Genomic DNA, 72089 nt, shown 5'->3' on the forward strand with positions numbered 1-72089 from the left:
CAAATAAGGTGTAACAAAAGTTGACTAATTAAGAATGAGCTTTGTAGAAATGGACCAATCAGGAGTGACAGAAATGGGCCAATCAGGAGTGAGCTCCATGCAAATGAGGCACTACAAATGGACCAATCAAGAGTTAGCTCAGGGAACCAATAGAACCTTAGGGGTAAGTTCTGCTTTCCTAGAAGCAAGCCGTTTCAGAGTTAAAAAGTGAGATAATGCTACTGGGCCAGGGAACCAAATGGTGCTGGCAGGAGAGTAGTGGCCCTGCCTGGGGGTCCTGACGTCTTTTTCATGGGGCTTCCCACCTCACTGTCACTTTCCTGTGGGGCTAACGTCAAACCGGGAAGGGTCTCCTCTCCTCTAGGGACCCCTGGACTTCTGGGACCCCAGTCAATCCCTTCTCTTTCCCTCACAGCTCTGGCAGCAAATGCCTTTCCTCCTAGCATCCATCACACGGTCAGGTTTTTGAAGATCACAGGTCAGGGACAGGGGTGATCTCTGGGTGGCTTCCACTTCCTGTCCTGTTGCAGCAACAAGGAGGGAGTGTAAAGGCCAACTTCAGGCCTACACAGGAGAGGGGACAGAGAGAGAACTGACAAATGTCACATCTCATCAATTATTCTGCCAACCGCGCTGTTATGCCCCAGCTTGATCTCACATTTCCCTGTTCTGGGTGTCCATGTTGCTCTGCCAGGCAGTGCTGGCGCTCTGGGATCTTTGGGAGAACCCCAGGGACCCTGAACCTCAGGGTAAACTTTGCACATCAGTTACTGGCAAAGGTAACGAATTGAAAACATGGTTTATTGTTGAAATCCCCGTTGTATACCAAGAGACCCACAGCGAGCACGTCTGCTTTGAGATGTTGCATTTCACTGGTGGCAGGATTCACAGGAGGAGGTGGAGACTGGGGTTGGGCTTCTCCACTCCATCCCATGAAGTCTTCCTTCCCAGGATCTCCCACTGCAGCAGAGCTGGAGTCTCAGCCCTGGGGGTGCCCCTTGGTCTCCCCGGTACTGAGATGGAGATGCCTTTTCCTCCTTGAGCTCCATTCTGCCTTCCTCCCCATGGCCTTGTCTCTCTCTGCTCCCTGCCAGGAGGGTCCCATCCCAGCCTCCTGCTGGGAGTCAGTCCTTCAGCTCCCCCAGTTCCCTGCTGAGAGGTACCAAGCCTGGACCCTAAGGTGGGGCAGACGGGACAAGGGGCCTTAGCAGCACTTGCTGGAGCATCGGAAAGATGATCAGACATTTCACCTTCCTCGATGAGCGATCCTCCAGGCACCCCGGACCTTATTATACTGACAGAGAGTCCTTTTCTGTCATCCTAGCCTGGTGTGTGCCTGACCCAAGAGGAGAAGGAGAAAGGAGAATAGAAAAATAAAGAACAGATTATAAAAGTTAACAGGGTTGTATCATGAGGGAGAAACTTGTGCATAAATTTCAAGGCTAATAAGCAAGACTTCAAAGAATTTTCTGGATTGCAGCTCCCTTTTGGTCTGTGTCCCAAATGCCCCGAATTAATTATTCATTCTTTGGAGATCTGTGGGTGAAAAAGTTTGAAATGTGCTGACTTCACCCATTTAATCATTTCCTTGTTGTTTCTTTGGTAGGTTTTTTTTTCCCCCTTAAAAATGTATGTTTATCAAAGTCGTCCACATACACAGTTTTAAAGTCAAATGGTTCTGCAAGGCTTATAATGAAAACCAGCGTTCCCCTTCCCCTCTCCTGATCCTCACTCCCCAGAGGCCACCACTCTGAATTCTTCTTGCTGATTTCTTCTCTGTTTTCCTCCTGACTTTAAAATAACCTGCTTAGACTGCCATTTCTTGATTTTCCAGTTGAAATGTTATTTCATGAATTCCTCAATGGAAGAGGAGGACTTAGCTCTCTGAAACCATCCTCCCCCCTGCCTATGCGCCCTCTCTCCATGCCCCCACCCCCGTCACGGTAATTACAGTGTCATTTTTGGCCAAATCAATAACTCGGCATTTACGTAGTTATGACTATGTTCATATTATTCACAGCTAAACCACGTAGAGCACATTTCCTATCTTGTACAGCTTTTTGTTTTGCTTGGAATAAAGCGTTGCCAAGTTTTCCCTTTGTTTAGTGTTTCATCGCTAATCGTCCCTAGACTTTGGGCTGAAGGAGGCTCTCCCTGTTCTGTGTGTAGATTCACTGGCCGCTCCCTGCCCTGCTGCCCCCACCTCCGTGATTTTGGGGTCCTGAAGACCCCTTTGACTTCCCCAAGTTGGGTCCCTGTTTGCTGAATCCAATGTCCCCTCGATCTTCTCCCTCGTTTTGGTGAACGAATCTTCCAGTCGCTCCCTGAGAAATGTTTGTGTTAGGACAGGATTTGGAGAGCTCGTATGTATGTGCAAACATGAGCCATTCCACCCTCACATTTGATTGGCAGCTGGGTTGGAGATTCTTGACCCTCAGACTTTCAAGTTTTGCTCACTGCCTTCCGGCTGCTGTTGAGAAGTCAGATGCTGTCTCATCACTTTCCTTCACATAAAATCAGTTTCCTCTCTGAAATCCTTCAGAATTTTCTTTTTATCCTTGGGGTGCTCGGGTGTGGGTCCCACTCACTCGGGGATTTTCAACCTGGAGGATCATGATTGCTACTCACAACCTGGTAAATGTTCTCTTTTTATTTTCTACCCCTCCTTCCCTTCCCCCAATCTGTTTCCTCTGTTCTGGTTTCTAAAGCTTTCTGTTTTTCAGTTCGGGACCTCCTGAGCTGATTCTCTAGAGTCTAGTTTTTCTCTCCTAAGTTTCATCTCTTTGTTCGCGTTCTGTCTTTTGGAAGAAAGTGCTTAATCTTTCTGCTGAAGCTTCTTGTATGCTATGGTTTTGGATGGCTGCCATTTTAATTTCCAAAAATACATTAAAAATTCTGAATGATTGTTTTAAAACTTACTTTGTTATTATTTTTTTAAGCAACCAGCTCACTCATTTCATGGATGGATGTAATATCTTCTTTTTTTCTCGAGATAGCACCTGTAATATATATATGTATATATATTTTTTATATTTGTATACTATTTATATATATTTTATACATTTATAAACTTATATATATCTTTTCTCCCGTACTTTTTTAAATGTCTCTGTTTCCTCTAAATTCATTTTTCCCTCTTTAATAGTTTTCATCTCTGATTGGATGTAACCACTGAGGATCTCAGACACACACTGGAAGCTCTGTGTGTCTGAGTGGGGCTTTGTTGGAGGAAGACTGGACCATTTTACTGGGGGTTCCCTGAACTGCCAGTGTCTGCACAGATTCTATTGGCCTGGCCAGTATCCCCAGAGAAGGGTCATCCTAAATCCTGTTTGGTTCCTGGTTCTAGGGCCGAGGGAGGTATAGGGCAGGGGCTTCAGCATTCAGCATGTTGACTGCCATCCCCGTGGTCAGCCTGCTGCCCTCACCTGCATCTGTGCCCGTGGTTTCTGAGTTCAGAACCCTCTGGTTCCCTCGTCTTCTGCCAGGATGATGGGGAAGTAGTTTTTCACCTGTACAAACTGGGGCAAGGGACCGTGGGCCAAAACATTCTCAAACGAATTTTTAACTCCTCCTCCGTTTTCAGCTCCACCCACACTGCTGCTTGCAGAAATACTGTCACTGGCAATCCCCGCCCCTTTCTGGAAGACTCTGCTTATTCCAGGCTTCCCCTGCCACCTGCTCAGCCTTCAGGCTTTTCAGATGGGCTCCATCGTGACCACTCATGCATCTGCTTTCCAGGTTCCAAGATTTTGTCTCTGTTGCTTCTTCTGCATTTTCTTTGTCTGTGGAAGGTTTTGCCTGATTTTTCCTCCTTTCCTGTTACTTAGTAAACTTTCAGGAGAGTATAGATTAATAGGCTAAGGTTGTTCGAGGTGCTGGGGAGCCCATGGTTCCTTCCTTTGCTTGTTCTCTTCTGGCAACGCCTCCCAGCCTGTCCTGCCCCACCCATGCCAGCCCGGGACCAGCTGCCCTGTCATCTCTGCCTCTCACATGGCTGGGACGTGGGTGATTAGAAAATCCTTTCAGCAGGCCTTGAATCTAGCTGAAATTTGGCTAGTTGGCATCTACTGTATTGTGCTTGACCTTTGGGGTCTTCACACAAACCAAGAGATTGAAAGAGCTCCCAGAATCAAAAAAAAAAAAAAAAAAAAAAAGACTGCAGACACATACATATATATGTATAACCAAATCACTTTGCTGTATGCCTGAAACTAACACAATATTGAAATCAACTATACTTGAATTTTTTTTTTTTAAGATCTCTAATATCCAACATCCACTGTCTTCATCTCCATGGTCTCCTCCAATTTTTTACCTGTTTTTCCATTGGATTGTTTTTTTGTGTGTGTGTGATTTGTAAGAGCCATTTTTGCCTATAAATCCTTTGCTTGTTAGAAAGTTCCAAATGCTCTCTTTTTTTTTAAACTGTATTATGTGTTTTGATCTACGGAAGTTTTTAATTTTTGTGAGAGTCATCAGCCAGTTGTTTCCTTTATGGCTTCTGGGTGTTGAATCTTCCTTCCTGGGGAAGGGAACCCCACACCCTAAAGTTGTAAAAATAATCTCTTTTTTCTCCCTAATACTTTTATGATTTTTTCATTTAGCTTTTGTTTGTTTGTTTTCTTTTTCTTTTTCTTATTCTCTTTTTAAATGTAGCTTTTTAAAAACATTTTTCATGACAAAAAATGCATCCTAATGTAGCAAACCAGTCACCACAGAGGTCTATCACAGGATAAGTTAACAATCTCTTCTCTTTTTACTTCCAGGCCAGCCTTTCCCAGGTTACCAGCGTATTCAAATACACATTCAGATCTATAGGATTTGATTTGATTTTTTCAAGATGGAAAGACAGTATTTAAATACCTCTGAAACTAATTTTTTAAAATAATTTTTCGCAAAATGCAAGAGGCTCACACACACCTTCTGTAAATCGATCTCAGATTTTCCTGCACATCTAGAGGAACAGGGGGAGCACAAATCCACCTGCACCTGCCAACATGACAGCAGACAGACCCACAGGCAGTGAGTCTTCCTTCTGGGACTGCAACCATCTGAGAAACATCGAGACACTGAATTTTCCCGAGACATCAGCACCTCCAGAGAAAGAATTGTATCTACTGGCCAAAGTAGCACGTGAGGATTTTTCTCTTCTCTTCCAAATATGTTTGCTTTCAAATGATAAGAGACCTGACTCCCTTCCCGGTGAGACAGAACATTGCACACCACTTTGATCTAGGTTCTTCCCATGTGTGTCGGGAACAGCCTGCCATGGGTAGAACTCTCTGGGAAGCAGGCTCAGAGTCTAAGATTCATTTGCAGGAAATTTACTGGGAGTGCTGTCCAGAACAGCACATGTGAAGGGTTATGGAAGCAGACTTGGGCAGAGACGGAAGTTGGATCACGAGGTGGTTCCAACAGGTGCCTCAGCCACTCACACAGGGAACATGGCACTGTCAACATGACCTGCGGAATGGGGGGTGAGGGGGCTGGACTTTTCTATCCCTGTGCTGACCAGTCACTGAATATCCTCTCTAGGAGCGGACGTGGCCATCACCTGAGTTTCCAGCTGTCGTAGCCAACACTGCTGGCAGCTGGGGGAATAGGGACCTGGTCCTGAAAAGGTAGGGGGCGCTGGATGCATCACAACCTCTGCTACAAAACCCGAATGTGCCACTCTGACCTGGAAAAGTAACCATTTAATTCAGGCTGTGGACCAATGCACAAAGGCTGTGCTCATGTTCTCACTCCTCTTTTTTTAAATTGAATCTAACTTATTATTAATTTACAGTGCTATGTTAGTTTCAAGTGGACAGCATGGCAATTCAGTCTTTTTGCAGATTATACTCCATTACAGGTTATTACAAGATAATGGCTATAATTCCCAAGGATACAGTGTATTCTTGTTGCTTATCTATTTTATACATAGTAGTTCATTATCTGTTCATCTCATACCCTTAATTTGTCCCTCTCTGCTTGCCTCTTATGCTTAGTGAAATAAGTCCAAGAAAGACAAATACGGTATGGTATCACTTATACGTGAAATCTAAAAAAAATTCATACAAGTGACGGTATAAACAATAAACAAGTGGATGCAAAAGAGAGTCACTCCTCTTCGTGACCAAGTAGCTGCAACTCCTGAGTGATGCTATTCTAGAACTTTCTAGAACTTCTATTGTGATTCCACCTGCCCCCCCCACCCCCCCGACAGGGGCAGTCTAGGATAAAGGGAAGACAGTGCCAGAGTCATGCCAGCCAGCATTGTTCACACTCTGGATTCACTGTGGGAGTAGGAGTCCTGCCCCTGGCTGGTCTGCTCAGGCCATCTGGACTCGGACAAAGCAGGCGGAAGCAAGGCCAGGTCTCCTGTAGACGATCAGCAACCAACAGCCATTTGAAGCTGAGCCAGGGAGCAGGAGCCAGACAGCGGGCTGGCTAGTGTCTGGGCTTGATCTGTCTGGAGGAAGGACCAGGGAAGGCCAGGCCAGGCTGGGCTCTTTTTTGCCGCAGGGCAGGTACAGAAATTTGACTTCTCAGGGTACCTGGAACTGACTGAGCACATGGGGTTGACTCAAAATAAACAAGCTCTTAAGATACTGATTATAATAACAATAATGGTGGTGGTGGCGGTGATGACAATAGCTAACATGCATTTTGGAGTTTCTTTGTGCCAGGGTCTAGGCTAAGTGGTTCGTGTGAGCCATCTCCACACATCTCTCTCACAAACTTATAAAGTAAATACTATTTTTATCCCTAGTGTACAGATGAGAAAACTCACCGTGGAAAGGCTGGGTAAGTCCCTCAAGTTACAAAGCTGGTTAGTGGTGAACTATTATTTAAACCTGGCCAGTCTTACACTAGACTCCCCACTCCTCCCCAAGCCTTCTGTTTCTCATTAAATGGTGCCATCTTTTACCCAATTTGCTCAGGCCAAACTCCCTAGGAGTCATCCTTTAGTTCTTTTATTTGCAAACAGCCTGTAACTAATTTATCAGCAAGTCTCATAAATTTTACCTTGAAAATTTCCCCTCAGCATGGCCACTTAGGCTTATTTCCCAACCTACTACTGTTATCAGTCAGAACGAGATAAGGTATGCCTCAGTGACAAACAGGCCCTAACTCTCAGTGACTTAAAATAACAAAAGTGTTGCTCTTGCTTCACATTACGTTGCTGGTCAATGAGGGGTTCTTGCTACATGTTTTCCTCATTCAAGGACCCAGGTTGACAGAGTTTCTAGAATTTGTAATGTTACCACGGTATGCAAAGAAAGAGCAAGGTGTGTGCAAGTGTGCTTAGAGATGTCGACTCATCACATTTCTTGATTGAAGCAAACCACGTGTCCATGCCTAATTTCACAGGGGTGGAAGATGCAATCCTCCCATGGACCCAGGGGGAGACCTGGAGACGCAGAGGAGCAGCATCACCCCTGCCATAGTCATTGCAGATCCAGTCTCCATTTTCTCTTGCACAGAGAACTTGAACAGCCCTCAAATCGGTCTCCTACTTCTGCTCTTGTCCCGTAATCCCTTCTCCATGTTACACACAGAATGATCTAAAACATCAATCAGGTCACTTTCCTCCTGGGCTTAAAATCCTAAATAGCTTCTCTCACATCAGCAGTTAAAGGCAAGGTTCTCACCCTGGCTGGCAAGGTTCCAAGACAAGGGTCAGCAAACTACAGTCCTCTGGCCAAATCTGGCAGACTGCCTGTCTTTGTCAATAAAGTTTTATTGGCACACAGCCACACCTATTCATTTACACACCACCTGTGGCTGCTTTCATTGAGCCAACAGCAGAGCTGGGGAGATATGACAGAGGCTGAATGGCCACAAAGCTTACATACCTAGCTGACCCTTTACAGAGACAGCTTCCTGGCTCCTGTCCTAAAAGCCCTGGACTCTGTCTCCCTCCAGACCTCCTCTCCTCTCACACCCTCTTTCTCATTTCCTCCAGCCATATTGGATGGCCTGTTATTCCCCAAACTTCCCAGCTCATGCCTGCCTCAGGACCATTGCACAGTCCACACTCCTGCCGGAAGCCTCTTCCCTCTCCTTCTAACACTGCTCCTTCCTTCCTTCCTGTCCACTTGGTTTCTTCTCTTATAGTACCTGCTCAGGGGGTCCTGCCTGGCTCCCCTACAATAGCACCCCCCTCAATCTTGTCATTCTTCAGTCCATTCTTTGTCATATTCCTCTCCATTTGAAATTGTGTTACAGATTTTATTCATTTATTCATTTCCAGTCTTCTCCTGTATTCGGGTCTGTGAGGTCTTTTGGGTCGAGAGACCTGGAGTTGTCTCAGTGCTTTGATGATCTTCTTACACACACTGTGCTTTCTGTGTCTCTCATTCTAAGCTGACCAGTACCCTCCTGGGGAGGGGGTTTTTAATTTTTGGCCTCAGCTCTAAACAGACTATATTTCTATGAGATTTTCAAGATCGTTTTATGTCTGAAGATTTTAATTTTTGCATTTGAGAATCAAGGACAATAGTGGTGTTATTATGCCCGTTTAAAAACACTTCAAGCTAATTCCGGTCATCTCTGGGAGGCAAACTTTGAACATCTCTGCAGTCCCCAAGGAGAACAATCTTCTGTAGCTTTGAAGCCAAAGAGGGTTTCTGAAAAGGAAGTTACAGTCAATTGAAAACTCTCAGTGGAGCGTGAAGAGCAGAGGGCTCCCTGTGGTGGGGCTGCCGCTGGGCCTGCCCGGGCTGGACGTGCCCTTCTCGGCTGGAGAGAGACCGCACAGACAGCTCGATGGGCACGCTGGAGGCTGGATGGGCCCCAGACCCAACCATGTGCTCAGGGACCAGCTCAGAAGATGCAAGTGTCTCTTCCTCATCCTTGCTGTAGGTTTGGCCATTTTCTAATGAATTTAGGTGATTACGGCAGAGAGGACAGATAGAATAAAACCAAAGTGAGAAAGCCTCACCTTTGTCTTAGCAGAGATGCTCTGGAATATATCAGAAAGAGCTGAAGCTGCTGATGGCTGGGTGAGTGTCTGTGGGGAAAGTGGTCCACAGAGCCCCTGGCCCAGTCTTCCTGGCAGGAAGGAGCTCCCTGAGTCTCCTCTTGGCTGCAGGGGTGGAGAAGGAGGGGTGCCAAGAGGCCCTGCTGCCTGTTTGCTGGCCGGTCTCCTTGTGCTTCCTGCCATGCTCACATGACCGCCTGCCACCCACACCCTTGGCTGCCTGCTTAGGTGCTGGGGCTCGGAGCCCGTCTCTGGAGTGCCCTGTGCTCTGCCCTACCTCACTCCAAGTGATCCCCCTTTCCCCCTGTTGATTAATAAAGGCCAAGCTCAGCTTAGTCTTCCAGGCCATTTGCAGTCTGTGTCCAGAATGACCTCCCCTTTCTCTCCAACATCGACTTACCCTGTGTTTAACCAAGTCTACATCCAGCTGTTTCTCAAAGGGTCTGGCACTGTCCGACTCCCTGCTTTGGTTCACGCTTTTCCAAATTCCCTGCGGGCTCCAACTTCTGCCTGCAAGAGTGTATTCTTCCTCCCAGGCCTGAATCCACGTCCCCTCCCCAGTGACATTCCGTGTGATCTCCTGGGGCCCCACCGTGGATATCTGTGCCTCTACTGTGACTCATGTTTGGCTGAAGCAGCATGCACCTTCTCCCTTCCCCAGGGCTCCACAGGAACGGAGCGTGGCTTGTTCATCTCCATTTCATTCCCTTTGCCGGCCCTGCACAGTGCCTGGTGCAGATGGTAGGTTAGAGGGTGTTTGTCAAATGAATAAATGCTCTATAAACAGGGACTGGTGACTTAATTCACACAGGTTTTGAGTGTGGCCTTCCCAGAAAGCTTGGATCTCTGAGAAAGGAGGGGAAGCTGGCACAGAACAGGGTGCAGTGCAAGAGAAGGAAACTTGAACTAGAGAACGTACACTGGCCATGGCTCCTGCCCAAGCCTGACTGATTGATTGGGGTAATTGATTGCAGTAGTTGACCCGGGTAGGTGGTTAGAGTAACTGAATGGAGTAAATGATTGCTGTTACTGAATGTCGTAGGTGATTGGGGTAATTGGCTGGAGTAACTGACTAGAAAAACTGAGGTAGGTGATTGGGGTAAGTGATTGGAGTGGCTGAATGGAGTAACTGAGAGGGGTAACTGAATTTGGTAGATAATTGGGGTTAGTAACTGGGGAGATCAGAGTAACTGACTGGGGCAAGTGATTGGGGTAACAATGTGGTAGGTGATTGGGGTAATTGACTATAGTAACTGGGAAAACTGAGGCAATGATTGGGGTAAGTGATTAAAGTAACTGATTGGCATGAGTGATTGAGGTAAATGATTGGGGTGACTGACTGCAGCAACTGATTTGGGTGGTGACTGGGGTAAGTGACTGGATTAACTGAGGGGTAAATGAGTGGAGTAACTGATTGGGGTAACTGAATGTGGTGGGTGACTGGGGTGACTGGAGTAATTTATTTGGGCAACTGATTGGGGTAAGTGACTGGAGTGACTGATGGGGCAGGTGATTGAAGTAGCTGATTGGGGTAAGGGTTGGAGTAAGTGATTGGAACATCTGAGCGGAGTAACTGATTGGGGTAATGAGTGTGGCAGGTGATGGGGGAAAGTGATTAGAGTAACCAGTCAGGGTAAGCGAAGGAGTAAGTGACTGGGGTAGCTGACTGAGGTAATGAATGGGGCAGGTGACTGGGGTTTTCACCTGAGCACTGCACAGGGGCACTGGGAGGCTTTCCCTAGCCTGCTCTGGGGCTGACTGAGGAGTGGTGTCTGCTGTTACTCTAGCGGAACACACAGGAGTGTTCACATCTCTACCAAAGCGCAAGTCTCGGAGAGAAAGGAGGAGGGCGAATCCCAGATTCAGGGATCAGATGAGCTAGGCCTTTGGAGGAGGCAGGAGCACCTGTTCAGGCCATGACAGTCCTCTTTTGGTGCCCTCTGTTGCCCTTAGGTGTCCCTCCAGGTGGGCTGAGCTACTCTCACCAAGGAGCCCGTCCTTGTCTCCATGCAATTGTGAAGCAGCCCTCCCCCTATCCGGGCTCCTTTCTGTGTCCTGTTGACCCTTGGCCATACCCATGGTGGCCTCAGCCACGCACATACCCCAGATGCCCCAGATGCAGACACACTCAGGGGCGCTCCCCTCACTCAGCTCCCTCTCTGTGGGTCTAGAAGCTTCTGCAGGCACTATGCTGCAGACAGTCATTTGTCTCTTGGAAAGTTCACTTGGCCATGGTTCTGGCAAGGGCTGGGGTTGGCAGGTGGCCCAGTTCCTGTTCCGAGTGCTGGCTAATGCTTCACCCGCATCTTTATCACCCGTATTCTGCAGAAAGGCCCAGCAGGCCCCTGGTTGTGCTCAAAGGCTGCTCCCCTCCAGTGGCTGAGCAGAACAGCTCCATCCAAGAGGTCCTACTGAACTTCAGGAGCTGCTGAGCAGCGGGAAGAAAAGCACCGTCACTAAAATCATGGTGGGGAGGGGGCGGGGGAGGGCACAGAAAATCAAGGGGTTGAGGGATCAGAGGAAGGGGAGGGGCCATGACCGCCCGGTGAGGAGGGGAGCAGACCAGGGCAAGCTGAGCCCACTGCCCCCACTGGACGGGCTTAAAATCATCAATTTCCCAGCAGAGGAAGGTCCAGAGGCCAGTGCTACCCTCAGGCTGCATCCATAGTGAGAAAAGAAGGCAAGAAGGAAAAAGGGCCGTGAAAGAGCCACGTATGGGTGAGCAGGGACAGAAAACTTCAGAGTGAAGTGTCACAACAGTAAAGGTCAGGTTCCCCCACTTCTATGAGCAAAGTCACATTTGTTCCTGTGCCTTAGGGAGAGGGTCAGGATGGGGGCCCGGTGTGATACAGCCATGGTGGAAGAGTTCTTATGGTTCCCATAGTCACAGAGTGGCACCCACCCTTGGTCTCCAAGGTCACCCCATGGCCACATCCTAGAGCAGCTTGGGATGCTTCCGGGTCCACTGCAGTCCGCAGGGATGCTACCCTCCCATCCTGGCGAGTGCTTCTCTTCAGCTGCCTCCCCCAGCTCTGCCCAGCTCACCTCCTTACGTCTTCTTTCCCCACCTCTCATAAGAGCATCCTCTGCTGTCTTCCTCTACCAATGCACCTTGCACACGGCTGCCCAGAAGTCTTCTCACGGCGGAAATACGTGTACACATCTGGTCTACCATCCACCTTGGGCTCATGCCTGCCTCTCTGAGAAGATTTCCATCCCTAATTAGAGGAACCAGGCCCTCCATGCTCTGTTCTGCCCAGAGGCCACATTTCTCTCCTCTCCTCTCCTCTCCTGTCTTACAGCCTAAGCTCTGCCAAGCTTAACTTCTATCTGTTCCAGGAACATTCTGTGCCCTCCCAACCTTCCCCCTGTGCCTTTTTTCTCGAAACATGCTTCCCTTTCTCCACCTTGGGCAAGGGCAGGGGTGATGGGAGGAGGTTTGAATATTCAGCAAAGGTGTTGGGGCTGGATCCTACAGGCTGGTGATTTTCAAACTTGCTTTTGTGACAAAGCTCCTAGAAGACATGGGCCCATTTTGCAGAACACCGTGGACCACTGGTAGATTTAATTCCACTGTGACTACGGGGAGGCATTTATTAGATTCAATGATAGTCCTCTGTTACACAGGACTGTTTGTTACGGACGTACAACTCTTGGCACATATATAATGTGTTTTTATTAATGCACATTTCCAAGTTTTTCATATAATGTGAATTTTCCACTTGCTCAATAATTTTCTAATCAATAGAAATACATTGGGTCAATACACTGTAGCTTGTAGTTGTATAAATCTTGTCACCTTGGTGAGTCCTGAATGTCTTTTCCTCCAAGATAAAGATACAACAATTCCACAAGGGTTCAGTGGACGAAACCACCAGGGCCCCGTGAGAGGGACTCAGGGCATGCCGGCAGCTTTCTCCTTGTCCCCTTTCCCACTGCATCTCACAGGTCCCCCTCCTTAATGTGCACTGTGACCCACGATCCTGGCTGGGACCCTGATCTGCTTCCATAATATTGAATGCTTTTTCCTGTCTGGCATCCACTTCCCTTTCTCACCCCAATATCTTTTCTTAAAATTTACCTTAATTTAATTTTTTAAATTGAAGTACAGTCAGTTATAATGCATCAATTTCTGGTGTACAACATAATGTCCCAGTCATATATATATATATATATATATATATATATATACACATACACACACACATACACATATTGTTTTTATACACATACACAATTGTTTTCATATTATTATAAGGTATTGAATATAGTTTCCTGTGCTATATAGAAGAAATTTGTTTTTTATTTATTTTTATATATAGTGATTAACATATGCAAATCTCAGACTGCCAAATGTATCCCTTAGGGGTGGGGAGGGATAAATTTGAACCTCACCTTTGTGGGGAAATCTCCTCTGGCTGGATGGAAGATTGAAGAAATTTAATGCAAGCTGCCAGCCTCCCGTGGGGGCAAAAGTGCAGCTTTCTGAATGCCGGGTAGGCCTAATTTGTCCCCATTATATGATTCTCAGATAGACTTTTCATTTTCTTTGTGTGAGAGAAAGTTGTGGGAATGGCTGGGACCTAGAAACTCCCTTGTGTGTGTGTCCTATATGTCACCTTGACCTTCAGGGAGGTCCAGGAGGTAAGTGATCAAGAACCCCTGGGTCCTCTCGGGTCACCGGGAGGCAGACAGGTTAAGGATCTAGACAGTTTGGCAGAGAAGGGCTCATTTTGGCTCCTGGGGGGCTGGGCTCTCTGATGTCACACAGGGAGGAAGTCCACTTCTTTCATCTCTACGTGATGATTTCTTTCCCCCACACCAAGGAACCGATCAGAAGCCACATGCAGAAATCCTCAACAGAAGTTTAGAGTGTGCAGGGGCCCGGGGAAAGGGCAGCTGCAGCCACAGGATGGCGAGAGATTGGCCCAAGAGCATCAGTATCCACTCCCCCCACGCAAGCCAGGAACGTCTATCTGGTTCTACTACGCGCGTCTCCGAGCCCCTATTTCTCATCTAGAAAATGGGCACAGTACTTGCCTCTTAAGATTATCATGGAGCTTAAATGAAATCTTGTATCAGAAATGCCTGGGACATCGAGGGTACTTGATAAACATGGCCTCCTTCCCTCTGGGGCAGATAGCATCAGAGGAAAAGAGGGGAAGCTTCCAGCACGGAGCAAGTTCATGGCATCTGCTATGAGCCTGCGACAGAAATCATGGCAAGAAGAAAAAGCATTTGTGATAAGGTTGGTAATAGGGCAGGGGAGCCCGGCCGTAGAATAACAAGATTTGAACCATGATGCGAGGACCACAGACACAGGACTCAGGACCAGGCCTGAGCACCTGGTACCCCCAGGCCCTGCGCTCTTTTCCCCGAAGCGAACGGCTGTGTGTCGGAGGGTGTGGGTGGGGGTACCTTGTGGATGTGAGTGGGAGGGTATGTGGAGGTTGCTGGTCAAAACTAATTCAAGCCGGAAAACTCTTCCCTAATTAGTTGTTTCTGTTGAACTTAACTGCCCCACAAATCTAATTTTGAAGTTCATCCAAGATGTGATTATGTTATTTTCATGTAATCTCTTTTTCTGAGCGTCCCCATTGAAAGAAGGCTAATTGGATGCTGTTTGTTTGTAGTAAGAATACTCAAAACCAGGTGGAACCAACTGGCTTTGTGCTCCCGGGCGTGGGGCCAAGTCAAGGACTGCGGCCCCGATTGGGTCTGCCCGTGGCTGGCCCGCCCTGGGAGAGGGAGGGCGCTGGTGACGGCCAGCCCCGCACAGGACCAGACAAGTGTCGGAAGGATGGAGGAGGCAGGCCTGTCTCCTTTCCCTCACACTCTGCCCTCCTCTTGGGAGGTAGCGGCCTGCCCTCAATCAGCCTTTGGCCTCGCTCTCAATTTCCATTTCCCTTTCTGACAACACAGGCCAGCCTCCTGGAAGAAGAATGATGAGTTTCTAATGCAAAACAGAATCTGTTTGGATAAAGCTTGGAATGGTTTTCCAGTCCCTGACTTTCATCAGGGAGGGGGCGGGCTCCCATGTCAGGGGACTGGAGTTGGTGTGGGGTGTGGAGAGGTGGAGGGAGTCCATTCGGGTCAGACAGGAAGGATTAGGAGGGAGCCTTGGGCATCAGAACAGGCCTGCTAGGAGAAGGACCAGAAGGATGACAATCTTTTGCCCCTTTCCTGACCCCCTTCATTCTTCCAGGGCCTCCCCACCCTGACCTGCTAAAACTGAATGGAGGGCCTGGCAGTCTCTGGCATGCCATCCTAAGAGGGCGCTGTCATTTCAGCCCCCAGTGGGCGGGGAGGGGGGCACAAGGAATTGGCAGCTGTCCTCCAACTGCTCGAGGGCCATGACCCAGGAAGGCAGGACAGAAGGAGGCTGCGAGGGGAGCAGGCTGAAAGAAAGGCAGACAGAAATCTGCCACCAGCAGCCCTGAACCATGTTCGGGACCGTAGGGTCCTCCCCAGCCCGCCTCAGCTCCTCCGGGAGAGGGGAAACAGCCGGCTTCACTGGGGAAGTGGCCTCTTGCTGGGGGGAGGGCAGGAAAGGAGAGCCGGAGGGTGCAGGGGCCCCAGCGCTCAGTGTCTCCAGCGAGAAGGACTGACGTGGCCAAAGTGATGACCAAAACCTCAAGAGCTAAGCTCCTGCGGGAGAGGAGCAGAGAGCAGGGAGGAGACACTGGCAAAGCTCTCACGTGTGTTTCCTCTCCTCCTGTGCACGCTTAGCACGGGCCTAAAGAGCATCGCCCCTTTCCCTGCCTTGTCTTTGGAAGTTATGCTATGTCCACTGGAGAGAGACCAGTGAAGGAGAGGGTACCAGCCACACCCCCGGCAGCTCCCCGGGACATTGGCAAAGCCCTTGATGAATTGGCAGGAAAGAAGCACAAGGGTCTCCTCAGGCTGTGAGAGAGGTGGTAAATCCAGGCTCAGGATCCTCAACAAAACTACAAATGAGTGACAAGTCCAGCTCAGCCGTGAAGGCTGCATGCTGGCCCAGTCCCGCCTTCCCCTGGTCAGTCTGCAGAAAATCCAGCCCCTCTGACTATAGCTCATAGGAGAAGAAAGCAGGCCTCAAACTGCACAGGGAAACTGTCAGAGAGATGTATCTGTATTGTTTCAGAACAGACAGGGTATCTCAAGAAAACCACCCACATGAAGCACGGGCAGGATTTATCAAAGGGCCAGGCACTGCTGCAAACTTACTTTAGCAAGAAATGTAAAGATGGAAGGAAGGCAGGGAGGGAGGGAGGGAGGAAGGAAGGAGGGAGAGGGAGGGAGGAAGGGGACAGAGCTTGGAAAAGATATATGAAAAAGATATTCTGAAAGAAAATGTAATCCAAAAAAGAAATTTCTTTAGCTATATCTTCTACTTTTTTACTGATCATTCCCTATGTATCAGGCCCTGTTCAATGCACTCAAACATGTGTTACCTCATTTCATTCTTACAATAATCGTAAACCACATTTTGTGTGTGTTGGGGGTAGGTAATTAGAGTTTCATTTATTTATTTATCTTTTAATGGCGGTACTAGGGATTGAACCCAGGACCTTTTGCATGCTAGGCACGCAGTCTACCACTGAGCTATACCCTCCCCCTATAAACCACATTTTATAAGCCTCATTTTACAGATGAGAAAACAGACACATGGAGGGTAATTAACCTGCCCAAGTGCCAAGGGCAGGATTCAAAACCATGAAAATCTAGATAAATTGCATGATTACAGAAAATCTAGGTAAATACGTAAAGGCCCCAAAGAAAAAAATAATTCATAATTCTACCCACAAGAGGCAACTACTTCTTCCAGACATTTATTTTCTCTATTTTAAATTTATTTTTATAGTAGTTATTGGTTTATTTGATTGCAAAAACAATTTGAAGCAGAAAATTTAGAACTACCTAAAATCGCATGATCTAGCTCCCTTTCAATGCGCATATATTTACTTATACTTTTACTGGTAGGAAGATAGAACAGAAGTGATGGAAGATTCATACACACATGCACACACACACGGCTGTGTTTTAAAGTACAGTCAGCCCGCTGTGGCTGCATGTTCCACATCTGTGAATTCAACCAACCCCGGGTCAAAAATATTCGGAAAAAAATGTCAGAAATTTCCAAAAAACAAAACTTGAATTTGCCTCACACAGGCAACTATTTACATAGAATCTACATTGTATTTACAACTATTTATATTGCATTTACATTGTATTAGGCATTATAAGTAATCTAGAGACGATTTAAAGTATATGGGGGGGATGTGCACAGATTATAGGCAAATACTGCATCATTTTATATAAGGGACTTGAGCATCCCTGGGTTTTGGTAGCTGTGGGGGTCCTGCAACCAGTCTCTTTCGGATACCGAGGGTTGAGTATACATTAATACAATCTACATATGACGCACGTACTCTGGTGTGAAGCCAAACAGGTTAGTAACACACAATAAGGTGTCTCCCCTCCCTCATCGCTAAATTTCTTCTCATCATCATTAACAATTTCTTACAGTGCCCTTTAGAAAAAACATGAATATTACCATATATTGTTTAGCATTTGTGTATGATTGTATGTGTGTGTATTTGTTTATTCTGGTTGTTGAATTTATTTCTTTAAACAATTTTCTGTTTCAGAAGATTCCACATTTGACAGTTTCTAGTTACTCTCAATTTCATACTGAGAAAGAGGAGGAAATTCCATTTTATATACATTTGTGTATGTATGTATATATCTGTCACATCTTCTTTATCCATTCATCTGTAAGCGTGGGCTGAATTCTGACAGTTATTATGGCTGTAGTGCATGCAGTGTACATAATTTGGTTTTGTTTGTTTGTTTCTTGAATTAAAGTATTCTATGTTTACCTTTTATATTCATTTCTTAACAGAGCTTTGTCTAGATTTGCCATTGTTTTGTGTCTTATATGATATATACTTTTTATGTGCAGATTACATTTTCCTTCACTAAAGGAAATTTTAAAAATTCGTATCTTCAAATATGTGTTTTTGTTCCTATTTTGAGATCTTCTGAGACATCAATTTTCCCCATGTTGTAGTGTGCTTATCTATTATCTTCTGAGAACTTTCGTCTGCTTTCATGTAGGTCTTTCTTATATATCAGTGGTTTGACTTTTAGCTAGAGGCACTGTTAAGTGCTGAGTACTATTCTCAGAAACATTCAAAGAATATATGGTATTGCATCCAAAAACCATGAAAAAAAACTTCGTATGGAAAACATCTCTGTGCCTTAGCAGAGAACATGAAAGTATATACAGAAGTTAAAATAATATTATTCCCCAAACTTTAAAGTTATTATGTAATATCCAGCATGGTGACTATATTTAATAATACTGTATTGCTAAGAGAGTAGACTTTAAAGATCCTCATCACAAGAAAAAAAATTTTCATAACTATGTATGGTAACCAATTTTAATTAGACGTATTGTGGTGATTATTTCACAATATATACAAATATCGAATCATTATGTTGTACATCTGAAACTAATATAATGTTATATGTCAATTATACTTCAAAAAAACAAATTTTAGAAGACTTAGTAAAAGAAAACATATACAGAAATTAAAATAAGATTACATATTATTATTCCCAAACTTCAAAATTCTACATAAGGCCTGAAAGAAAAATGTAGGGAAAATCTCTGAGGATTTGGAACAATTATGTAAGAAAGATGCAGACGTGTTCGAGAAGTAAGTGGACTGGAAGATGAAAGGCAGAAGAGTCAGCATCCAACAAGTTCCAGGAAGAACAGAGAAAATGGAGAGGAGGAAATAATTAAAGAAATAATAGAGGAATGTCTCCTTAGAATAAAGCACAAAAATATCTTTGGGCTAAGAGGACTTGCAGACTGCTAGGCGGGAAGCATGGCGCAGAGTGTAGGGAAAATGGAGATGCTTCCAGAGAGAGCAAAGCAGATAGCTACAATGAAAGAAGAATCAAGTTGGACTTCTTGCCAACTTGACTACGAACTAGAATTAAGTGCATAAGGACCTTCAATGTTTCAAGGAAAATTATTGTCTACTTATAACCCTGTCAGTTAGATGTGAAAGTGAAAGGCAGATATTTTCAGTCTCATAAGGACTCGGGAATTTTACCTCCCAAGTGCCTTATCTCTGGGAAAAAAAAAAAAAGAAAGGCAATCATATTCTCCAGACAAAACAAAAAGCTTAAAAGAAAGTTATGGTACAAACATGAGACAAGCTAAAGCTTGGCATAATTTTAAACACGTAGTGGCATTTAAAAAATGGGAATCTATTTGACTTTAAACCTTGGAATATTCTCAGTAGAACAGCAAAGATTTAGTGACTGATGAAAACATTCTTGTCCTTGTGTAGATGTTTCTCTAATAAAAATATCTGGCTGAACCACAGGAAATTACCACATTTTTTGGAAGTAAAAGGAGATGGAATATAAGGAATTTCATATGGTTCATATGATTCAGCTGAATACATAATCATACTATCAAAAGTTCTATTTGTTGGGTTTTGATTTTCAGAATCAACATATAAATAAAAAATGGAAGACACAATTGCCGTTTCAGAGCAAGACGTAAATGATAAAAGCTTTGAAAATACAAAAGGTACATTATGTTTAGGAGGTGGAAGAAGTTCAGGGGCAAAAAATTACGTATTTATTTAGCGAGGTGTCCCAAGATATTGATTATATTCCATGGATCAAGAAACGATGGAAATTATAAGATGAAACAAAGATGTAATATATTAATAATGAGAACTAAGATTTTCACTATAAGATAATGGAGATATGGATAAAAAATTAAAATAAAATATAAGTAAAATAAATAAATAAATAATAAAATTAAAAAAAAAAACAAACCCCATTCCATTAAATTTGAATTGGAAACATCACTACAAATTCATAATTTTGTGTGTCGCCACCTATCCCTCCCTCCATCCATCCATCCATCCATCCTAGTTCTGTCCACTGATATGGAATGATGCCAGTCACAAGGAGTCTACATGGTGGCCCAGATCCTGATTTTTCAGTACTATTTCTCAATAAAATGAGCCATCCTTGGATAAATAGCCCATTCTAGGTCCCAGGCAGGAAAACCAGGTGACAAACCTGGAACGTTTTGTTATAAGAGAAAGTAAAGAAGTGCTTAAAGAACAACGGAAATATGCCCAAAGAATGAAGGAGTCAACTTTAACGGGATTCCACTGACTATTTTGGGGACAATTTAAATATGAAGAAGTATAACAGTGAAAAAATAAGTCCACGAATCTATAGGAATATGAGAGAAATTGCTCACATCTGCATAATGTATAAGTAATTTCACAAGAATGGCAGCTCCATGCATGATTTCCAAAACAAGAGGTAATCCAATTTTCATTAACAATAGGATGAATAAATAAATACGTTCTATTTATGTAATGAATAGTACATTGCTTTGCCTTGTCACACTGCAGTGAATAGCCCATGCTCCCCTCAGAGCAGCAAGGAGGAGGCACCCCAACTTTGGTCAGGGTTCCCTCCTCCCCTGCAGAGCTCTCCTGGACATCCTAAGTGGATCTCTGTCTGTCCAGCAACATCAATAGACAGACAAAAGCCCAGAATTTCATAGATTCTACATATCAACTAGGGCTGGGGTTGTTAAACCTTGCCTAACATTAGAGTCACAGCAATGCCCAGGGCTCCCCCTCTAAGATTGATCCAACTTTAAGAAATTGCCCCAAGTGAGTCTAAACTTCAGCCCAGATGAACTAGAAACAGGTGACATTCTGAGACAGAGGATTTCAAGTCAATCCCTATAGACATGTAGTGCTGAGCGTGGCATTGTTGAATCCTGAGCACAGTGGAGAAGAGATACTAACCAGGGCAACTTGAAGTCCAGAACACCTTTCCCCAATTTCAGTTAGCCTTTCCACAATCCCCAACATGTGTTGATGTCACTTGCTGAGTGACAGTATCTATAAACCGTCAGTAGTGCGTGTTTGCGATGTGTCAGCCACTGCTTAAGTATTTTATTGTATTTACTCCGCGTGTCAAATTCAGCCTCAAAGGAAGCCACCCTCAACAATAACTAACATTTGGATTCGATGGAACCACCTGAAATTGCCACCATCGGATCATTTTGGTCCTTAAAAAAAAAAAAAAGCAATTTCCCAGGGTTCAATCAGATACCACGTTGCTGGGAATGGGGCCCAGTGGTCAGAGGCAGGAAGAAAGGGGGTGGCCCTGACTTACATCGTCTGCTACAGATGATATGGAGGTTTGGGGTTCTCGTCCCCTAAGACTGTTTCCAGGTCACCAAATGGCACCAACAGGAAATGGGCATCTCTGGTCACAGCATAAACATTTTTTTTGGAATGGTGGAATGGCTTTAAAAATATTCTTATTATAATATTTGGGGGATTATTCAGTGGGATTCACTGAGAGCTCCAGATAATTATTCTGCAAATGTCAAGGGTCTGTCCTGTCGTCCAGTTTTATAAACCTTGTCCTACACAGCTTGCAGGATACACCAGGCTGTCCAGAGCATTTAATGAGGGTTTACTGAGGGTTTTTTTTTTTTTTAAACAATCTAGATATTATTGTGCTTTATTTTGTAGATGAAGAGACTGAGGATCCCAAAGGTCAAGTCCATAGAACCAGCAACTGGGGAAGCATTAGGAAGCTGTATCTGTCTATCTCAGACTCTGATACTCTGTACAAGGTCAATGTGTAGCTTTGAATTTAAATTGGGGATTTATTTCTTTTTACTTAATTGAGTGTAAATATAAGAATGTGTTTTTAACTCTCTTAATCTTTCTCATTCTGTTTATACTTCTGTTTATAGTATAGTCAGCTGTGTCTTTTCTTCTCAATTTTTGTTATTGTGATAAAGTACACACAGCATAATATTTACCATCTTAACTATTTTTCAATGCGCAACTCAGTGGCATTAAGTACATTCATATTGTTGTGCAACCATCCCCATCATGCATCCGCAGAACTCTTTTCATCTTGCAAAACTGAAACTTTGTACACATTACATAGCAACTCCTCATTCCCCTCTCTCCACAGCCCTGGCCACCACCCTTCCACTTCCCATAAATTTGACTACTCTATGAATTGCATATAAGTGGAATTGTACAGCATTTGTTTTCTTGTGACAGGCTTATTTCATTTAGCTTAATGTCCTCCAGTTTCCTCCATGCCGTAGCATGAGTCAGTTTCCTTTCTTTTTAAGACAGTTCCCTTGGTTCAAATACAATGTCTTGCTAAATGCAACATCATGCCGCCTTCTGTTATGAAAGCTTCCAACAAACCAGTTTCTCTCCATTCTCTGCTTGATATAAGCAACTGGGGTTTTCTCAGCCCAGAAGCAGGAGTACCACTAAGTGTTTAACTACTGTCCTCCAGCTCTGGAAGACCATACCCCAGGGTAGCCTCCTCTAGGGAACCGTCTTTCAACTGGGTTAGGTAATTTTCCCCCTCATGGAAACCAGTGCCTCCTTCATTCTACACTGTATCATTTTGCATCAGTGATGGGATCATAAGGGTAACGGGGGTAACTTAAGTCACTTGGAGTTCCAGGAACACACCCACAGTAGATCCTCTATAACTGTCTGCTCTGGACGAGTAGCTAAGCCAATGAATGTAACCACTGAAAGGTACTTTGGTTAGGAGAAAGACTGGTCAGTTCATAAAGTCACTTCAATGGTTTGGCATCAGGGGAAATATAAATCAGTAAAAAGAAAGTTAAAATAAACTTTTACTATATTCGGAGTAGAGGTTTAAAAAAATCCTTTTAAAGACTCCCAAGCCTGTAAGATGTGACTCTAACCAGACTCCGTGTGTCAGCAAAGCTAATCCCCCATCAGAAGGGCAGTGGACACTGTTGGTGTGCTGGCTGTGTGCCAACCCTGTCCTAATTTATGGCTCCCCGGAATCTGGTGGGTGGGCACCCTTGCTGTCCCCCGTGCACTGCGAGGTTGGCTACCTTACCCGCAGTCTCACTGGACTTCCTGGAACTTGAATCCATGCAGCCAGCTGCAAAGGGAGACCCTCCCTCCATCAGGGGTACACAGACGGGACACATCCCAGGGGATAAAGTTGATATTATGCATCCCTGTGTCTGCCTAAGTGGTGCCTCTCAATCCTTGAGGGTCCGATTCAGCAGCTCTGGGTGGGCCTATGAGTCTATACGTCCAACTAGCCTCAGGCATGCCCTTGAGAAGTGCTGGGAAGGGATGGTGCTGGCTCAGGTCACAGCCCATTAGGTCCCTGGTGTGGATGTAAATTTGGATACCAGAGATGGAAGCATTAGGCTATTTTGGCTACCTCCTGATTTTACTATGTCTTCTGTATATTTCCTACAGACTGAGCATGAGTTTGCCAGAGAAAGGGTGGGTCCTACCCCCTAATAAGCTCTTAGGTACCCTATACCTAATAAGCTCCCTGAAGTCCTTTCTGCACTCCAGTTTACCAGATGGAGGTTGAATACATCTGTTTACACGAGCTGGGGTAGCCTGACTCTGGCCCTGAACTCATACCCCGTCGGCACGTCTGGCCTTGCAGCCTAGACTAACCCAGCAGGCCTCCTGGGAGACAAACCTGACTCCCTGTCATCCTCACACACGTGATACTTGGAATATTGGCGAGAAAGCCACCTGTGGAGCTGGGCATGTCCAAGTCATGTCCAGCTCGGAACCCCTTCCTAGCTGTGTGACCACAGCGAAGGCCCTTCCTCTTGTGAACTTGACTTTGTCATTTGAGCGATGGGCAGTGATACCCCCTCAAAGGTCCTCAAGATGATGGAAGGACAGCAACACTGCGTAACGGAGTGGTACGCACGTGGACACGTACCTCAGGAGGGAATTGGAAGATGCAGCTTGGGGAGCTGACAACATATCTCAGTTAAACAAGCTTTCAAGATGAGGATGCCAGGTCTCCGCTGAGCAGAGATCCCCCCGGCCATGCGATCCTACAGAGATGACTTTTGCGCCGAGAGGGGCAGGCTGTACACTGTTTCCTCTGCCTGATACAAAACACTGCTCTATTTCATGCTCGAACACACAGCAGAGTCAGAGACCAGAGGCCCCCGCATGTTTTATGGACTCCGTTTGCTCTTGAAATTGGCATTATAAAGGGAAGTTTCTGGGCCCCCAAATGTCTCCTTCCCCCCGCCAGTCACAATTCCCCAGCGCCTCAGCAGGACATCTGCAAAGCCTGCTATCATATGTCATGTTCCCCGATGCTTCCTGTGACCAGCTTCGGCAGGATCTTTAGGCTCCCCTGTGACTGTCCCAGGCCAAGCCTGTCAGCCTTCACCTCTGTGGCGACCCCTCCCCCACGCCACTGCCTCTAATGGGTTCTTTGTCCTGATCTGGTTGCCTCGAAGACGGAGAGGTCTGATCACTCCATGGCCTCTGCTTTCCAGCCCCTCCCCAACCCCCACCCTCCGAGCTGGGTTGAGTCATGGGGTTTGTTTTTTTATGAAGTGTGGTTCTCCTTAGTAAGCTTTTTACTTTTATTTATTTGCTTACTTATTTATGGAAGCACAGTTGATTTACAATGGTGTGTTAGTTTCAGGTGTACAGCAAAGTGACTCAGCCATATATATATATATACACATACACACATATATTCTTTTCCAGATTCTTTTCCACTATAGGTTATTGCAAGATATTGAATATAGTTCCTTGTGCTAAACTCAGCAATTTTTTCCATCATTCCTCTGTTATTTAAAAGTACTTTTGTTCAGGATATGTGGACTAATTTACAGAGGATTGTTTGTGGTCAAAACTGTATATTTTAAAAATACACTTAACTGTAAGACTTCATGCTACAAGAATACTAAAAATTAGGCAAAGATTTTGTTTTTCTTCCTGCATTAAAAATTGAAATCAAAGCGATCGAGCTGCTGTTTAAATCAGGTGGGAAAGCCTAAGTATGGACGTCCCATGGTGGGACTGCAGCCGTGGGGAACCCACTGTGTGTGTGCCAAGCAGGCACCCAGGGGATGATGGCACTCACAGTGACTGATGGTCCATTCTGTGCTGGTGCTGCCTGGGGGGCACACCTCCTTTAGTCTCCACACAAACTCTGCATGTCCCATCTTCTTTAATCTGCTGAGGAGAAAAAAATAGTCAAAGATGTTAATGCATTGTCCAAGGTCATGTGTCGGGAGTGGGTGGGGCTGGACAGAGGCCTGTCCCTCTGATTCTTCTCACTGCTTTCCCAGGACCAGCTCTGGCTCAGCAAATGCCTCCCTCTAATGCTCTGGGGTCAGGTGGTTCCCAAGAACCTGCCTTGAAATTGGTGTTATAAAGAGTTCTTGGATACAAGCAGATGTCAGTCCAGTGCCAGGACTAGCAGACCTCTGACTGCAGAATCACTGACTTCCTCCCAGGGCCTCAGTTTCCTTACTGTGTAATGGGACAGTAGAACGGGCTGCAAAGGGTTCTTGGAGGCTTCAAAGAGACGGTGCATGTGCTGTTCTGGGAGTCTTTCTAGCTCTGTTCTTCAGGTCCAGCCCAAGTGGAAGCAGACCATGAGTCCCTCCCCTCCCCGTGCCAGTGCCCAGTGGAGCCCACCATCCTCCAGGTCCTTTCTGGCCCTGGGCCCTCTAGAGCTGACACTGGGAACCAAACGCTTTTGCAATAATTCCACGGAGCAGTTATCCTTTCCTCCCCAAGGGCAGGCCATCAAATGGCTCCTTTTCTTCTCTTCCTGCTGATTCTAGGGGATTCTTGTCTCGATGGAAAACAAGGCAAATAGTGTAACTTACAAGCTTGATCTGCTTAGTATGAAATTGAGGAGCTTGAGCTCAGCTGGCTCCGGGCCTGTGTTTCTTTTTAGACTGTTTTGAAAAAATGTGTTAGGGTCAGCAAATCCTTTCCCTACAGACTTCCTCTTAATTTTTAAACCCCTTTGTACGTCAAGGGAAATGCAAGCCTTATGTCTCCAACTCTTCAGTCACTAAAGTTGTTCTCAAAGAGTGATTGAGTGTTTGGATAGTTCTTTTCTCAGGACCGGAAGTTGCGTTGACCTCAGAGTGAGTAAGCTCTGATTTCCCAAGATCTGAGAAAGGGCCAGAACCCCCAGTCCAGCAGGATTGCAACAGACACAAGGAGTGCCTTCTTTCGCCAGTTACATTTCGGTTCTTTTAGATTCCACACCCCTTTGAAGAAACAATTCTGCATGAGTCATTGATTTGTTCTGCCAAAAAGTCATCTTCAAAGCCAAATTACCAACGCAATTCAATGGAGGTACGTAGACGTCTTTGCAGTGAATTCTGAAAGTGGGCAAATGCCCAGAGCTTCATGTTTCTTTATGGGTTTAGAATTATGTTAGAAGTCAATGGAGGCTCTGATTTTTTTCTGTAGCCTCAGAAGATTTGCAGATGTCTTGATGTTGCTGAGATGATTTTCAGATTAGTCTGAAACAATCCGATTAAGAGAGGTGCTTACCCAGGAAAAGGACTGACGTCGCAGGGTGGAGGTGAATACCATAAACACAACAGACGCCTTAGTGACAATGGTTCACAATTGTTCATTTGAGCCTTGGGTTTTCTGAGTAATGGGCTTCAGGCTTGGTCTGGTTTTATTCCCACATGTGAACTGCCTCTTCCTTCTGGTCTTCCCGTGAGGATGAAACCAGCTGGCCTGTAAGTTCCAGAAAGCCCTGGAGGGGCTCCTTCTATTTTATCACTTGTTGTGTATCCAACTTAGAACCTGGAATACAGTTGTTGCTCAAAGTTGTCAGAAGGAAGCATGAATAAGAGCCCAATATCCCTTCACTTTTATTTCCTGTAGAAAAGGTCTTAGTTAAGTAAGCCTCTTTCCTCTTCGGTTTCCCCATTCCAGTGTGGTCCCAGAATTTCCCTGTCCAGCCTTCAGACTGCTATAAACCATGTCTCCTTTTGTAAATCAGCTACAGAAAGTGCATAACGGCTATTGTGCTTGACAATCTCAAGGACCCATCTCTTGGCTACTTCCAGGTTTTCCTTGGAACTTAGATGGAGACAATTTCTTTATTAGCTGGATGTAGAGGGATCACTTATGATAGAAATGTCCTAGGTCTGTCATTTGACCTGCCCAACTGAGATGGGGAGACAATAAAGAGACCAGGGGAGGGGGGCAAATCTAGCTTAACTGGATAAACCACAGGTCCAGGTGAAATGGGACAGTGGGCGTAGGCAGCAATGGGACAGAAAATAAGGGAGCAGTCCTGGTACCTAGAGACATGAGGATGCCTAGTTTGTGCATGATGGTTACTCACAGGTATGGATGATGTTCAGACTTTCAGGAAGGCTGGCTGGCAGGTGGTAGGCTGGCCCTAGACCCCTAGCAAGATTCAGAGTTAGGTCTCCAGCCCTGGGGGTCTCGAGCAAAAATGAGCTCTAACTCATGAGGAGTTGGGGTCCTTTTGAGAATCATCTCTTTGGAACAAGGCAGAAATCCACTGACCAGAAGCAGAACACAAGACTGGAGCTGGACCAGCAGCAGGTATGACCCCTCAACTCAGCCCAGAGTTAGGACTGTCTCAAAGGCCCTATTTGAAATCAGGATTGGGGTGTGAGGAGGAGAGAGGCGGAGGCAGCCTGAAACAGACCAAGCACATCCTTAACGCGCCCAGTTTCGCTTCTGACTTGGGTGCCTATTGCTTAACACACTTGACTCCTCGGAAATGAAATCAGAGCGCGACAGAAGAAGGACCCCACCTCTTCCTCACACACCAAGTCCTTCTAGGAGAGAGAGTGCTTTCAAGCAGCACACGGACTGCCTTTTGCTCTGCCTACAGACTCCGGCTACCTGTCATGGCGGGGTTGGGTCTGATCACAGGCTTCTGCTAAGATGACAACAGCCACTCAGCCTGCGGCTGCAGACACTTCACTCTGCTCTCTTTGGCCTTCTCCAGTTTAGTCCTCCTGCGCGCCCTGGGCGGTGGAACCCTCATGCATTGTTGGTAAGTGGCATCATATATGTGTAAGTAAGTGAGAGGGTGATTGACTGGTTAGAGGCCAAGTGCTCTGTCTCCTTGTTCATCTCCGTGGATTCACATCATGCCAGTCTGCTCCATGTGAAGCCTATGTAGTCTCTGCCACTTGAAGTCCCCCAGAGTCCGAACACTCACATCCTACATCACAGTCACAGTTGTCCCAGGTACATCTGCCCACAGTCTCAGAGGGATCCAGGCTGCTCTGGCTGTAGCCACTGCAGGTTGGGCTCCTCACCCCCAGTTGTGGGTGTCCTGGCTGCCACCGCTGAAGCCCCTCTGTGTCCGGTCACTACAACTACCCCTATGTTGCCTGGGGGCTGGGGGTTGTCCTACCCCTTCCTCAGAAGGCTTCATGCAACTGGGACAAATCCACGGGGAAATGGCCCCTTGCCATCCAGCATGAAGTGGTGAAGGCCAGAGGTAGGCTCTTCAAGGGATTAAGTGTGCTCAGGGGAATTTTCCAGGCAGCCAACGAGTTTTCCGAGCATGCAAAAAGCCTAAGGTATACGTCTCAGATTCTAATCCTCAAACAATAAAATTGGAAATAAACAGAAACACCAGGACATAAAAATATCTAACCACACGGAATCTAAAAATAGTTTCCTAAATATCAACCAGGCAGGGAGGAAATTCAAAGAGAGTAAGAACATTTAAGAAAATAATTAACATGTAGATACTCTAAGGAAGTGTGTGGACTCAGGCCAAATCATTCTCAGAGGGAAAATCATTTCTTTAGATAGCAATTTTAATGAAAATGCTAAAGGAGCTTTAATGACTGAAAAAAAGTTAGCAAAGAAACAAAGATGCCAGCTCACTGAGCAAGAGAGGAAGAAAGAAAAAGGACACAGGGAAAAAAAAAAAAAAAGGAAACTAGAAAGAAAGCCAGCAAATTAACTGATAGGGTTTAATTCCTTGAAAAAATATGTTTACCAAATTGATGAGCCGCAGGAGATACTTCTAACAGAAAAAGAGAGAGGGAGACAGAAAATAGAAGCTGACCAAGTTAGAAATGAAACAAGGCTGATGAAACTGAGAGCAATTTAAGGGTTTGAGGCCATGGCTCACACTTTGGGAAAGTTAGCAGAATGGGGGCTTCAGAGCCAGTCTACCTGAGCCAAAACTTGCCTTCCAAGTTGCTTTAAGTTCTTTCTTTTTTTTTTTATTGAAGTATAGTCAGTTATAATGTGTCAGTTACAGTGTGTCAATTTCTGGTGTACAGGACAATGCTTCAATAATACATATATATACATATATTCGTTTTCATATTCTTTTTCATTATAGGTTACTATGAGATAATAAATACAGTTCCCTGTGCTCTACAGAAGAAATTTGTTTTTTTGTTTATTTTTATATATAGTAGTTAATATTTGCAAATCTTGAACTCCTGCTTTAAGTTCCTGTTCTGTCTGTTTCCGCCTGTAAAATGGGGAGGACATTGATAGCCTGCCTCTTCGGGGTTTTGCAAAGTTGGAGTGAGCTAATCCAGGTAACTTATGGGAACATTGCCGTGGGAGGGACGGGGAGAGAAGTCTTCTGAACTCCATACGATGCTAGTCACAAGAGTTTATGGCAGCCCAGGAGCCGGACTATTCTTACCCTCATCTTACAGAGAAAGAAACCAGGACCAAGAATGTTAAGAAAATTGCCCAAGGTCATTCAACATTCTTAAAAAGATTTTCCAACCTGGAGGGGGACCACAAAGGTGTCACTGGATTGAAGAAGTTGGACATGTTTTCCCTGAAGAAGAGCAGACTCCAGAAGGCATGTCCCATGTGCCGTGGGAATAACTGACACTCACGAGTGGAAACTAAAGAAAGGTCCCCTGGGAAGGTTCATTTTACATGTCAAGTTGACTGGGCTAAGGGATGCCCAGAGAGCTGGTAAAGCATCATTTTTGGATGTGTCTGTGAGGAAGAGATTAGCATTTGAATTGGTGAACTGAGTAAAGAAGATCCAGCCTCACCAATGCAGGGACATCAGCCAATCTGCTGAGAGCTGGAATAGTACCAAAAGGTGGAGGAAGGATGAAGTTTCTCTCCCTACCTGAGCTGAGACCTCCATCTTCTCCTGCCCTTGGAATAGGTGTTCCTGAGTCTTGGGCCCTCAGGTTTAGACAGTTTGGACCCCACTGGCTTTCCTGGGCCTCCAGCTTGTGGATGGCAGAGGGGGGGACGTCTCAGCCTCCGTAATCATGTGGACCAATTCTTCATAATAATCTCTTTCTGTGCATCTATATATATGCCAGTGGTTCTGTTTCTCTGAAGAGCTGTGACTAACATGCCAGTTCAATTCAATATGAGTGTGGTGGATTGAACGTTTGCACATTTTACCACCAACGTCTATTTTCTTGAGTATTTTCCACTTTCTCTCTCAGCTTCTGAGTTTGAGAGTGTTGGAGAAATGGTCTTTCCTGACTTTTGTGTTTCTCAAAATCTTAGCCTGTTATGGAGACAATATCTCATGCCTCTGAGAGAACAAAATGTTACCATTAAGGTAAAGAAGGACTTCTTCTAGAGGCTAGAAAAGATCTTGGTTGGGGGATGCATGGAAGGGAGTGGGCACATGGAAAGACCAGGGTACCTGGTGAGAATGGAGATGACCACTTCTTGGGCAGAGTCTGCTGGAGCTTCAAGGAAGCAGTAAGTAACTGAGAGCTTGGAGGCACCTTTGAGAGCCTCACAAGCTTCTTGTGCCCAGCACGTCCCTCAGAGACTTCTGGAACACCCAATGATGGCACAGATGAGCTGAAGTCCACTTGGGATTTTTCAGGAACCACAGCAACAGGCTGGAGGGGACCTCCGTGAAGACCTCTGTGGACCCAAGATCAGCAACAGAGAGACTGTGCATCTTGGCAGACATTTAAGTAGACAGAGCCTTCAAGGGTCATGTGCTGCTTTGACATAAGCCCTCTCCTGAACGTAATCACAACCCTGGGGGGAAAAGAGAGGACCCCCACTGACAGAATTTAATTTTTCCATAACTTTAATAGTACAAGGCTTTCAAACAGAAATTAAGTAGAATCAGGTTTGTAGACTGAGAGTCTGTCTTCTATGTTAGGAAACATTTTTCTTCCCCACCAGTTGGAGGCACTAAATGTAGATGGTCCCCTGTCACAGGAATGTTCCAGAAGGGACCGAATAAGCCTTTGCTGAAGATGCTTAGAAGAAATGGACCTACTGGCCGGAGACTGGCCTACCTAGGGACTCTGTGATTGTATGAACCCAAACAGGTAGAAGGATGGCAGCTGGCAAGCAGGGCTCAGGAGGGAGCCTGGAATTTTCTGACTCCAAAATATCTCCTCCTACTGCCTAAGTCTCATGGTCTTTGATTCACGTCTGAGGGAAATAGCCATGGAATATATGAGGTTGATAAAGGGAGAACAGAGGATTTGGGAATAGAAGACAAGATGATGATGCCAAAGAGAGGTTCTGTGTGGGTCACTGAGGGGGGGTGGCCAGCACGGGGACAATCCTACAGCATGTGTGACTGAATGGGATTTGCATAGTTGAGGAGGGTTAGCAGGTGCGTGAGAGCAGGAGTGCCTGAGAGAATGATGGCATGGGGTGTCGACTATGAGGATGATTGATGGCGGATGTGTGAGGCTGTACAAGATGTAGGTGCTCACTAGAGAGGATGAGCAGGGGGGTGCAGTTGAGAGTGACTGTGTGTAGAGAATAAAGTGTACTGTCCTGGGGTGTGTTGGTGGGTTCAGTGGCCTTTCTTCTGTGAAAGAATAACCCCCTTAGTGGGTATTTGGAATTGTACCAGATTCGTTTTTAAAGTGATCTAGCTTGGCATTCTATAAACTTTTTCAGTCTGAGGACATCTGTCTTTCTTTCTTCAATTCTGGAATATTAGCAGCCACTATCTCTTTATACATTGCCTCTTTTCTCTCATTATGGAACTCTAGTTAGCTGTGTGTTGAAGATTCTTAATCTATCCCTCACATCTGTTAACTTCTTTGTCATATTTTCCATTTCTTCTTCTTCTTTTCCTTCTTCTCCTTCTCCTCCTCCTCCCTCTCTTTACTAACTAGGTCTTAGAGCTATTTCATAGTTTGCTTTTCTCAATCATCACTACTCTCTGAATCTGTTCAGTTCTCTGTTTCTCTCTTCTATCATCATTTGTTTTTGTTTCAATGACTACTTTCCACTTACAGATTTCTAATTTTTTTGTATGCTCCTGTTCTATTTTATAGCCTCTGATATTTGATTTATAACCTCCTATGTTGATTTTATGAATGTATTCCTTCCTTTGTCTCTAGAGGAATTTTTTTTTAAATTTTTGGGAGGGAGGTAATTACATTTCTTGTTTATTTATTTTAATGGATGGACTAGGGATTGAACCCAGGACCTCATGCACGCCAAGCACGCACTCTACCACTGAGCTATACCTTCCCCCTACCAGACGAATTTTAAGTTTACCAAGTTCAAAGTCCTTTTCAAATGACTTTTGTACTTTCACTTTCTCTGGAGGTTAGTTCTGCCATTTATTGGATTTGTTAACTGTCATTCACAGTGTTATACTTTCTTGTTTGTTTCATACTTTTGGCTTTGAGGCTCATCTTGCTGTGGGTTTTATTTTTCTGGTTATTATTTTTAAAGTTTTCTTTCCAAATTCTCTTCTTACTGCATGGTGGTTTCCCAGATTCAGCCAGGCTTCCTGTGGTCTGCATCTCAGAACAAAGTCTTACAAAAGCGGCTCAGGGTTCTTACCCATTGGGAAGTTGAATCCCAGTCCCTGGGCCTGTAAATGGCAGTCCACAGCGCTGAGTTGCACAATTCCAGGGGCACCATTTACATGGAATAAAATGTCAACAGTGCACCCTAGAATTGTGCAATAACATGGCCCTCACGGCAGTCCATTTCCAATCTTGTGCTGTCTCTCCTCTTGTCTTCCACTTCTCGGCAGGTACCACTCTTCTGAGGCTTGGAGAAGATAAATCACGTATCTAAGGAAATTCACTGGAGAATGGTTCAAAGTCCATGCGTTTTTTCTGCTACAGTGTGCTGCAACCCACAGCTGTTAAAGAATGTTATAGAAAATAAGTGGGTCCCTGAAATTTGGCATTGGAAGTGTTTCTAGGATCCACTGACAATAGATTCTTCACATTCTTCCTGTTTGTTTGTAGGAAAGGAGGATGATGAGAACACACCAGTTGGGACTTTACTGCCTCCAGACTGCCCCATGCTACAATGGCTGGAGGGACTGAGTCCTGAGAGGACACCAGAAATGGAGCTGTCTGTGTCCATGGGGACTTGTCAGTGACCCTTGCAGCTCCTTCCTCCACTCCTGGGGTTGAGAAGGGCTACTCTCCTCCAGTCAGAACTTTCTCTGGATTTCAAACAACCCCAGGCTTGTGTTACACAGTTATTGGATGTGATTTTCCAAAACCACGCTTCACTTTGAGTTTGCATCATTGTTAGGCAGCCCTCCCCACTGCTTCAGAGGGAGAGGATGGAACCCAACTAAAGACATAGCAAATATACACGTAAGCCTTTGCACATTTCCTCTCTAATATATGACCTAATGGGTTCAGTAACCCTGGGAATATTTGATCTTGGTGCCATGAGTCCCCAGAGTCACTGGTTCACTGGAGGCCGGTGCTAGAATTGTCTCCTGCTAAAACCCAATCACCAAAGAAAAGATCTCACGGCTACCATAGGAACTGACTGCATATTCAGCCAATCTGATCTTTGGGAAGAGGATTCAGTTCCTCTCCTTTAGCTAAATCTGTTGTATGGAGTGGAAGAGCTAGCTGCCTGGTCATTTTTTCCCATGCTTAGCATGGTGCCTGAAACATGGATGGCTTTCAGTGACTAAAGGAGAATACGTGAACCCATGGTAACAGACCTAGCCATTGTCACCATTCAAAGAATGGCAAATGGATAAGGAGCAAAACAGTTCATTTTCAGTGGATGTCATCCAAAAGATGACAATTTACATGCACTCTTGGTTTTCAAAGTAGATGGAACTGCTTTTCTAAATGTTTTAGGTCTGGAAAACTTCAAGAGTACTTGGCCACGCAAGTCCTGTCTTACTTTTTAAATCCTGGTCTATTTTAAGAGAAATACAAGCCGCCTGTTTCTGATTCACTTATGCTTGATTTGTCAAAACACTCTTTTGTAAGAGGTATTTGTTGTCCCAAAAGCCTTGTGACCCCCGCTAGAAGGACTGCATCCTAAGTCAGGGAATTGCTTTTGGGCAATTGTCCTCAGTCCCAATGCCGATTTCAGATCCATGTCTCATCTCCCTGGAGGGCACTAAGCTCCTAAACAGGACTGCCTGTCTTTCCCCCTTTTTGAGAAGTAGACAGGGACTTTAAAAGAAGAGGCTGTGGCTGGTTGTCCTCAGATCCCCAACCAAGTCTTAGAGGTTTGGCTAAAAACCTTGAACACCCTTCCCAGAGGAGAGTAAATAGAGCCTTGTGAAAATACAGCATTTGTGTTCCTTTGACTTTACGAAGTTTAGATACTTGAAGTGTAGCATGATAAATGAATGTGTTTTTCTGTGGTTACTTCTATTTGGTCTGCTATATAAGAGTCTGCATTCATTCGAATTATATCTAAAATGACAAATCGTCCTTTTAAAAAATATTTTTAAGTTGAAGAAGCATTTACATGTAGTGAAATGTACAGGTATGAAGTGCATAAACTGAGGAGACTTGACAAACATATATGCCCATATAACCAACAACTCAATCAAGTATAGAATATTTCCATCATGCCAGAAAGTTTATTTGAGCCCCCTTCCAGAAAATTCCATTACTTGTAGGAAACTGCTGTTCTGATTTCTGTCACTGTGGTGGGCAGCTTCTAAGATGGCCCCTAAGGATTCCCACTTTGGTATTTAAGCCTTTGTGTGATCCCCTCCATTGGTATATGGGCTGCACCAAATGATGTGCTGTCTCTTCTGAGGGTAGGTTACAAAGAGATTACTACATTTGTTTTTCTCTCCATCTCTTGCACTCTCTCCTGGAACCCTATCTCTGGGGGAAGCCAAATGCCATGGGATAGACCCATAAGGAGAGGTCCATATGGCAAGGAACCGATGTCTCCAGCCCACAGCTACCAAGCACCTGAGATCTGCCAACAGCCACACTAGTGAGCTTAAGAACAGTCAGTCCCCTAGTCAAGCTTTGAGATGACTTCAGCCCTGGCCAACACCTTGAAGTCTGGGAGAGAGTCTGAACCAAAGCTAAGCTGTGCCTGGACTCCTGACCCCTAGAAACCATGAGATAATACATGCTTGATAGTTTAAGCGAATGAATTTTGGCACAATTTGTCATGCAACAATAAATAACACAGTCACCATGGATTTGTTTTGCTCTTGAACTTCAGAAAAATGAAATCATACAGTATATATTGTTTTGTGCCTGGCTTCATTTGTTTAACAGAATGTCTTCAAGATTCATTCATGCTGTTGTGTGGATCAATCGTTATTCTGTTTCCGTGATGAGTAAATTTCATTGCATGAACATGTGACAATTTATTTATCTATGTCTTGTTGATAAACATTTGGGTTGTTTCCAATTTTTATGCTTTTTTGAACAAAGGTGGATAAAAGTGCTCTGAACATCCTTGTACAAGTCTTTCTTTGAACATACGTTTTCACTTTTCTTTGGTAAATAACTAGGAGCCCAGTTGCTGAGCCATTGTTGGTTAATCTTAGAAGAAACTTCAAAAATAGACACCAAAGTGGCTGTACTGTTATGAACTTCTTTTTCGAAATATCTATTCAAGGCTTCCTCCTACTTATTTTTTTTCCTTCTTTTTCAAACTTCATTAGGTGGAAACTTTTTTCTTTCTAATATAAATACTTCAAGGTACAAATTTCTCCCTAAGCACTGCTTAATTGCATCCCATAAATGTTTATATGTTGTGTTTTCAGGTATCACTCAGTTTAAAATATTTTCTAAATTCTGAATTTTCTTTCTTCTTTGGCGATAGGTTATTTTAAAGTATACCACTTAATTTTCAAATATTTGAGATTTTTCTATTTATTTTTATTGATTTCTAATTTTACTACAGTCAGAAGGTATACTTTGTTATATTTCAATCTTTTTAAATTTATTGAGACATTTTATGACCCAGCATATAATCTGTCTGGGGACTATTCCAAGTTTACTTGAAGGTAATATATATTCTACAGTTTTTTAGTGCAGTGTCCTATCAATATCAATTAAGTCAAGCTGGTTGTTACTTTGTTCTAACCTTCTGTATCTTACTAGATCTTTGGGGTCTAGTCCTATTAATTACTAACAAAGGGGTGTTAAAATTTCCAACTATAATTATACATTTTTCTATTTCACTGTCAAATTTGCTTTATGTATTTTGAACTCTGTTCTTATGATGCATATAATTTTGGGACTGTTACGTCTTCTTGATGAGTTAATCATTTTATTATGGTAAAACTGTATCTCTGTATCTCTGAAATACTTCTTGTCTTGAAGTCTACTTTTTCTGACTTTCATTTGGACATAACTGCTTTCTTATGTTTCCTGTTTGCATCGTGCAGATTTTTCATCTTTTACTTTCAACCTCTTGTGTATTTGTGGTTCAAGTGCAACTTCTACAGTCAATGCACTGTCAGATTTATTCCATTTCCTGTTCTGGTATGTTCTGCCTTTTGATTGGAGTGTTTAGTCCAGTTTTATTTAATATAATTAGGAATAGATTAATTTTAAGTCTACCATCTTGTTTCTAGTTGTCCCATTTGTTTCACTCCTGTGTTCCTGCTTTTTGTCTTTTTTTTAGTTAAATTATCTTAAGTATTCCATTTACAGTTCTTTATTTGCTCTTTAGTTATAAAACTTTACATTAGTTTTTAATGGTTTCTCTTAAGGATAATAATATACATTCTCAATTTGTAGCCTACATAGAATTAATATAGTAATTTCATGTAAAGTATAAGAATTTTAAACACTCAAACTCCATTCCTTATACTATTATCATAAGGTTTTCATCCTTATATGTAATAAATATAATGTGATAGAATATAATATAACATATATAGAGAATACAATGTTATTTTTGCTTTAGCTAGTCATATATCATTTAATAAAAATTAAAAATGGTCTATATATTTATTTTTATATATATAAATACCAAAGAAAATGGAAATATATACACACTCTGCTACTCTTTATTCCCAGGTACACGTTTCTATCTGGTGTCATTTCCTTTCAGCCTGAAGAACTTCCCTTAGTAGTTCTGTATGGAAGCTCTACTGGTTAAAAATGCTCTCAGCTTTCCTTTAGGTGAGAATATCTTTATTTCACCAACGTATGTGGAAGATAGCTTTGGTGGATACAGAACTGTGGACTGACACCTTTTTCCACTCGGCATTTTAAAAACTGTTCCATAGTCTTCTGGCTTCCATAGTTTATGATAGTAAGCCACCCATCATTTTAATCATTTTTCTCTGTATGTTCTCTTCTTTCTTTAGCTGCTTTAAAGATTTTCATGCTATCTTTAGTTTTCAACAGTTTAATTATGATCTGACCACATATGCTTTTCCTTGTATTTATCTTGCTCGTCATTTGCTGAACTTCTTGAATCCATGAGTTTGTTTTTCACTAAATTTGGGGAAATTGGGGATATTATTTCTTCAAATATTTTTTTCTGCCTTATCCTGTCTTCTATTTTTCTGGGATTCAAATTACACATATGCTAAACTGCTTGTTATTATTCTACAGGTGCCTGAGGATCTGTTCTTTTTATCAGTCTGTTATTTCTTTTGCTCTTCCGATTTGAAAGTATTAATTGATCTGCATCCACCTCCATTCAATAATTATTCCTTAGCAGATGTTTATCTTCCATTATTCCTTGTAAACATATTTCTCATTTTAGATATTTTACTTTTCTTTTCTAGAATTTTCATTTGCTTCAGTATGACCATATTTTTCTTTAAGTCCTTAAACCTACCTTTTTAAGGTAGGTTTCTTCTTTAATGACCTTGTCCGTTATTCTGCATCTGTATTACCTTGGGTTCTGTTTCCACTGACTCTTTTTTTTTTTTTATATTATTATGAGTCATGTTTTCCTGTGCCTTTGATAAAGGGTCATACTTCCCAGCTTCTTCACATGTAATATTTTTCATTGAGTGTTAGATACGTTAGCTAACATAATATAGGGTGTCTGGGTTGTCTCATTCTCCTTCTTAGGATGTTGAGCTCTATTTGGCAGGCAATTGAATTATCAGTAGATCCCTTTTGTTCTGTCAGGCTTGGTTTTAGCCTCTGTTAGGAAGGGTCTAAGTGTAGTTGGTTTGGTTTATTTGTTTATTCCCTTTTTAACTTAGCTTCTTAACTTAATCCTAGGGCAAGACCCTTACTCCTAGGTAGGGTAAGTAAGGGTAGAATTCTTACTCTTAGGTGAAGTCTTTCTGAGGCAGAGTTACACCTGAACTCTGGTTCAGCTGGAACTCTGACACCTCCTAGCACTGCACAACCTTGGTATCTTTACTAAGCTCCCAGCTCCCAAGTAATGGTTCCTTCTAGGTTTTACAGAGTTCCATCCCGCCCACTGATAGCCCAGCCATCACAAAAAACCTGTTGCAAATCCCTGTACAGATATTCACAAGGCTCATTGGGAAACTCTTTTTACCCCGATACTGTGCCCTACAATTCTAGCCACTTTAGCAACATGAATCTTCCAAATCTATCATTTATGCTTCCTCAGCTGAGTGAAACATCTGCTTGAGTTCCACTTCCACCTCCCTGCAAGACAGCTGAAAATCGCATCTAGGAAGAAAACCAGGGAGAATGTGGAGCTCACTTCATGAGATTCCCTTCTCTTAAGGATCACGGACCTGTGTTTTCTTTGGCTCAATATTTGAAAACATATATTTTGTCCAGTTTTACACTTATTTTCAGCAGGAGGACAAGTTTGGAACTGGTTACTCCATGATGGTTATAAGCAGAAAACCTGACTGATTGTTTTTACATTTTGGTTCAAGGGCCCAATCGTGTTTTTCTAGCCATTTCCACTTGTGTTACAGTTTTGGCTCCTTGACATTTGTTTTTAGAGAGCAGTCACTCTCTAGCTCAGACATGAGCTACTGGAAAGGTAGTTGGTGCAGTGGAAAGAACATGGGCTTTGGGAAAACCTGACTTCAAATCCTAGTTTAGTAACTTACAAGCTCATGACTTTAGGCCAATTAACGAATCACTGTGAGTTTCAGTTTTCTCATCTAAAAATGGAGGCAGTAATAATATTAACACTGATGTCGAAAGTTAACATTTATAGAATATCACTCTGGGCCAGAAATTTTTCTAAGTCTTTTAAACTCGAAGGTTTTTTGTGAGGATAGACATAATGATATGTGCAATGTTCAGGTGGTCCCTGGGTATTGGGAAGAGAAAAATGAAAGATTCTGGGACTCAAGTGGGGCCTGACATCTCTAATGATCAATCTTTGCCTGAGTATTTTCACTTGATGCTCAGTCTTCACCAATGGTGGTCCCCCATTTTGTCCCCACCATCAACCAGGCAGATTATACACCTTGTTGAAGCATGAGTAACCAACTGACTCCTAGATGTGGACACACTAATGGGCAATGGGCATTATTTGCTAGATGCCTACATGAATATATTGGTCATGATATTAGACCCATTACAACTTCCCAGTAAGATTTGTAGAGCAATTAAATGTTTGAATGATTAAAACTTTGAGGCAATACATAAATTATGGAAGGCAAGACTTAATAATTTCCTGGGTCACTGACTTTTATTTTCTTATTACTCAGCAAAGTAGACCAAGCTTTCTTGACCAAGACTATTGAATGAAACTCAAACGTTATATCAGTCAGTATAGTGTAGGTTATGTTTCAGTAACAAACGATTTCTAAGGCTCAGGGAGTCAACACAACACAAGTTTGTTTCTCCCTCATCTTACATGTCAAGTTCGGGGCAAAGAATTCTGCTTGTTGTAGTTTCTAAGTTTATCAAGACTACTTTTCTATATGTGCTTTCATAAACATTGAGACAGGGGAAAAGGGACGGAGTTTACCTGACTGTTTCTTAAGGACTTCTGCACATTTCATTGGTCGAGCAAGTCATTTATCCACACATAACTTTACAGGGGTAGGGGAATTTTAGCACATACTCAGGAAGGTGGGCCTTACTGACTATACTGTATCTTTATGAGTCTCAGCAAACCAGCTTGAGCCATTTCAGAAATACGTTCATTTGGCAACACCTGATACTCGCAAGTGTTTTTTGCCAAAGAACCATCATGCCTTTAAAATGATTATTTGTCTCTTGGACGTATGGTCCGTGTTTTCTCCTTAAGACTAAAAAGAGTGTCACTTCAGCCAGAGCTAATGTGCAACTCTATCTTTTCTAACAAAGATTTTCAAAACCATGAAGTTGTACTTTAGCCAATGAAAAAGATATAGCAAGCATAAAACCTTAGACTTTTGTCACAAAATCAAGACTGTTTGCCTTCTTTGGTTTCTAATTTCTTTTGAAATTTTCTTAAATTAACTAATGATTTACAATTCTATATAAAGCTTAGTTCATTTGTGTATTGGATCAACATATTTTGCCGCCACCAGCAATTGTCATCAAATTTTCTTCCACTGCATATGTGGCAGAAGGATCACAGAAAGATCAAGACTATTGGTGCATGAGATGTCGGGATCATACTTCTGGGAGTAAGTTTTTCCATCAAAAAGAGCCAGAGTAAACTGCAAACCACACAGTGAGAAATTGACTGATTTGTGGGTTTCATTAGAGAAAATAAATCTCTGATGCTTGCTTCAACTTAAATAATTTAACAGTACCTGTCTTCAAAGACCCCAGGTCCTGGATTTAAGGACACAAATTTCATAGACATGTCCCCGCCTAGCCCTCCTGTGAAGACCTGTTAACTGAGATAAATCTTACTTTGCAAGTCTCACTGGTTGTAAACACTATTAATACCAGGTTATAGAAAGAAGCTCATTTATAGAGAGAAGTATTCAACAGCCACGGTATCTGTAGATTATATATCGAGGCCAAAAGTCTACTTGAGTTCCCATTCACAGTAGATTTATAGATATTTTATAAGCTCTCAAATAGCATAAGGGGGAGCAATATTTGAGGGTCATTTTATTTCATTTTTTAATTGAAATACAGTCAGTTACAATGTGTCAACTTCTGGTGTACAGCACAATGTCCCAGTCGTGCATATACATACATATATTCGTTTTCATATGAGGGTTATTTTTAGGATCCCAAAGCCAGTGCTTCCATGCCTCTGGGATGTTCGTATCTGTTCGGTTGTAGCATTTCAAACACCACAAATACTGCTATGCTTCTCCTTCATTATAGTGATTTCATCAGCAAAAAGGCTCTTCATTCCCATAAGTGCTCCCTTCTCTCATATCCCCATGATAACCATCTCTGACACTACTGCAACTGTCAGGATGTCGTAAAGCTCTACGTTGTTACTGGCTTGTCATTAATTCTGTTGCTAAGGGAGGCTACTTCTGGACTTGACATCCTTTTATTGACCCTCCAAAATCGTCACTTCATGCATGTTTTCCTGTGATAAGAAATTTAAGCTAGAAATCAATAACAAAAAGAAAACTGGAGACTTCTGTCCTGGTTAAGATGAAATAGACCTATTTCTCCTTCTTACTGAGGACAACAATAAGTCCTGAAAATAATGAAGAGGCACCCAAAGGAGAACCCTCAACAGTGGAAAGAGGAAGGAAAACTGTTTAGGGGTCCCAGGGTAGGATGAACGACATAGAGGCAGGGTGTCTTGCAAACTCCATCACCAAAAGAAGGAGACCCAGGCCTCCTATTCCCAGCCTTCAGCCCAACAGCAGAAGGCAGCCCAGGTAGGCTTATCTCCAGATAGAATGGCGGTCCCTCCAGGGACTACACCAGACAAGTCCTGCTGACAAGTGCTCAGGGGAAGCATTCTTCTTGCCTGCTGAGCCCAAGATTCTCCTCCTCCAGGAGATCCCAGAAGGCCAGGCAACATAGGCAAAGAGATCCCACCACAATGTACCACGAGCTTGGGAAACCCTTTGTCTCCTTTGTCACTGGAGTGGCAGGGAGGCTCCAGCAAGGGAGACTTGTCACAACAAGGTCCCAATTAAGACTCACCCTCCATCCACCACAGGCAATGGGGATTTCAACCAAATGCAGTTCAGAGATTTCACTCACCTACATAGTTGTACTAAGGGGCCAAGCCTGGGGAAATTCCTTCTGCCCCTTCAGGCAGCACAAGCAGGAAGCAGTGGAGCCTCGGAAAAATGAGATAAACCAAGCAAACCAAAATAACCCCACAAAGGCTTTGAAAATTGTATCGTCATTGGAATTAATGATGACAAAGTAAGGCCAGATCCTTAGACTAAACCTAAACAGGGTCACTCCTTTGCTAAAATAAACTATTTCAATAAAACCTAGAATGTTAGAGTGACCAGCTTCTCAGAATGTAATCTAAATTATCCATCACACCAAGAACCTGGTCACAACTTGAATGAGAAAGATGATCAATTGATTTTAACACTGAGCTGAATCAGTTGTTGGAATTATCTGACTAGGGTTTTAAAGTAACCGTCATAAAAATGCTCCCATACACAAGGGAATTTCAGGGCAATGAAATTATTCTGTATATTCTGTATATTCTATAATGGTGGCTACATGTCATTACGTATTTGTCAAAACCCATAGAATGTACAACATCAAGAGTGAACCCTAATGTAAACTATGGTATCTGGTTAATAATAATGTGCCCATGTTGGTTCATCAATTGTACCAAATATGAGGGATGTTGAGGGGAGGGGAGTATATATGTATGGGTGGGGAGGGCTATGTGCGAACTCTGTATTTTCTGCTCAATTCTGCTGTGAACCTGAAACTGCTCTAAAAGAATAGAGTCTATTCAAAAAATAAAAGACAAACAAACAAAATAAATAAAAATAAAAATGCTCCCATAATCAATTAGTAATTGTCTTGAAACAGATGGAATAATAGAGCAATGCAACAAAGTAATTGAACTTATTTAAAAGAAGCAAATAAAAATTATAGAACTGAAAAATGCAATAACAGAAATAAAAACTTTAAAAAAGAACTTGTTAGATGGGCTCACTAACAGGGTAGTGTCAAGGTAGAGTGGAAATTACAGAGGACAGAATCAATGAACTTGACTACAGCTCAAAAAAATTCACTCAATCTGAACAAAGGGGTAAAATAGACTAAGAAATGAATAAACAAGAGTCTCAGAGACCTGGGACAATAATGAAAGATCCAATATTCATATCATAGAAGTCCTAGAATAAAGAGCAAGGGACTGAAAGGATAGTTGAAGAAACAATGGCTGAAAACTTAACAAATTTAGCAGGTTCAAAATATCTGCACAATCTCAAAATAAGATAAATTCAAAGAAATGCATGCCAAGACACATCATAATCAAATTTTTGAAACTAAAGAAATGAAAAAAATCTTGAAAGTAGCCATTGAGAAACACATTACCAAAAGAGGTGCACCAAAATAGTCGTATGTGTATATATATATTTATTGTATGTATATGGTTATATGTAAAACACATGGTATCCACAAACCAAAAAATACACACTCGAGATAGTCATCAAATCACAAGGGAAGTGAGCAAACAAGGAGAAAGGAATGAAAAAGAACCCCAAAACAACCCCAAAACAATGGACAAATTGGCAATGTGTGCATACGTATCAATAATTGCTTTAACTGTAAATGGACTAAATGTTCCAATCAAAGGCACAGAGTAGCCAAATGCATACAAAAACAGGACCTTTGTATTTACTGCCTATAGGCAACGTACTTCAGATCCATGATAAAGATATATAACACTGCTGGACTTTGTAAATGAAAGTCATTAAGAGAGGATAGCCTAAGAATTCTCATCACAAGGAAAAAGCTCTTCTTTGTATTTGTTCAGTGTTGTATCGATATGAGATGATGGATGTTCACTAAACCTATTGAATTATTTTCTAACCATTTCATGATGTGTGTAAGCCAAGTCATTTTACTTAACACAGTGCTGTCTGCCAATTATATCTCAATAAAACCAGAGGAAGTATTTTGGTACAAGGGGAGCAGGAGTGGCGGGAAAAAAGGCCAGGCACTATGGGGCAGCTAGATCTTGGGGGGGCCACGAATGGAGATGGGTGAGGGGTATGGACTCGGTCCTACAGGTCAAAATCTGCAGACCCCCATTACGTTCACAGAAGTCTTCTCAGGGTGAGCCAATTTGTGGCTTTATGTTCAACATTTTGGAAAGGATCTTTTAGAATGATAGTTTGCATTTGAAAGACATTTTAACTGAAATAAGATTTTGATTTCATAAGTCAGGGTCCTGACTAGGGTGCCTCAAACTGGGATCCTTGGTCACCCAGGAACCCTGAATCCAAACTCTATTTATAGCATCTCTCTCTTTCTTCACCCACACTCATACGTTTAGGTTAAGACATGGGGCTGGATTATCCATACCCCAGGCTCATGATGTGTGTATATAATATACATATATATTTATGTATGTATGTATATATATGCACAAAAATATAATATATATACACACACATATGCATATATATAAATGGTATACACATTTTTTCTATTTTCTCAGCAGACATCACATTTTTACAGGCTTTACAAACACTGTTGTGAGCAATGAGACTGTTGGCAGCACCAGCTTTAAGGGCTTAGAATCCGTGCAGCCCCACTGTGCCCCATGTTCAGAAGGGCCCCATGTTTGGTTTAACCCTCTGCTGCTGCTGTCTTGAGATTCTTAATAACTTTTTTTACAAGAGGCCCCACCTTCTCCTCTCATGCTGGGTCTTGCACATTATGTAACCAGTCCTGTGGATGGAGCACGGACTATTAGTCTATTTTCTTGATCGGCAGTTATGAAAACTGAGGTTGAGAGAGGTGGCCACCACCTACAACTGGGAAGTGGAAGATGAATGGGGCCAGTCTGGCTGGTGCCTTTTTATGTGCATGGAGTTAGCCAAGTGCTGTATTTGAATTTGGGGGAGAGACATCATTAATTTCAACAGTTTTCCTTGAACCAATAAACAAATGTTCCCCACACCAGAAGAGTCCCTTCCTGGGGCTCCTGCCGTGGGCCCTTTTCCAGCAGCAGCAGACTTCTTGCTACCTCCCATCTTGGGACTGGCCAGGGCCCAGCGTGCTGAGCTCAGAGTCGGCTGGTACTACTGAGGGGAGGGGGCAGAGCCAGCTTATGTGCTGACTGGTGTCACAGCCTCAAAATGCAAGGTGGGAAAGTCTGGATTATAGGGCATCTCATCCAGGCATTCCGGGCCCCCAGAGCTGCTGTCACTCCATCTCGAGGCTAGGACCTAGGGCTGTATCGTTCATACCGCCAGGCTGATGCTGGTGGTGAGGGCTGGTGGGGACCCCCGCTCTCTACTTGACGCTCACGTTGGGAGCCCCCTCCCAACTCCACCATCAGAGACCACTGCAGGGTTGTTTGTGAGAGCAGTTCCATGCCACGTGGGCCAAACCTAAGAAGTGAAATTTACGATGAGTAGGTAAATGAAAGGAAAGTTCTCTTCCCACCATGACCCCTGGCATCTGATCGTCTTACTTGTAGACCGGGAGTTTGCTCCAGGATGGGCGCGGAGGGCAGGGGATGGGGTCTCCACCGGCTGAGTCCGTGTTATGTGCCTGGTCTCTCATTCTCCCTGCATCCTGCTCACACACTCACAGGCTGTAAAGGACCCTCATGACCCTATAATCGAACCCTGTGGTCCCCGTCAAGCAGATGTTCAGACTGGGATGGGACTGGGAAGGGAGACCCTTATTCCACAGTCAGTTCACTCCATCTCAGGATAGCTCTGACAGTATGAAAAATCTTCCCCACTGTGACGACTTTGGAAGGTGTCAAACTACATTTCCTGGAATTTACTTTCAGCTGCTTTTCTGGTTAGGGTGGGTCACAGGAAGATTCTTGGGAGACTAAGAGACTTGAGGGGGAAGTAGCAATAGACACTTGTTCATCAGGATGGCACGAATCTACAGGCCTGACCTGCTCCCCTGACTCTGGGGTCAAGCACACGTGTTTAGCCTCATGAGGGAGGGCCCAGCTTCTGCAGGCCCTTGTCACCAGGTCAGAGGCAACAAGAGAGGACATGGTTTCAGCTCAGCCTCCCATTTGTAGGTCCCAGCCTTCATGTGACCTTCCCTTCCCGAGAGCCTACCCCATGGACCCTTCTGGAAGGCAAGAGAAGTTTGTCCCCAGCTTTCAGTAACCTCCCCCCGCCACCCCCCACCGCAATCAATACACTGCTTCATAGGTCATGAAAAAGATCATTTTCTCAATTGATTTTTCTTTTTCCCCCACACCAAACAGTGGACTTTTCTTCATGAGGGCACAGCTTTGGAGGCAAATCTGGGTTTGAATCCAGGTTGCCTCATCTGCTAACTGGGTGCCTTTGGCAAGTGAATGACACCTTTGTGTCTCAATTAAATGGAGAGAATCCTAGCGGGGAGGATGATTTGTGAAGGTACCCAGTAGAGGCTAGCATCCCATAGGCATCTTGCCTTGCTAGTTCAACCGCAATCACTCCATAATTCCCCCTCATGCCCCTGACCAAGGACACTGCTCTCTTCCAGGCCGGCAGGTGGCCTGCGGGTCAGTGACCTCATGCGGCTTGCCCGTGGATCCCTGAGTGTGCCTAGGACTCCTGGCCCAAATGAAGCTCCCTCCCCAGGAGGCCATTGAAACAGAGCGCATCACTCCTAAAGCAGCTCTCCCATGAGGTGCTGTAGTTCCAGAAACAACTTTACCACATTTCACAGAAAAGTTTCTTCTGTAATCAAACTGTAAATAACACGACAGCCTCCCCTACCCCATGCTGCTGTAGCTTATGATAGTAACTCAGTGATTTTTTTTTTTAAATTGTGTTGACATATTTCTCTTCCTGGCGAAAAATGGAAAGGAGAGAAAATACAAATGCAATTTTTCACCCGAGCTCAGGAGAAAGCCTACAACTGTGTTTCTCCCCCGAGTAGGATTTGTGGGTCATGATGCTTTGGTCTCAGGGAGGACAGGGCCTGAGCCAGGCCGGCTGAGCACTTTCCAGTGCCCTTGACTTTGGTGGAAACAGTGCTGCGAGGACCAAGAATAGGCACAGATGAATGCAGACACAGGATGCTGGGAGTGTCTCCAGCTGGAAGCGCCCAACACCAGGAAGCGAGGCCGGGGATGTGCTGAGCCCTGCAGCTGATACACTTGTGGCCTGGGGCAAATGACAGGCCCTCCCTGACCCTCTGTCTTCCCTGCTGTGAAAGGTTTCTCTACAATCCCAGTGCATCTGAGAGGCAGGTGTCTGGTCTCTCCCTCCTTTGTCCCACCGGGGAGGTCGGGGACCAGACACTGTCCCTGCCTCGGAATCTTTTTTCTGCCTCCCACATTTTGTGAGTACCCTGGGGACCTGCCAGCTCTCCCCTTGGCAACATAAGCGGAGTACCAGCGTGGTTCAGCTCATAAACCTTGCAGGATCTGCAGAGGGCAGCAAGCTAGTAGAGAGAGGCCTCCCTCAAGAATAGTACAAAGGACCACTGTTTATCAAGCCCCTGCCATGTACTAGGCACACACTTCATCCTCACGACAGCCCTGTAGGCAAGTGTGGAAAATAAGATCCAGAGAGGTCTGGTCACTTGCCCCAGGCATCCAGCCAGGAGACCCAGAGGGCCCTAACCACATCCTGCGCCACCTACTGGGAGGCAGCAGAAAGCACCCCCCTCAAAGAGGGAGTGGATGGTGCTTGCTGCAGACACCTTGGATGCTCTGTCTCTGCTCTGCTTTTTTTTCACCCTCCCTGGGGTCAGAGGCTATGGAGAAGTACCGGGGAGTCCTGAGGGGCCTGTTGTCTGGGGCTCTGCAGTCACTGGGGCCCTGTCTTCTCTAGGCCTTGGGCAGGGATCAGCATGAAGATCTCCAAAGGACCAGACATGGCACCGGCTCCTTGTTTCAAACTTACCCCTTACACAGATGGGCAAACTGAGCCCCAGAGAAATTCAATGACAGTTTAAGCTCACCCAACATGTGACTGTGCTTCACTGCAAAGCTGATGGGTGGGCCATCCCAGCCCTACCAGAGGGCAATGCTGACTTCATTCAGCCACTGAGAAACCAAGGGGCCCCAATCAGCAGGGTCGCAGTAGCCGTGCCCACCTCACCCGGCTGCAGAGAGGTGACAAGTACAGAGTGTGAATTACACAGTATCCAACCCCTAAAAGGCACTTGAGAAATCAGGTAGCAACTAACACACGTGTTTGCTTTGATCGCGTGCAGGGCTCTATTCTTGGTGCTCTGTATGCTAATTTTTATCCTCACCACATTTCTGTAGGGTGGGCACCATTGGCATCTCCATCTCACACATGAGCCAACCAGGACTTAGAGCAGTGGCTGGTCTACAGTTCCATGGTGCTGGTACTTGAACCCAGGGTTTGCGCTCTGACCTGTGGGTCCTGCGTCTGGCTTTCTCTTCCTCTCTTGGAGCCTGGAAGCAGAGGGGAGGGAGGCCCCGCTGGGCAGACACGAGGAAAGATCTTTCAGGGCAGAATGCCATGAACTGTGGGAGGGACTGGAGGTGAGAGGATGTAGCGAGTTTTAAACCTGACATATTTCACTTTTAAAATCCTCCCCTGACGCTCTCCAGATGCAGGAAGCGGTTGAAGTGCACATTCTTCACAAGCCATCCCAGGCGAATAATCTGACACTGAAACAGAAGGGAAAGCGGGGTTACTCTGGTCCGGGGGGGATGTTTACCTGCAGTGTGAAGGCCACGCCGTACATGCGACATCCTTCACCAGAAATCCCAGGAGGTCATTCTGAGGTTGCTGCTGGCCACATGCACTGGTCAGACAATTTCACACTCACAGTTCAGAGATGTGCAGACCCTTCACAGAACAAGAGAGCCACATGCCACAGACCTCTGATAAAGCTGTCAAAGAGAGTGTATTTTCTAAACAATGTCCAACAAATGATAATTGCATTTTCAATTCTCAAGTATGCCAAGCTGGCCTGTTCCTCTGGGCCCAGGACCCAACCCATTCAACCCACCTCACTGAGGATAGATTATGTCAAGGGCAAAGCAAGCAGAGTAATGCCTCCTTGGAGGATTCTTGAAAGGCTGCCCTGGGGGCGGAACAGGAAGTGGGAACCCAAGTGGTTAGTGTCCTGCAGAGGAAGGAGGCAGAGGAAAAGGAGGGAAGCAAATTACTGGGAGGAAGACCCTCTGTCAGAGTTAAGGAGTCAACTGTTGAGAGGAAACGGCTGGTTGGGAAAGCGGCTTCTCCATGACCAGTAGAGGGCGCCACCATCCATGAACATGGGGGTCAGAGACCCGGTGGTCCTTGGCACCTTGCTCTCCCACGACTCGGGCCCAAACCCTCCAAACCTACTCACCACCCTCTGTGCCCACCACCAGTTTGGGGCCCACACCGCCTTCCCATGCAGCAGCCATACCTCACTCTAAGTGGGCTGTTCCTATGACTGGATAAAGAAGCTGTGGGGTGTGTGTGTGTGTGTGTGTGTATACACACACATATACATACATATATATACATATACATATACATACCCATACAGTGGAATACTACTCAACCATATAAAAGAATCAAATAATGCCATTTGCAGCAACATGAATGGACCTGGAGATCATCATACTAAATGAAGTAAGCCAGAAAGAGAAAGAAAAAATACCCTAGGATATCACTTATATGAGGAATCTAAAAAAATGACACAAATGAACTTACTTACAACACAGAAACAGACTCACAGGCATAGAAAACAAACCTATGGTTATTGTGGGGGAAGGATGGGGTTGGAGGGATAAATTGGGAGTTCAGGATTTGCAGATACTAAGTACTATATATAAAATAGATAAACAACAAGGTCCTACTATATAGCACAGGGCACTGTATTCAATTCTGAGTAATGGCCTATAATGAAAAAGGATATGAAAAGGTATATGTGTGTGTGCATGCACGCATGCGCGCGTGTGTCTGTGTGTGTGTATAAACTGAAACACTATGCTGTACACCAGAAATTAACACAACATTGTAAACTGACTATACTTCAATTAAATAAAAAAGTGGGCTGTTCCTTGCTCAACCCCTTCCAGGTTTATAACTGACTGTGGGATGAAGGCAAGTCTCTTCCCCTTGGCAGAGTCCATCTGCGGACTGCCCTGCCTTCTTTTCTAGCCTCCTCCCCATCTCATCCCACCTCAGTTACCCAAGCCTTCTGTCTCCTGAATCATTACCACACTCCCACCTGCCCCAGGGCTTTTACACATGCCATTGCTATCCCTCTGTTCATCTTCCCTCTCCTTTCCTGTGATTTTCTATCTCATCCTTCCTTTGGATACTTGGTCTCCATGACTAGAAAACAGCCCTAAAGTGTATTGCTGGACATGCATCCAGGGCATTTGCCACAGTTCTATTTTTTTTTTCAGAGGTGGGGGAATCTTTTTGATTTAATATCTGCTTCCCCCTCCCACTGGAGGGTGTTCATGAAGGCAGGAACCCTGGTACCCAGGGCCTCATGCTGGATGCAGGAGTGGGTGCTGAGGGCTGGAATGCCAGGCCAGTGGGGGCTCACCTAAGCACTCAGATTCTGGAGCTTTCTGTCTTCTTAGGTGAGGGGCTGTCATGCATTGTAACTGTCATGTTTCAGTGAAATGGAACACGCGGGCCGTTGGTGCTTCTCTGTTCTGGAAGCACCTTTGGGTGTCCAGAGAAGACATGAGGATCTCTGTTTTGTGTCGGAGGAGAAGCAGGAGGAGGAGGTTGCTGAACGAAGCCATCCCCGTCTTCTGGGGCCCCAAGAGCACACCCCTGAGCTGCGGCTGGCATCACACACATGCATCAGAGCATCGGGTCCACATCCCTGTGACAGCGTGAAATACAACTGCTGGGCTGCGCCTTGTCTCCTCCCTGCTTCAGGGCCTTTGATTTCTTCTGGACTAGAGAGTGGGGAGGACACCCAATTGCCACCGCCACTGGCTTCGTCTGGAGAGCAGGGACAGCTCCGAGTAAAAGCAGGGTTGGAGCTTTGCCTTAAAGCAGGAAAGACAGTCTCCAGGAATGTTCCAGGTGGGCATTTGGGAGGGGGTGCAGGTAAAGGCCTGGAGGTGGGGAGGACGGACATGGCATATTCAGAACACCAGCACTGGTGGCCTTTGAGGAGAAGAGGCTCACACTCTGTGGTAACAGCGGAGGATCAGCTTCTAAAGGATGTAAAAGACTCTGGCAGGAGAGATGGCCTTGGCAGCCCTGGGGAGCTCTTCCAGTGGGGGGAGGAGAGGCTTGGAGTGGGGAAGGGAGAGGCGGCTGTGGCTCCACCCCAGCAGGGAGTGCGGAGGTCTGGGTCAAGGCCAGCCCACAGGAGGGCAGCAGGGGCAGAGAGGCCAGGCGGAACCCAGCGCCCTGCTGCCGTCTGCCGGGCGTGACTGAGCCGCGGCCTGTTCGGGGCTTGGCAAACCTAAGAGTCAGGCCTATAACTGTCCAGACAGCAGGAACCATCCTGCTCCGATTTCATCCATGGGCCCCACCCCGAGAGGGTGGTAGCAGGGCGGGAGGGGATGTTGAAGGTAAACCCACTCAGAAAAAAAATGAGCTTAACAAACTGATAAGTGTAGGGAAGGAAGAGAAGAGAGAAAAAGATGGGGGATGGGTGGGTGGACGGGGGTGCTTAATGATGACTGAACATCAGAGAATGGGTCTCCAAGCAGGTGACTCAAGCTGAATCCTGAAAAATTACTAGGAGTTGGTCAGGTAGAGAGTCTGGAAGGGTCTTCAAGGCAGAGAGAGCTGCAAAGACCAAACCTCTGAGGAGGGAAGGCACGTGGGCCTGGAGGAGCAGACCGTGCAGACGGGCTACGGCACTGCCCCTGGGGGGCTGCAGGAGTGGAAGCTGAAGAGGCAGTGAGGCCCTGGGGAGGACTGGTGAAGTCTGGGGAGACCCTGGTGGGACCCTGGGGAGGCCCTAGAGAGGTCTGGTGAGGCTCACAGGAGGCCTGAGGAGGCCTTATTGAGTTGAGCCCCTAAGAGCAGGAACCAGCCTGGGGACTTCGTGTCTCAGGGTCCAGCCGAGGTCCCACGCAGCGCAGGCGCTTGGTAACAACCAGCCTCAAGCAGGAATAGAAGATCTTTTGGCCTCGGCCCTGTGGGTCTTGACAGCCCCTCCTTGGGGGCTGGGGCAGTATGCTCTGGAAGTCCTCGGCCTTGCCTGATCTCCCGTGGGCCGTGCCCCACTCATTCCGGCTGGCCTGAAGAAGGAGGACCCCCGGCAGGCAGCACAAACCCTTTTTCTTTGCTAATTACTACCTGACATTTTAATGTCCACGTTTAATTACATTCTCCACCACTGGGTGCAAAAAACCCAAAAACGCATGAAGCCTTGGAGGCCTATAAACCAAATAACAGAACTTTTGTAAAACCCTTTGAAGTCCCTGCGGGAACCTAAAACTTGCTCTCTCTTTGAATGTGCTGATTGTGTGCTGGGGCTTTTGAAATGAGGAGAGGTTCTGGGATCTGGGGACACATTCGCACCAAAGTGCGCTCACACACACACACACACACACACACACACACACACACACGCAGAGGCTGAAGACACTCATAAACCCATCACTGCCTCTCAGGCACCTCCTGGAGTTCCGATCCTTTCCTGGGAAGCAGCATGAGTTACCTAGGAGAGTGTCACTTACGAGTTGAAGGGTCTGAGTTCACAGCCTAGCACTGCCATCCCTCATGTCTGACCTGGGTAAGTGACCATGTCTCCATGTCCTCATCCAGTGGGCAGTGGTGACATCCAAGGCTGAGAGCCTCACACAGTTCCCAGTGGGTGATATGCTCCCATCCACGCTGGCTTTCATAAGGTGACTTGTTCCATGTACACCAAAATGTGAGGCTACTTTCTACCCATCCAATCTTTTAAGAAATTTTCCGTGGGAATGAAGTCACCTTCTAGAGAAGGGTCCTCCCTCGAGCACAGTGTGCTCAGGTGCTCAGGCATTCAAGAGAGGCTTTGGAGCGGTCTGCTCTGAGCTGTGTTCTCATAAATGCTTATGAGCTGCCCGATGACAGCTGCAACAGCCGTCAATGATGCTCAGATTATGCATTGCTCGGCACAGCTACAACGATGCTCAGATAATGCATTGCTGGAGGTCAAATTGGGAAATGGGAGAAGAGTGTGACCATATAATTTATTGTTCAATGCGGAATACTTTTGAAAGCAAAAGGGGGCACAATTAACAGATATGTCAGAGTAATAGGCATAAAGGGGAATTATTCTGGAATCCTGGCCACCCTAGTGAGGGTCTACCACATCTAATGTTCCTTTCCTTCTCTTCCTATTCTTCAAGGCAAAAAGCCTGGGCTTGGCTTTAGAAGATCTGAATTTATTCTCCTGATGTCATTTTACCAGCTGAATGACGTTGGATACATCATCTAGGTGATATTTAATAATTGTCTGAAACCTCAGTTTTCTAGTCTGCAAAATGGAAATAATAATGCCTTTCTTTTTTCAGTCGTCAAGCCACAGCAATTAGCTTTTTTCATCCTATGGTATTACAGAAATTGTTCTGGAAGAACTCAGTGACTGGCTCACGTCAAATCCAAACGGTTCTGTTCAGTTCCCGCCTTACGTGGCCCCTCTGTGGTATCCAACTGTAACGGTTAATTTTGTGTATCAATTTGACTTGGCCAGGGGGTGCCCAGATATTTGGCTAAATATTATTCTAGGTGTGTCTGTGAGGGCAATTCTGGATGAGATTAACATGTGAATCAGTAGACCGAGTAAAGCAGATTTTCCTCCCCACTGTGAGGGGACCTCATCAAATCCACTGAAGGGCTGACTAGAACAGAAGACTGAGCAGGAAAGAATTCAGTCTCTCTGCCTTATGGACTGTCTTCAAGCTGGGACATGGGACTGGAATTTACGCCATCAGCTTTGTGGTTCTCAGGCCTTCAGACTGCAGATCAAACTTCTTAGCTGCCATAATTGCATAAGCCAATTCCTCATAATAAATAAGTAAATAAATAAATCCTGTTGGTCCTATGTCTCTGGAGAATCTTGACCAGTACACCAATCCTGTTTGGCACACTGTTCTTGTAATGACTTCTCTTTTAGTTTCTGCAGCATCTCTCTCTGGGTTTTGATGGGCTTAACATTAAACTTGGCATGGCTCAGGAAAGGATCAGGGAGTTTAAAGATTGGTCAGGAGAAAATTCTCAAATTTAAACACAAAGAAATGTTTAAAAGGAGAAAAAAAAAAAAGAATGCTCAGTAAAGGTGGAATGATATCAAAAGGGGTAAAAATCCATAATTGGCATATCAAAAGGAGAAGAAAAAGCTGAATGAGGCAGAAGAAATACTTGAAGTAATAATGGCTGAGAACATTCCAAAACTGATGATAGACATTGGACCACAGATCTAGGAAGCTCAGTGAACATTTAGAACCACATCAGACAGTGTTACAATTTTTGCTTCAATCTGCCAACATAATTTAGAAAATTCAAGAGGAAAAGAAAAAATATATATGAATACTTAGAGCCACTCCTGAAAAAGTTATACAAAAAGATACACCAAAAACTGTGGATAAATCAAAATGAAAATATAGAAAGTGCTTAAGTAACCCATAGGTAGGCAGGAAAAAAAGAAAACAGAATTGAAGAGCAAAGAGAACAAATAGAAAACAAAAAATAAAAAGACAAATATAAAGCCCTAATATATCAATCATTATATTAAAGGTAAATGAGTCTAAATACACCAACTAAAAATAGATGTTAGAAAAGTGGAATAAAAAACACGACCCAACCATATGCTGTTTACAACAACCTTGCTCTCAATGTTATAAACTAGGCAACTTGAAAGTTTTTAAAAGGATGGAAAAAAGGTATATCATGCAAACATTAATCAAAACAAAGTAAGAGTGGCTATATTAAGATCAGATAAAGTAGACTTCACAGCTAACAAAATTTTTAGAGTTGGAGAGGGACATTATATAATGATAAAAAGGGGCCAGTCCTCTAAGAAGATAGCAATCTTAAATGTATAAGGGCTAACAAAGCAACATAATATCAAAGTGAAAAAAACAATCATAGAACTGAAAGGAAAAATAAACAAATAACAAGCCAGTTACTCTTCAAGATCGTCATGGTCATCAAAAACAAGGCAAGTCTGAGAAATATTCCCAGCCAAGTCAAGAGGAACTTAAAGAGGCATGCCAGCTAAATGTAATGTGTCCTGGGTGGAATCCTGGCACAGAAAAGGGACATTAGGTTAAAAACTAAGAAAATCCAAATAAAGCATGGAATTTAGTTTAAAATAATGTAGCAATATTGGTTCATTGGCATCTGATAAGCGTCGGAAACTGGGTGTGCATAAGAACTGTACTGTATTTGAACTTTTACTATAAATCTAAAAATAATCTAAACTTTAAGTTTATTTTTAAAAACAAAAAGTTTATTTTAAAAAAAAAAAAAAAACTTACTACCTTTCTTTCAGATGTCCAAGCCAGAAATAGGTGGTGGAATAGTTAACTAAACTTCTTTCTCTCATTCACTTCATAGTTCCACTCAATTTCAGACAAAGCCCCGTGGATTCTACTCCACCGGTCCTTTTTGTTCAAGGTGTCCTCATCTTTCCCCCTGGACAGAAACAATAGTCTCCTCATGGGTCTTCCTTCTTCCAGTCTTGGGCGTCCTCTTTCCATCATCACCCAAATCCTCTAGGCTTATAATCTTCACATCATAAGTAATACTCCTAAAGTGAAAATATGGTCAGCTTCCCCCACCTTTTAAAATTCCTTCAGTGGGTCTCCAATGACTTCAAGGGAAAGATGATGCTACTTTGGACCTTCTAAATCAAGATAAGGCTTCTCCCACCTTATTCTATTGCCCCACTTAGCAACCAGTGCCCCCAGCACCTAGAGCTATTCACAGTTCCCCTAACCTGCCTAACAATTCAGACATCTACATGTTCCTTTATTCTGCCTCCACGTGCATAGATTGCCCTCTGCTTACCCATGACCCACCCCTGGCAAAACTTTAACTCTTCTCTTATTACTCATCTCTTATTATTCAGTTCCACAGTTCCCTTCTTGCTCCAAAGAAAATATTCCAGGGACATGTTATCACTCTCCTCCGTGTCTCAGCTGCAACCCACGTAGCTCCTCCCAGAGCTCTTAGGACAGTCACATAACAGGACCATAAGCTCTCTGAAAGTAGAAACAGTATACAATTTATCTTTGTATCCCAGCATCTATAGCATTGAGTACATAGAATCCTTGGGATGACCAACAATCAAGATATGGGCAGAATAAGAAAAATCAGTAAAGGAGAATGAGAAGCAACAGCCAGAGCAGTGAGATGAGAACCAGGAGAGAGTGATGCTGCAGACACTGCAGGGAAGTGTAGGCATCTGGTTGCGATGGGCTGGATTGTTTGGGTCTATGTGATGACTCAAGATGACCTCCTAAGAGCAGCCCAAGGTACCCAAGAGAGCCAGCAGAGCATCTGGGTATGATTTATCCCTCATGACTGCCCAAACTAGAGAAGCATTGAAAACACTGTCCAGCCAAACACTTCCTACAGCCTTCTGGAATATGTCGTCTCAGCCACAGCAGCAAATGCACTGAATGATGCACACTTGGTGTGATCATTCTTGATCAAAGTGGTGATATCAACACTGGCAGAACAGTGGGTCCCTTCTGCTCTCAGAGGGCAGAGAGACCCCAGGGAATGAGCATTACCTAGTATCGCAGCCTCCTCTGGCAGATACAGATTTGAGGCAGTAGATGGACCTGAGATCAACTCTCTACTTCACCATTTTATGTTGGGTAATCCTGATCAAATTAACTGCCTTAAGTTTCATCTGTATGGTGGAGACAGAACACCCACTACACACAATCCTTAGGAGGATTAAATGAATGTGTGCAAAGTGCTTGGCATAGAGTAGGTGATAAAAACATGTGTGTTTGCTTCATGATAAAGATACAGGCTTTGAATGTAAAACATTTTATGGTTGAAATTTACTCTTTGGATATTATAATGGCCCTAGAACCACAGAATATAAATATGAATATTCATTCCTTCAACTGATATTTACTGATCTTCCATCTATGCTCGGTACTGGGAAGGCAACAGACGAAAGCCACATTGTTGTGTGTCTTGAAGGATGCCTCATCTAAGAAGACAAACACGAATGTATCTAGACGGGGAATGAATTGAACCAAGAAATTGCATGTATTTGGAGGGCTGGAAGATGATACAGGTGAGGGTAGAGATGAAGCAGGACAAGGATCTAGAGGTGGACCACCTCTGATATCATTCTAAATGCCACCCTAAAGATATCAGCATGTGTTTGTAGCTACTGGGGAGCATGGAGAGCCACAGGCTGGACAGTGACAATGGACTTCCCACTCTACTTTTTCAATCTTCTTTTAGTTCTTAAAGAGACACTTGATGAATTCATCAAGACTGACAGGAAAATAGTTTATGCTAGATTTTCCTGTCCTGATTCCTTGTAATTCTCTCTGAGGAAGATCACTGGGCAACTCAGAGTGCCTGGCACATATTAAAAGTTGCTGAATATCTCTTAAAATGAACAAAGTATGTTTTACTAAAAGTTGAACTAAAGTCAAGCCCTTTGGGACAACTTTGGAACACCAGTGAAAACATTGTCCTAGATGCTTAATGAAAAATATTTACCCTTCATGGACCTTAGGTGAGCTGCAAATTATTCATATTCAGTTCAGTGACTGGTGGTTATTTAACTAAGTCTCTATTACATGCAAAAAAAAAAAAAAAAAAAAAACGAATCAATGGATAACACTGCAGTGCTAGGTTTCCCTTCCTCCCCCTGCCTGGACATCATTTTCATGAAAGGACACTTTCCTGTTTGTACAGCAGCTGGAGTCTCACATTTGAATTCTTTACATGCACTGCAAGTAATCCAAGCATCTGACTTCCATTCTCCACTCACAGCTGAGGCATGTGCGAGAGAAGTCAGCAGAAAGTTGGAGGTTTGTTAACAGGGGGTTTGTCTTGGCACTCAGTTGCAATTAAATCTGGTGGGTTAAAAGCTTCTGAATGCCTTACCCTCTTTTAAACAGGGCACTTTTAAAGAGTGTTTCCACAATGAACAATATTCATCACCAGTGTTATATATGGCTGCCTTTCACCCTCAAATAACGCTTTCTTTCCTTGGAAGGGAAAGCAACTTTCCCATCATCATGATTGAATCCAAACATCTGTCACCCACAAAGGCATGGTTTTAGAGGTCAGCTAATGGATATCTGGCGAACAGAGCACCCAGAACCACAGTCATTTGCAACACATTTACACCCACACCCACACCCACGTGCACACACCCCAAATGCATTACTCCAGGAAACTAGACTTTTTCACCATTATTTCTCTGAATAAAAGGAATACAGCAATGAATGTAGCTGGAATAGTCAAAAGAGCAAGGAACTTGGGGGTCAGGAGAGCTTGACTCTGCCTTCACAAGTTGCATTACCTTTGACAAGCAGCATAATGTTCCCAGCTCTCAATTTCCATACCTGTGAAAAATGTGAACGTTACTGCCACCTCCACCATTTAACTCTCGTAACCCACCCACAACTTTATGTGTTCAACGCATTTGTGCATTTGCATGAAGGTTTCTCCACCAGCTGCATTCTACGAGAGCCTTGTCATCCTACAAGACTCAGCATTTATGATGCTACTTCCCAAGGAAGCCTTCTGTGGTTTCTGCAGGTAGAGTTACCAGCTCACTTTTGATCATCCCAGAAACCTTGCAACTAGTTCCATGACAGTATTCATTGCATTAAATGGCAACTGCTTACTCATGTGCCAATTTTCCAATCGATATCTATTAATCCACAGAAAACAGACCAGGTCTTATTTTTCTCCATTTCCCTGGTGGCAAGCAGAATATTAGCACAATGTAGGTACTAAGAAAAGTTTGAAGAAAATAATAAACAACTGAACAAGTCATTATATGAATAACACAATACCTTAGGGGCCAGCATCACATAGGAAAGTCTGTTGGCTCGCCCCGGTCTCTCCCCATCTGCAATGATGAGAAAGTGGTCTTGCTGAAACCCAGTGTTTTGTTACATCTCATGCTCTTGGCCCATCTTCTTCAGGGTACAGTCCAGACTCCTTACCAAGAGAATCCATCTCTTTATGACTGAGTTGCTATCTCTTCCACTGCTCTCCTCCCCTCCCCTCCCATCTGCTATGTCCCAAGGAATACAGCCCAATTTCCTGACAGACCATGCTCTCTCCTACCTTCAGGTTTATCCCTCTGCCCTATCTCTACCTGCCCTCTTCACCTAGATAACCCCTACCTGTCTCCAAGGCTCAGCTAAACTGACTTTTCCTCCAGGAAGCTTTCCTGGATCCCATAAATCTCCTATTCTCTGCCTGCCAGAATGCCATCCTTGACCCTAACAGGTTTGTCTGTTTGAGGGTCTATAAGGACAGAGACTGGATCCTGCTCACCTCTGTACCCCCAGTGCCTGACCCAGTGCCTGCCACTCAATAACCACTCAGCATCATTCCTGCCATGAATGGGTGAGTAGATGAATGAAGTGTCAGCCTGATCAATAGAAAGTCAGGTCTAGAGTCCAACTACAAAGCATTTTTGGAGTGTCATGTGCACACCATACCTCCAGCTAGAGGGTTTATCTTCTTGACCTTCAAAGAAGGTTGTTTTCTTCTTGACCTTGACCAGTTTTTTAGAAAAATTTTTAAAAATCCCCCACTGTGGCCATCAGTTTTTCAATTTCTCATTATAATTCATTGTGTGTGTGAGTGTGTACTTACACAGCATGCATTTAAATATATATATATTCAATTAATACATATTTTATCAATGTTAGGTATCTACAAGTTTGTTATTATGTTAACCCCTTGATAGAGTCGAATTTGCCTGGATTATCTTGTCTTACTTCTTACCTCCCTTCCCCTGACTCCCCTTCACATATACTTTTATTTCCAACCTTTCTGTCTTTAGTTTTATGTAAATCTTTTGTACATAGCGTATGCTATAATTTTTTTAAATCTGATTTAATCATCCATATTTTCTAGTGGGAGAGTTTAATTCATTTACATTCATTATTATTCCTATTTTTAACTTATTTTTGTCATTTATTATTATGTTCCATTTATTATGCTTTTTTTGGCTACTTTTTTCTCCTTTCCTGCTTCCTGTTGGGTTAGTAGTGTTTTCTCTCTTCCAATTACTCACTTGGCTGCTTTGGAAGTTAGAGATTCTATTACTGTTGGGAGAGTGTTCTCTAGAATTTTTATCTTAAAAAAGTCACATTTATTTCCTAAAAATGTCTAAAATTATTCAGTATCTTTACTTTCATCTCAAATAACACACTGCTTTAGCATGCTTCAAATGCTCTCCAAACATCCCTGACCCATTTACCTTGTAAAATTTTAGTTCCATATTTACCTTTTCTATCAAGAGTTAATTGTGTCTGTCAACAGTTCACCAATTATTTTGATTACCATTTCTTCTTGTATCCCACTCCTGTGAATTTACTTTCCTCCTTGTTGAAACTCATCTTTTAATAGCTCTTTCTGTGAGGGTAAGTAAGGGATAAACTCTCTTAATCTCATATGTCAGAAAATGTCATTATTTCAAATATGCCGTAATGAGAGTTAACAGGGTATAGAATTCTAGGCTGACAGTTTCTTTGAAGACAACTCTTCATTGTCCTCTTGCCTCCATTATGGCTGATTGGAAGTCAGCTGTCAGTCTGGGCATGCTGCCTTTGTAGACAATCCCTTAGGTAGACTCTAAGATTTGACCTTTATCTTTTGACGTTTTATTTTTTGTTACAATGTGCATTCAGCTAGAGATTTATTTCCATTTATCTTAGTATGTGCTTTCAATCTGGAGGTCCCTCCCTCTGTTAACTCTTGAAAATCTTCACCCATTGTCACTCCAAACATTGACCCCTCTTCTTTCCCTCTACCCCTTTCTTCTGGAGCTTGCATTAGATAAATGCTGGAGATTTTCCTTGTCCCTTCATATAAACTTCTCTTTCAAATATCCATGCTTTCTATTATGTTTTTTCTTTTCATGGAGCTCAGACACAGGGTTGAGTTAATCACACACTTTGTTTCATGGCACCTGGTCCATGCAATGTCCCTCTCTTGTTTAATCCATGTATTTATTTTCTTTTACCATGATCTATTTCCTTCCCCCACTCCCATAAGAGGTACCACTCCAGTCTGTGTAATGTGTATCTTTTTGTTCCTCTGTGATCTTAAAAATGTGTATTGATTTCTGAGAATGCATTTTAAATTTATGGAAATAATTTTGTGTTATCTAAATCATCTATATTTTTACTTTTTAAAAAATAAGCACTGTGTTTTGTAAGAGCCATCCATGCTGTGTGTACTTAAAGTTCACTCCTTCCATTGCTGCATAATAGTCCTTGCTGTGCTGGGACCAAATGTTACCAATTCACTTTCGAGGGATAGCAGCCAGTTGCTTCTAATTCCCTGATGCTGCAGACTAAATCTATTTGTATTTGTACTCCTATAGGCCTATGCTAAAATTTCTGCATGATATCCCTATCTCTACCATTATAAACCTATCTATCTATCCATCTAGCTATCGCTCTATCCATCTATATCATCTGCCTATCTTCAGGAACACACCTAATTTAATTAGTGTAAGATTGCCTTTTGGAATAGTTTTGATGGCTTGCACTACCACTAGCTATATATGAGGTTTCTGTATCCTTATATCTCCATCAACATTTGGCTTTATTCAACTTTTCAGTTTTTGCTAGTCTTTCCCATTGCTGTATATTTCTGTGTGGCATCCCTCATAAACTTCACAATTCTATCTTACATTTTGTTAATTTTGTCTTTTACTGTATCCAGTTTGTTTTTTATCCCATTGATTGACATTTGGTTTTTTAATGTTAAGAATCATATCTTTCATTTCATAGATTTCTAATTAATTTCTTTTATACATTCACTTTTTAAAAATTGAACATTCACTTGTTTTTGATTGGTACATATTTATTTTTATTTGTAACCACTTTCTTTTGCTTGATAGTTTTTTTTTTATTATCTCTTGGAAAATGTCAAAATTTTTTATTTTCAAGTTCAATTTAAATTACAACCCACATTCTTGATCCACTTTGCTTTGTTCCATTTTTTTTTTTTTCTGTAGAACTTAACTTCTGACATACTATATAAATGACTTTGCCTGTCTCCCTGCCCCAGTCCAGGGCAGAGATCTTTTTCCTGTTGTTTGATGCACCATCAGCACCTAGACCAGTGGCCAGTAAAAAAAAATGCTGCCTAACACATTTGTTTGTTTGGACAATGAATGGTTTGTCTATGTTATCTTCATTTGCTTTGGAGTGAATCCTTCCTGTTGTTTTGCTTCTTTGGGCTGACTTTTAAACTGGCAGCCTTCCCCATGTGGTGTTAATTTCCCAGTGTACATATGAAGTGATATCATTTCTCATTTTATGTGCTTTTTCTTCTCCCTACATTCACTCCTCCTGTCTGGCAGGTTCACAGTCGCCTTCAGCCAGCTCCTGGGTCTTCTACATCACTTCAGATCTTTTACTGATGGTCCAGGATTCGTGCCCACAGGGATATTGCTGATCCTGTCCCAGGCCAGTGCATGGCTGCCTCATTTCCTCTTCCCTGTTCCCAGGGAAACATGTATCTCTGTCTGTAGTCACAGGCAGTTATTTCAGGTTTGATCCCATGTCCTTGTGCTCAGGAGCCCAATCTCCTTGTGGGCTTCACACAAGGACTCTGACTCCAGACCACTCCTTGGTCCCAGTGGCAGTTGGCTTTGTGGTACCAGCATTCGTTTCTGCATCTTCCACCCTGGTCATGTGGGTTCCCATCCTGCCTTTGGTCCGTGGAGATGCTTATCTTGTTTGTGAATGTGGCTCTACAGTCTCAATATTTTACATACATGTCTAAAAATATTTTTTAAAAAATTACCCTAGTGTCACTTCCATGAACTTCATAAATTTATTTTGAAATTCGAAAGCCAAGAGCTGACTCTTTTCCTTCTTCTTGGATTTTACATCCATGACCGTTTTCTGAGTCCATAAAGGCTGGGCGAAAACATGTCTAAGTATCTCAAAACATTAGCCTACGAATAACCTTACATCAGTTCTCTTTTCCTCCTGCCTTTTCAGTGGGCATTTTGCACGTCGTCTCCTCTGAACAGGATGGTTAGATGGTGTGCCTGTTTTAGCCTACTCAGGTTGCTGTAACAAAATAACAGACTGGGTGCCTTGAACAACAGAAATTTATTTGCTCATAGTTCTGGAGGCTGGAATCCGAAGATCACGAGGCTGGCAAGGTTGGTTTTTCCTGAGATCTCTCCTTAGCTTGCAGACGTCCATCTTCTGCTGTGTCCTCACATGGCCTTTCCTCAGTGAGAGAGACAGAGAGCTCTGATGTCTCTCTTTTTTTTCTTATACAAACACCAGTTGTAATGGAGAAGGGCCCCAGCCTTATAGCTCTCTTAAAGGCCCTGCTTCTAAATACAGTCACACTGGGGGGTAAGGCTTAAACGTGTGGATTTGGGGGGACACAGCTCAGTCCCCAGCACTCCTACCAAGACCTGTGTCAGAACCGAACAGAAACAAATAGTGTGGCAAATGGAGACTCAAGCATTTGGTATTTTTCTTTTAGTCAGTGGTCAACAAGCATAATAAAGTGATGCATTTAATGATGCAGGGCTTGCAAACACTGTCTCTTGTGTGCATAGCCATTATCCTCACAAGTCTCTATTATGAATGTATAGGACAGGGTAGGGGTTGTCCAGCGAGGTTGAGCTTTAGATTATTTTAGTGAGATCCGTGGCTGGTTATCAGCAGAGACCCCACATTATCTTGGAGCCAGATTTCTTTGTTCTTGGTTACTTGATGGTTGCAAGGAAGTGCCCTTTGCTTATGTTTATTATTTTGCATTGAGAAGGTCATTCTTCTCAATAGTACTTGTGGTGTCTGGAAGGAGACAAAATTCTAAGTCTCCCTTTTTGAGGGTTAATGTTAGAGAGCGGATTGAGGGGGACTTTACCGGTAGAGCTGATGGCAAAGGACACAGCAGTCCCTAACTGGAGATGCACTGTGAGGGCAGAGAGGGTAGCACTGTTCACCCTGGCCCAAAATAAACCCCGGAGGGCCATGAGAAGCTGTGGCTGAGGCTGGACATCCCTCCTTGTGCATGTCTTGGGAATACGAGTGGGTGTGCATGTGACTGTGGGTATCATGCACCTGTGTGTTGTTAAGTCAAAGGAGCCACTGACTTGAGTAATTGAACACGAAGAATCCAGGCTCACTGAACATAGACCCACTATTGCCAAGCATGTGACAGAAGGCCCTCCCCTGCCTCCTGCCCTAACCTAGTGCTCCATGCACCCACATCACCAGACCCATAAGTTTCTACATCCAGCAAGAACTGCCAAAACGGAGTGAGGCAGCAAGAGCAATGCTCAGAAGAGGGCATTACAGGGACAGCTCGGGAGAAGAGGTTAGGGCTGACCTGGGGCTGGGCCAGCCTCCCTGGGGTCTCAGGACCGATAATCTGATCCCAGGAGGAAGGAAGCTCCTTGGAAAGAGGGAGAGGAGGTTGAATGCATGTTATTTTAAAATGTAAATATTAAAAGCAGTTTTGTACACTAAACTATGAATTGCCTCCATTATTTTGAAGTCAAGGGAACCATGGAAGAAACATTTATTTATGGATCAAATGCATGCTTATTTAGCACCTATTTTGCGCCAAAACCAGAATTAGGCTTTGGGGACACAAAGAGAATCAACACTGGCCCACCTGCAAGGAGCCTCTAGTCAGACAGGAAGCACCTCAACCACCCGTGGCGATGCCACGTGATGCGTGCAGAGTGATAACGCCTGGGTTGATTGGAAGGAAGGCTTCCCGGGGGAGGTGTCCTCTGGGCCGAGCATTGAGAGGTGAATCAGAGCTTGTCAGGAGAAGAATGAGGCGTCTGGCAGCAGTCCGCTCTCTTTATCCACTTCTGTGAAAGTAAGAGTCTTCCCGCCACTGGGTGGGGCTGAGACTGTCTGTGACCACAGATGGTTCCAGGGAAGAGCTGGCAGTCACCCACACTGACTGATGTGAAATCTGCAGTCCGGGATGTCTGGGTGTTTGTGCAGCAAGCTCCAGAGTCGGAACTCTCCGTCCTGCACTCGGCGTGTTCCCTCGACATGGGAACATTCCCTTTGAATCTGGCCAAACTGGAGCTGGTGCTGGAGACACAGACCTCCCCAGCCTGGCGGGCCCCCTGCCCATGTGGAATGCTCCCCAGGAGAAGCCCCATCAGCAACTCCTGCCTTCATCTGCTTCTCATCATCCTGCCTCCAAGGCACATCCCTTCATGTTAACAAAACTTTTTCACATGTGCCAATTGCCGGCTGCTGGATCAGGATCTCATCTTCACCCTGAAGGGCGAAGCTCCCTGACTGTGTACTTCTGTAAGTCACAATTTATTTAGGTCTGGGGGTGCAGTCCCAGGGCTGGCGGGCCCTGCACGATGCCTCAGATTCCCAGGGCAATCTGGTTCCTATCAGCTGAGCCCTCCCAGGTCCCCTCTGGCTGCAGGATGCTCTCTGGCAGAGGTCTGAGTTCTAACAAGGCTCTGTTTGTCTACAGATCCCATTTTGGTACCTGCTAACAGAATCAGGGAGCATCCGGGATCCTTCATCCCACAGTTTCTTAAGTTGCTGTCAATAAGACTTTGGCTAAATCTATTCCTCATCTCTCCAAATAAATTCCAGAAAGAGCAGCTTTCTGCGCCATGATGCATGTCTGCAATCAAGTGACAGCCCCCAAGAGGCCCCACGCCCTTGGCTGAGGGTATTGCTGGTGAGTTGGTGTTGTTTAAAGCCGGAATCTTTTTTTTTTTTTTAATGGAGGTACTGGGAATTGAACCCAGGACCTCGTGCATGCTAAGCATGCACTCTACCACTGAGCTATATGCCTCCCTAAAGCCGGGATCTCAAAAGCATGAGGGTGCTTTGGGAAAGAATTCCACCATCACCTCTCTATTGCAGAATTAATACACCCTAAGGGGTTTTCCAAGAAGCAGGGGTATTGGTATAGAAATGCACAGGACAGCTGATGATTGTCCTTTCCGTTGGTGGTGACCATGGCAGGGATGCTCAGGAACCTGGGAGAGCATGTGGAAACATGACTGTCAATGTTCTGGGCCTTCCATGCTGTTTGTGTGTTGTGGGAATTTCTTGTGCCAAAGTAAGCAACTGCATTCTCACTGTGGACAAGGGTGGATTTTCAAGGATTACATCTGCTTCCCTGGCACAGAGACCAGGCAGAAAAAGGGACCAGCCAGGTGGGGTGCAGGGCTTGTTCTGTAACGTGGCTATCAGGGACCCAGTGAAAGCACTTAGCACAGGTGGAGGTTTAAAACACTTCACTGAGTTGGGGCACCTGAGGGGAAATTGCAGCTCAGTCCAGCAGAGGCCTAGGTGACCACTATGGCCACCGGGTTGGGGGTCCTGGAATGTGCCCAGTGGGTCCGTGAGCATGGGGGATGGGGTGGGCCAGGGGATAAGCAGGAAGGATGGGCCCGTGTTTCTGGGGCTTTACTAACATCCATTTCTTCAGCCTTCTTCCCTGATTGGGGGCGTAGGAGGGCAGAGAGAGTTTTTTAAAAGGTGCATAATCCTTATAAGAAGGATACCTGTTTGTGTCCTCTCATATTGGTGGCCCTGGATGCCGACCTTCCTTTGAGCTCAGACACACAGTGACGAGAACAGGAGAAGCCACGTGGCAGGTGAGCGTCTGCCTCCTGGCCAGTGCCTGGGGAGGCCGGGAACCCTTGCCACAGGAGAAGCCCTCTGGTAAATAAAGGAGCATGGAAAGCTGGAGGGAGATGAGACTCTGGATCAAGTTAAAGTTAATAAATATTAAGAGGCAAGAAGAGATGCCAGTGGCAAGTGAGGGGCAGAGAAGTCCAGAAGCCCAGGAGAGAGGCAGCCCGGTGAGCTGTGGGGTTGCAGCTACTTTTATTAAGCTCACTTCCAATGGTAGATGACAAAACGGCCCCAGAGCTTACAGCTCCTTCCATCCAATGTTGGAGTCTTTCCCCATCCCCTTGGGCTGGCCTTGTGACTTGCTTTGGCCAATGGGATAAGTAGCCAATGTGACACAAGCAGAGACTGGCTTGCCCATTAGCGCATCCTGTTTGCTGCTCTTGGAACTCCACTGTCCAGTGATCATGTTTGGGAACCTTCTGATGACTGAGCGATGTGGAGCCCAATTTTCCCTTTCCCCCTCCTCTTCCCTTCTCTCCTCCCTCCCTTTCTTCCTCCCTCTCTCTTTCTCTTCCTTGACTTTTTACTGCCAAGTTTTATGAGTTCTTTTTATATTCTAGATATTAGTCCTTTGTTGGATATGTGGTTTGCAAATATTTTCTCCCAGTCGGTAGCTTATCTTTTCATCCCCTTAAAAGGGTTTTTATGGAGTAAAAGTTTTTACATTTATAAAGTCTGATTTATCAATCTTTCCATTTAAGGATTGTGCTTTTGATGCCAAGTCTAAGAACCTTTTGTCTAGCCCTAGTTCCTGGAGGTTTTCTTGCTTTGTTTTGTTTTGTTTTCCAAGTTTTGTAATTTCATGTTTTACTTTTAAATCTACGATCTGTTTTCAGTTTGAGTTAGTTTTTGTGAAGCTATAAAACTTATGTTGAAGCTCTTTTCTTTTTTCTTTCTTTCTTTCTTTCTTTTTTTTTTTTTTTTTTTTTTTTTTGCCAATTGCTCCAACACATTCTGCTGAAAAGACTATCTTTCTCCCATTGAATGTTTTTTGCCACTTTTGTTAAAAATCAGATAGGCATCTTTGTGTGGATCTGTTTCTTAGTTTTTTTTTATCCTGTTCCAATGATCTATCTATGTGCCTGTCCCTCCACTGTTACCACACAACCCTGATTATCATAAGTATGTAATAAATCTTGAAATCAGGTACACTGATTCTTCCCACTTTTTAATTCCTTTAAAAATTCTTTTAGCTAGTCAACTTCCTTTGCCTTTCCATATAAATTGAGAATAATTTTGGCTATATCTGCGAAAAAAAAAATACTGCTGGGGATTTGATAAAATGGCATTAAACCTGTATGTCAATTTGGGGAGAACTGATATTTTTTACTATGTTAAGCCCCCGGTATATGGTATGTCTCTCCATATATTTATATATTCTTTGATTTCTTTTATCCAATGTTTTATAGTTCTTAGCATACAAGTCCTGTACATATTCTGTTAGATTCACACCTCAGTATTTCTCTTTTTCTGAGCAATTATGAATGGTATTGTATTTGGTACATTTATGTGAAAATAAAAGTTTATGTTTGCTACTCCATAAATAAAAAACAGCTTATCACATACACAGAGAATAATCACAAAAATAGAGCCAGACCTCATTTAATTATACTTCACTTTATTGTAGTCCCCAAATTTTGCATTTCTTACAAATTGAAGGTTTGCGGCAACCTTGCATTGAGCAAGGCTATCGGCGCCATTTTTCCAACAGCGTTTGCTCACTTTGTGTCTCTGGGTCACAATTTGGTAATTCTCTCCATATTTCAAGCTTTTCCATTATTGTTAATAATTGTTACGGTGATCTGTGATCAGTAATCTTTGATGTAATTGTTGTAACTGCTGATGTGGTGGAAATAGCAAGAGAACCAGAATCAGAAGTGGAGCCTGAAGATGTGAATGAATTGCTGTCATCTCAGGATAAAACTTTAATGGTTGATGAGCAAAGAAAGGGATTTCCTGAGATGGAATCTACTCCTGGTGAAGATGCTGTGAAGACTGTTGAAATGACAACAAAGGATTTAGAATATTACATAAACTTAGTTGAGAAAGCAGAAGCAGGGTTTGAGAGGATTGACTCCAATTTTGAAAGAATTTCTACTATGAGTAAAATGCTACCAAACAGCATTGCATGCTACAGAGAAATGGCTCATGAAAGAACAGTCCATTGATGAGGCAAACTTCATTGCTGTCTTATTTTAAGAAATTGCTACAGCCACCTCAACCTTCAGCAACCATCATTATGATCAGTTAGCGGCTGTCAACACTGAGGCGAGACCCTCCACCAGCAAAAAGGTTACAGCTCACCGAGGGCTCAGATGATGGTGAGCAATTTTTAGCAATAAACTTTTTTTAATTAAGTATATACATGTTTTAGACATAATGGCATTGCACATTTAGACTACAGTATGGTGTAAACACAACTTTTATATGCACCAGGAAACCACAAATTTTGTGTGACTTGCTTTATTGCGACTTTCACTTTATTGCAATGATCTAACCCCAAATATCACCGAGGTACGCCTATACATTAAATTTAACTGAAACAAAACATACAACTTTTTTAAAAAGTTGGTCTGTGTACTTTGTAAAATCAGCTCAAGTACCACCAATCATGCATGCACCATGCTTTGGAACGTAATCCACTCTTCAGTGATTCCTGACTCACCACTAAGACATTTTGTAAAATATGGCCATCAAGTCTTTATATACAAACCCCCAGGGTTGAGAAACTCACCACCTCTGGAGGTAGCTAATTCGAGAGTCCAACAGTTTTAATTGTTGAAAACTTCCTTCTTCGGTTGAGCTGAAACCTACAGCGCTCTCCCATCCCAGTTCCAAGACCCAGAGCATAGGTCCAGATACTGCCGATGACTTCAGAGTGCCTCAGAGTGAGACTTAGGTTACCACCTAAGTCATCGCCTGCCAGCAAGGTGCCATTCTCTGGAACTCACTGGGATCCTAAACAGTCTTCTTGAGTCCTACTATTTCAATACCTGACTCTAGACATCTTGTCTACCCTCAGTGTTTTCCTCAGCCCTTTGGCTGGCTAGGAGGCCCTTCTGTTCCTCCATTGCCGCACAGATTTGGCTGACCCCAGCCATGTCCATCTCTGCAGCCCAGGTACTCTCTCAGGACCCTTGAGTGAGCAGGGGACTCTTCCGGAGTCCAGGAACAGATAGAGGAATAAAATGCAGCCCCTGTTCTCCAGGAGTTCAGAAGTACGTAGAAATGACAAATGTGCAATGAGAAAATTAGACGTTTACATGGTTTTCCCAAGATTGCAAAGTCAGTCAATGATAGAACTGGTTTGGGCTTTAGGCAGAAGCCCTACTTTTTCTTCACTGAGCAAATGGAAGGCTCTCAGTATTTGCTGAAGGAATGAGAAAAGGTAGAAATGAATTCCATGCTGTCTGCCAAGAAGTTTCGCTAGAGCTGAGGAAGAGTGATTGCTCACCTGGTCCTTTCCTGCCGGGGCTGCGGTGCTCTTGCCCCGGGTCTGAGCATCCTTGGGAGCAATCCTCCCCTCCCCATCCTGGAAAGCCTGCAGGCTCCTCTTCACACTCCCAGGATGTTTGTCTGCTCAGTTCCGCTCACCCAGTGAATGTCTTTGAATAAATAGCCTTATCTGAACCTGGCTGGCGAAGGCAAGGGGGGAAGGGTGAGGGAGATGAGGAAGTGTGGGGTGGTGAGGAGGTGTGGGGCGGTGCAAAGAGCAGCCCCTGAGTTCACAGTGCAGATCTGCTGCCCAAAGAGGGGAAGCCATCCGTCCAAGGATACACATTCATTGGATGAGAGCCAGGATGCGGGCTCCAGGTTTGCCTGGACACTTCCTGCACGCCCCTCAGCCTCTGTGGAGATTCAGAGGAACAGGACACAGCAGCCAACAACACCGAATGAGCAGGTGATCCAAGAGCAGGAAGGGGCTGCCACCGAGCCCCTAGGCCACGGGAGGATGTGTATCTCCCCCACTGCCCCAGACAGCGCCCTACCAGGGCCCACCTTGCCTGCATCCTCAGAGCTCCAGATGGAGAGTTCATCCCAACTTCCTCCCCAGTGGGGCCAAGCACACGGCAACCACTCAGTGCAGCTCCCAGCGAACCCTGAGTGAACCCTTGGGGGCTTTCTTTTCATTTCTTCTTGGCAGGACGTAACTTCCTGCTTCTAAGAAAAACATCTTTCAGCAGAGCCATGAACTGGTTCCAGGGTGTCCCACACATCCCCCCAGCTCCCACGGAACAACAATGCGATGAGCTGAATGAAGCACATGGGGCCTGTTTCCTTTCAAAATCCCCGAGGGGCTCGGGCCTGGAGAAGAGAGGTGTTTGATACATCACGTCGGAGGAGCTTTTATCAGGTCCAGCGCGTATGAGCAAAAGCCAGGCAAGGGAGGAGGAGACGAAGGGCCCCACTCGGGGAAGACAGAGAGCCAGAGCTGCCAGGCCAAATTCGGGACCAAACCAGGGGAAGAAGCCGGCATTTACTGAGTACCTACTATGTGCCAAGTGGTGGATTAATCCACGGCCAGAGAGAAGAAAGCAGGGTGCCTGTCTGGACTGGTGCAGAAAGGCCTCGCTGACTGTAGTTACAACGCACAGAGAAGGAAGGGGAAACTCACATGGGTGCAGGATGCTGAGTTCTTACTGGTGCTCCGTCCTCATCCTCACCTCTGTGGATAAAGCAGAGGTGAGTCTGTGTGAGCCAGGGTGCAGGGTTCTGAATCTCCCCCTCTCTCTCACCAAGGCAGGCAGATCTGTTCCTGGCCCAGAGTCTCAGGGAGCTCCAGGTAAGAATAGAGAGACTCGGGGTAGGATAGGGAGGGGCAGTGAGGAGCTGGAGTTGGGGAGCAGCTGAGAGCCCGAGGGGTCCAGCAGTGCTACATGGGCTGTAGGAAGCCCGTGCCCTGCTCCCAGGGCAGTGGAGGGGCCTCCAAGGCTGGAGGAGGAGCACAGCTGAGTGGAGCTGGGGCCCATGCAGACAACTGGTTTTCCCACCTCTCCTGGCCAGGAGTAGGTCACACATAGCAGTCATAACTTAGCTTAGTGACTTAGCTTTAGCAGCTTGTAAACAAATATATTTTACAATATAATCTCTTTATTAATAATTTCCTTGCTGCTTCTCTGAAACAGCATCACTCCTAAGAACCTTACAGAGGCTCTTTCTTCTACAAAGGGAAAGGATGCTAAGACGCCGGACTTGGGATTCCGACAGCAGCGGCTCCAATTGTACTTTCTTGGCTGACTCTGTCTTCAGTTATCAGTTTTCTTATCTGCGAAATGGGA

General features: G+C 44.2%; 2 long non-coding RNA genes across 4 annotated transcripts; one reads left to right on the forward strand and one right to left on the reverse strand.

Annotated features, from left to right (window-relative positions):
* Positions 1–827: 827 nt before the first annotated feature.
* Positions 828–25776, reverse strand: LOC135321863 (uncharacterized). The gene is made up of 4 exons (XR_010382041.1): positions 25358–25776; positions 24965–25059; positions 2920–2999; positions 828–1336 (listed from the first exon to the last, which is right to left on the reverse strand). It is a non-coding gene; the product is annotated as an uncharacterized LOC135321863 (long non-coding RNA).
* Positions 25777–27111: 1335 nt separating this feature from the next.
* On the forward strand, positions 27112–54087 carry LOC135321813 (uncharacterized). Of its 3 annotated transcripts, XR_010381904.1 has the most exons (4): positions 27112–27898; positions 50613–51031; positions 52582–52703; positions 53305–54087. It is a non-coding gene; the product is annotated as an uncharacterized LOC135321813 (long non-coding RNA). The 3 variants fall into 3 exon arrangements; XR_010381902.1 differs by lacking the exon at positions 52582–52703 and having other exon boundaries at positions 53305–54085; XR_010381903.1 differs by lacking the exon at positions 53305–54087 and having other exon boundaries at positions 52582–53283.
* The last annotated feature ends 18002 nt before the right edge of the window (positions 54088–72089 follow it).

This window comes from Camelus dromedarius, chromosome 8 (genome assembly GCF_036321535.1).
Source record: "Camelus dromedarius isolate mCamDro1 chromosome 8, mCamDro1.pat, whole genome shotgun sequence".
In the NCBI taxonomy this organism is placed as follows: Eukaryota; Metazoa; Chordata; class Mammalia; order Artiodactyla; family Camelidae; genus Camelus; species Camelus dromedarius.